The sequence below is a fragment of the Rhineura floridana genome, chromosome 3 (assembly GCF_030035675.1).
Source record: "Rhineura floridana isolate rRhiFlo1 chromosome 3, rRhiFlo1.hap2, whole genome shotgun sequence".
NCBI lineage: Eukaryota > Metazoa > Chordata > Lepidosauria > Squamata > Rhineuridae > Rhineura > Rhineura floridana.
In genome coordinates this window covers 79,535,015-79,607,103 of record NC_084482.1, presented here as the reverse complement: position 1 = coordinate 79,607,103, position 72,089 = coordinate 79,535,015, and the positions used below count along the sequence as shown (strand labels likewise).

The 72,089-nt window shown below is 41.3% G+C and overlaps 1 protein-coding gene across 2 annotated transcripts; it reads right to left on the bottom strand.

Moving 5' to 3' along the window:
- Positions 1 to 55,552: 55,552 nt before the first annotated feature.
- Positions 55,553 to 71,843, bottom strand: MAT2B (methionine adenosyltransferase 2 non-catalytic beta subunit). Of its 2 annotated transcripts, none has more exons than XM_061616768.1 (7): positions 71,657 to 71,839; positions 70,045 to 70,239; positions 68,859 to 68,973; positions 68,391 to 68,543; positions 62,135 to 62,328; positions 58,737 to 58,850; positions 55,553 to 57,069 (listed from the first exon to the last, which is right to left on the bottom strand). In XM_061616768.1, the coding sequence occupies exons 1-7, from the start codon at positions 71,717 to 71,719 to the stop codon at positions 56,899 to 56,901; spliced, it is 1,005 nt and encodes a 334-aa protein (XP_061472752.1). In that variant the 5' UTR covers positions 71,720 to 71,839; the 3' UTR covers positions 55,553 to 56,898. The 2 variants fall into 2 exon arrangements, with proteins under 2 accessions (XP_061472752.1, XP_061472753.1); XM_061616769.1 differs by lacking the exon at positions 55,553 to 57,069 and adding an exon at positions 57,779 to 57,958 and having other exon boundaries at positions 71,657 to 71,843.
- Between the last annotated feature and the right edge of the window lie 246 nt (positions 71,844 to 72,089).

Here is a 72,089-nt window from a genome sequence, read left to right as displayed (position 1 = left end):
TCCAAATGACGTCTCGCGCTGTTATGCATTTTTGTGGGTTAAATCCACTCCTTGCAATACCGTCAAAAATGCGATTTGCTGTTTAAAATCAAGAATCATCCGCTGTGCCTTCAGGAGTTAGGATGCAATACCGTGGACTTTACAGCTGATGGGCAGTTCTTGGGTGTTTCCCCTTGCCCCTTCTCCTCATTCCAGCCAATCACGTATCTGCACTTTTGCGCATGTGCGAGAATAAGCCCGGGAAAATTGAACCAATCATCGCAATGGTGGGGTGTTGGGGGGGTCTGCAACTACTGTGCAGATGCATTTTATTTTTTGCCAGCCTGCAAACTGGGCGGCCGCTCTGGGTGAGATCTGCAATGCACAGCAAGCGAGAAAGGAGGGGTGGTCGGTTTCAGCCTGCCTCCGAAAGCCTTGTCAATTTCATTCTACTTGCTGGGGTTTTTGCTTCAAATCAGAAAAGCATACATTCAATTAAGTGTAATATCGCAAATGCAAACAAGAAAAGAGCTTCTGGACAGTTTCAAGCCTGCTCACCAAAGCTTTGTTAATTTCATTCTCCATGGGAAGGAAAGGGAGAAGGAGGGGGGGACATGTTTCTTGCTTTTTTGGAGAAATAAGTGCATTGCCAGCATGTGTATCTCCTTAAATATCAATAAAGGCAGAAAAGCATACATTCTTTCAAGTGTAATATTGCAAATGCAAACAAGAAAAGGGTGTCAATTTCATTCTCTGTGGGAAGGCAGGCATGAAACTGACCAGCAGCCTTTCCTTCCGAGGCAAGAACTCCTTTACAGCCATATTGTGCTTCATTGCAAAGGGGGAGAGGAGCATACGTAATTTTTTTGCTGACCAATTGGTTGATAGGGGGAGGTTTTAGAGGCGGAGCTTGGAAAAAGCGAAAAGAATGTACCACTGTGTGTGCAGGTGCAAAAAAGCATTTTTTTAAATTGGGAAAGAGCGAACTAAAAGGCAAAGTGAGGACTATCAGATGACAAACCGAATATGGAAACTGTGGATTATCCCTCTCCGTTTGGATAAGCCCTGTGTGTGTGTGTGTGTGTGTGTGTGTGTGTATTGTATGTTATGTATTTTAATTTATTTTAATGTTTTTGTGATTTTACTGCTTACAATTTTATTATGTACATGTCTTATTTTATTTTTGTAAGCCGCCCTGAGTGCCCTATTATAGGGTAGAAGGGTGGGATATAAATATTCTAAATAAATAAATACAACTGCTCATGCCACATATGTTTTGTCCTGCTTTTGTTGTGCTACAGCACAACAATGCCTCTCCAGATGGTAATAATGCAGTACCATTGGGGAAGAATTGCAGAACAACCAATGAGGTTGAATGATGTTATCAATGGTCCAGGAAATGCACTAATGCACTAATATTGTGTCAATGATATGTTGCAGAATATACCTGCCAAAAAGAAATCTAGTCTGGAGGAGCCCTCCATGTTCAGAGCAAATGGGGAAGGGCCATGAATCCATGGTTTCCACATAGACTCCAGGTCCTTCCAGAAGTCCCTGTTATTTTGTATTCACAACAAGATCTGAAACTTCTCAGAACTCCCAAAAACCTCTCCCTGAGATCCTGAAGTGCTGTGGCTAATAGTACTGGGTTAGACAAATCATCTACTTCCATGTGAACAAGCTCTGAATGTATGTGAGAGGCAATTAATTCCTCTGATCCACATGCATGGATTAGCACCTATTACCTTTTCCTTTCCTGGCTATGCCTGAGATGTGGTGGCTCCTAAAAGCTGCCCAACTTTGCTCTACATTTCTGCTATGGGCCAAAGTGGAAGAGAAGAACAGAGATGAAAGTGTGAAGGCAAGATAGCCTGGTCTGAGGCAAGTCACCATTTTTAAAACCAATAATGCAAAATAATGTTGACCAATGGAATTTGGTGCTGATGGGAGAAGAGAGGTGTACTGGGGGGGCAGAAAAAGACCAATTTGTCATGCAGCGATTGGGTTTTGTTTTCTATAGAAGTAGTATTTGGCTTTTCAGGTGAGTCAACCTTCTTTATTCAGATCATTCCACTTTTCCTCCATTTCTCTATGTGCTCCTCTACCTCAAGGTGTGTGAGAGACACACCTAGGCTGCCAAGGTAGGGCACTAGCCATAGACCAGTGGTAGGGAATCTTTTTCTACTTGAGGGCAGGAATTCCCTCATGGACAACCTTCTAGTGGGTGGGGCCAGAGGGTAAACTGGACGGAGCAATGGATGTGACACTTACCTTTTTAGAGTAGGCTACATTTCAACCACACAAAAGTCAGAAGGTTGTATTCAATCTCCACCATGTACCCCCTAAATCTATTCTGGAGTTTCTACAACCCTTCAGAACAGATTTGGGGATGATGCAGGGTGCATCTGGGGGGAGGAGAGGGGGGAAATATAGCACAAATATGTAGCTGAAGACTACCCAGATATTTCTACACACACACCTCCCTCACTCCATCCAGGCAAACGAGGAACTATCACAGTTCAAGAACCCATTCCAGCCAGGGAAAAACATCCAAGGAGGGTGTACAGCAGGATTGGTGAGGCAAATGGCCCTGGGTGGGGCATGGCCTAGGGAGGATTGCAAGGGCTGAATAGAGAGGCTTGAAGGGCATCCCCTGCCACAGACCTAACTTAAGGGAGCAACACCTGTTTGTAAGACCACAAAATTCCTCCTTCCATACAACATGCACAGTTGTTTGACATGAATGTGCTAGAGTTGTAAACATCAATTTTAATCTCCCACACATTGTAAACAACATAAACATACGGAACATTGTGTGTGTGTGTGAATATATATTAAAAGAGTATGTATTGTGCCACATTTGCCACTTGAGTTTTCTTTGGATAACTCACCCTATTTCTCCTTATGTTGTTTCTCTCTAGATATTTCCTTTACTCTTGTTTATTTTTTTTTCTTCAGAAGGGGATATTATTTTTAGCAACACATGGCAAACCTTTTGTAATTACAATCTAAAACTTTACAGACCTTTTTTTTTCCTTTGACCATACATCCACAAGGCCCGTGAAGCTTCTAATATTGTGTCTGAAGTTGAATTTCATGCACAGAAATAACAGGTTTAGATCCTTGGACTTTGTTATGATTGAGTCTGTATGGTTTTAATTTCTTTTCTGTGGTTGAAGAGCAATTCTTTTAAAATCAACATCTACAAAGAAAAGTTATCTTTTTCAAAGTATATAAATCTTATGAAAGGTTTTGCTGCTATGATATATGCTGCTACTGGTATTGAAATGGCCACCTGGTATGGGCAGATAAAAATGCACTAGTGATTTTCAAAAGGTCAGCTCTTTTTTGATGCTGCCATATATTTAGAAACCATAACAGTGAATCTAATTCACTAGGAACAAATATCACTTGATATATCTCCCAGCTGTATTGTACACACTGCAGTCCTATGCCACAATTAGCAATATTGTAATATTCACACTACACAAAAAATAATTAAGGCAAAAATCAAGCTGGATGGACAATTTCCAGATGATGAAGAGAAAAAAAATAAGAAAATGAACTATTGCAGGCTAAATGCAATTATATTTGGATAGCAGATGCAGAAATTGTCTGAAATAACTGTCAAGACTTTATAGAGTAAAAGGATTTTTTCCCTGTCACTTTTCTTATTTCTGAAGCTCAGGAAAAATTATGTCTGTGATTTATAAGATTTCTCATAGACATTTTTCTGATGGAGAAATGTCCCAGAGTAAAATCTAGCAAGCAGTTAAATACGCTTATGTCTTACCAACTTCAAAGGGATTTATGTGCATGCCAATTGTGTGCTGAATATGTGACTCAATGTTTTGTGAAGCCAACAGTGAAGCAAACAGTCCACTTAGAATTATGATCAGTTTCCATAAATAGGTATTACTTTGGTAGAGGCAAAGTCATGTCACAAACACGAGAGAGATGTTTTTGGTGTTTGAGGAGGGAGACATGTCTGCAGACAATAGACAAGATTGGACATGCATATGTTGGTTTATGAAGCAGAGATAACTTGTGTCCAGGTGCTCTGTCCTCATGCCATCCCTTTCTTTTCAGCATGTCACTATTCAGTACTGCCTGGGTTCTACACTTTCCTTTTATGTCTGAACTATAATGAGGATCAAAAAAGAGTCAAGATCTTAAGCAAACATTTAACTGTTATTTCAGATCCTGGCTTGATCCAGTCCTGCTAACCCTGTTCAAGTGTGATGGGAAACTATAGTGCATTAACCCAGGACATGTTGAATCATGGTGTGCAGGAAAGGGAGGATGGAAGGAGTGCACAGGCACAAGGCTTGTGCATAACTTGGCTTAATAATCCAAGATATGTACATTCAGACTAGACCATGCAGTCGGGATTCTCAGATTATGGTGTTTACATCCACTCTGAAAATTTCTTTCCGTATAATGTGAAATGAAAGAGAGCATGCAGAACAGAGTTGGTCAATGTGGTGCCCTCTGGATGTTGTTGGACTCCAATGCCCATCAGCCCCAGTCAGCATATCCAATGGTCAGAGATGATGGGAGCTGTGATATGGCAACATCTGGAGGACACCGTGTTAGCCCTTCCTGCCAGACAATTTGTAAGTACTTTGCAATACTTCAAAGCCTCAATGAGCCAGAATAATTGGGAATGCTATAACATGTTATTCTAAAACAAGGGGGAAAATAATCATAGTAGCAAATTTCAGTAGTATAAAAAAATACCTGGTTTAGCATTTTTGTTCTATGTGGGATCTTATCTGATTTCACACATGATTTCACACATTCTCTTCTCATTGCAAATAGTTAGAGCACTCAACCACCAAGAATAATTGAATAACATTTCTTTGTTTAAAATACGTATAGACTCTCTGTCATGTAAAATATATCCAGGCACTGTACTTAAACAAAAACGAATTAAAAATATAAATAAATAAATTTATTATAAATAAATTTTAAAAATGCAAATATACAATATGCAAAACCAGAACAATATAGCAGAAGAAGTAACCACAAGCTTAAAATCGTGGTGTCTGGCACAGTGAGCCATCAAATGTCGAGGCAAACAAGAAGACTTTCAGCATGTGCCGAAACTGCAACAGTGTCAACACAAGCTTTATTTCTAGGGAAAGGCACCACCACAGAACAGACCCTCTTCCTAGTTGTCACCAGATTTATGTCTGCTGGTTATGGTACAACCAGAAGGGCCTCTGATTATGACTGCAGTTGACCAGAGAATATAATCCTACAGACTCTTTAGTTCTATGTCTCAGAACCCCAAAACTCCAAACCCAAGCTTCCAAAGCAAAGGGAATTATAATGACTAGGATAACATAATTGGCCAACAGTTCACTTCAAAACCTTCCATGAACTAGTGAGCCTTTATGGGGAAAGGCTTAAGAAACAGAAATTAAAAGCAGAACAAAGCAGGGCCACAGCGATCAAGGGACAGGGTAGAAATCCTTGCCTAATTAACCTGAGCAAGTAGAAGGACTGACAAGTGATGGACAAGTAAAGGAAAGAGTAAATTGGAAAAATTTCATCAATATATGCCTGACTTTTCAAAGTCTGAACTATATAATTTAAAGGGAATTGTAATATGCACGAAACATTTCCAGTATTAAGGGTTTGAATCTTTTCTCCCAGAGACAGCTGAAAGCACTAAAGAGAATTGGTAATTATAGTTCACATCATTTTGTCTAATTCAGTTAGCTTGAGTATTATGAGGCTGGGAACAGGTGCTTCACCAGTAGCATGACCTAACATCCAAGTGTGAATTAATGCATTTTATTTTCAAAATGTTTTCCAATCACAAAACCCTTATGCATTTTTTTAAAAAAGTCATAGCACAGTTTAATACACTTCAATAACCACGTGAACAAGGTTCAAAATCCGCAGCTGGACAAAACCTTTATTAAGACCAACCACAATGTTGCCAAGGGAGCACCACCCTTTGCCATTTTGAGTGGTTCTCCAGCACCTTGGTTCAGAAGGTTTCCTTTTTTCTTGGGAAAGTGAACTAGCACAAGGCTGGTCACAAATACACACATGGGGATGTATCCAATTAATTAACAGACATAATTTGCCAGCATGCAACCAGTCAGGCACTCCCACCAGTGCACCTGCGCAGCACCAGCCTCTCTGGTGCCTCAGCCCTCCCCCTTCTGATAAGCGGCAGGAACTCTGCTGCTAGGAGACGATTACTGCCGCTCTGCCCCACCAGATGAGCCACTCCTTCCTAGTTAGTCATGTCCATTAATTTCAATGGGTCTACTCTATGACTAACTTTGGATATAACTAGGAATGAATGACTATGTCAGTATTTGTTTCTCCCAGTTTCTTATTTTTCCAGTCTGAAGTGTGGTTCTCCACATTTCTGCATCAGTTTGCAATAAGTCCTCATGAAAATTCATCAGTGTTGGAGTGCAAATATACAATGTTCAAATATAATATACAAATTTTGTATGCAACATTGCCTTATACACATTTTATTATATTTTAATATAATAAATATGTTATTTTCATTAATATATGCAATTTTATTTTGCTCACTTCCCCCTAATATGCACATATTTAGTTGGAAAACTGCATCACATAATTCAAAGAAATGCAGATTTCAAAAGGTAGGTGTATTTCAGTTCACATCTTGTTTCAGAAAATATGCATTAGGTAGGTCTGCATTAAAATCCTAACCAATGTGAATTTCTTCCCCATCCCTAGATACAACCCTTTCTTTATTTAATCTAACTTTATACTATTCTGCAATAAGTATATCCAGGGTAGTTTACCTATACAGAAACTACAAAACCAAATTAAATTAAATAACTAATAATGCAAATCCAAATGGTTATAATAAACACAAACACTTTAAAAAAAGCAGCAAGAATACCTTAGAAGCTAAAGATTAGAAATAAATCAATAGGACTAAAATTTAAAAGCATTGGGATAAGACACAGCTCTATTGCAAGGATGCCCTGTAAGCTTCCTAGCTGGGAGGCTATTTGAGAGCCATACGCAAAGCAGATCGTGACAACCTTGAAGAAAAGATGCTCTATCAGAATAATAAATAAATAAAAAAGATAAAGGACTGAAAAGCCAAGCAAAGGAATGAGAAACGTTGCTTGGGGCTTAGAGATAGGAAGAACAGTGTGCTACTAGTGGATAGAAGGGAAGGACAGAAAGGGAGTAGCATGGGGATTTGTTTTAGAAACTGAGGATATAGAGGAGCAACTGAATATTTGAGAAGACCGAAAAAAAATTGACTATTGATTCTCTTGAGGAGGCAACAACAGCTAAATCAACCCTACTAATTTTCCTAAACCAGGAATGGTCAACCTGCAGCTGCTATATACAGTCCTTAGCCTAATGTCATACCAGTATTCTATACTCTTTATCTCTTAAGATCATCACCACCACATATTTTCAGTGTGTTTCTCTCAGCCCCCAAGAGATTGAGTCCAACAGAATGCAATCAGCCCTGTGGTGTAGTGGTTAAGGTGCTGGACTATGACCTGGGAGACCAGGGTTCGAATCCCCACACAGCCATGAAGCTCACTGGGTAACCTTGTGCCAGTCACTGCCTCTTAGCCTCAGAGGAAGGCAATGGTAAACCCCTCTGAATACCGCTTACCATGAAAACCCCATTCACAGGGTCAGAATTGACTTGAAGGCAATCCATTTTTACTCTTTATCTAAACTAATAGACAAAAAACATTGTGGTTTAAGAATGTACCTATAGCCCACAGATCTTTCTATCAAACTTTAAAAAGCAGGTAAATTAGGCAGCTATAGTGAATGCACCAGGGCAGCAGGAGACCTGACCTCCTCTCTGAGATGTTATACTGCCCTACAAATTTGTCAAAATGCAAACACAATTTGGGTTGGTCTTTCACAGTCTAATCCACTTGCTGTGTAGGTTGGAAGAATTTGGTAACAGGGGAAGGAGGGGAAAAGCAGGTCTGATCATTTGCATGCTTGTTGAGTTCAGTGGGATTTACTCCTATGCAATCATGGTCAGGATAGGAAAAACTGACCATGGGGGAAGAGGAGGGGGAGGAGGAAGGGGAAGGAGCATATTGGAGGGGGGCAAAGGGATGGGGAGGGGAGGGCAGGTTTGATCATTTGCATGCTTATAGAGTTCAATGGTATTTACTTCCAAGCAATCATGCTTAAGATAGGTAAAACTGACCATGGGAAGGAGGAAGGGGAGGGGAGGAGGGGGAAGGTGAAGGAGGGTATTGGAAGGGGATGGGGAGGGAGGGGCAAAGGAAGGGGGAAGGGGAAGAGGAAAGGGATAGGAAGGAGGAGAAGGGAGGGTGGGTCTGATCGTTTGCATACTTTTTGAGTTCAGTGGGATTTATTTCTGTGCAATCATGTTCGAAAATGGAAATGGACTGCCTTCAAGTCGATCCTGACTTATGTTGACCCTATGAATAGGGTTTTCATGGTAAAAGGTATTCAGAGGTGGTTTACCTTTGCCTTCCTCTGAGGCTGAGAGGCAGTGACTGGCCCAAGGTCACCCAGTGAGCTTCATGGCTATGTGGGGATTCAAACCCTGGTCTCCCAGGTCATAGTCCAACACTGACCTGGGGGAGGGGAGGTGGAAGTGATTGGGTGGGTGGGCACTGGGCAGAAGGGAAGCCCCTTTCCTTTCCAAAAGGAAAACATTGTGAACAGTATCATTGTTTTTCAGCGTTTCCCCCACCTTTTATTCTACAGAAGGCACATGTAGCCTCCCACCCAAATTTAAACCAAAGCTGTCCCTGGCCACATCCACACCTGGCCTTTATTCCACTTGGGACAGTCATGGCTTCTCTCAAAGAATCCTGGGAAGTGTAGTTAATGAAGCGTACTGAGAGTTGCTAGGAGACACCCTGTTCCCCTCACAAAGCTTCAATCAGAATGGCTGACTGCTAAACCACTCTGGCCACTGGAGCTCTGTCAGGGGAATAGGAGTCTCCTCTCAGCACCCTTCACAAACTACACTTCCCAGGCTTCTTGGGGGGAAGCCATGACTGTCTCAAGTGAAATCAAAGTCTGGTGTGGGTGTGGCCCCTTGATTAGGCAAGCCAAGCAGCTGTGAGTCTGGCTTTTAGAACACTGACAGATGGTTCTTACTGAGCCGCGGCTGCAAATTGGTGAGAATTTATTCTTTCAAACTTTCCCCCTATTTTACATTGAATTATTTTTGTAACACTCTGTAAATGGCACATTTCCATTAAGAAGTCAGCATTTCATACCCTTGTGACCTTCGTCAGTTGTCAATCAACTGCTCGCCAAGCCTTAGGCATTGCTAACAAGGAAAAGCAGCTTCAATTAGACAATTTAAAACTGTGTTTCATCGTACTTGCAAATACCTGTGCTGTGAAGCCTCCTGGGTTCATTCTTTAGCTCAGTTTCTCTCTGCTCTTATGCTCCCTCACTTCCCCAAATTTTAGGAACCTTAGTATTTTACAGGAATGTTCCGAATGAAGCCAGTTTTGAATCTAGATCGACCTAAGGGTAAAGGGTAACCCATTCATAAGCCAGACACCATTTTGCTTCAATCAGGCAACCGCCAAGGCTTTTGCCTTGGAATCTGGAAAGCACTTGTTGCAAGAGGAAGGGGAATCTGTTCCTTTCTTCCCAGAGGGTCCTTCTGGATCTGCCCTTCTTTGGTAAAGAATAGATTAAAAAATACATATGCAGACAGTTAACATACATTATAATACCTTGGGACCTCCATGGCTCCTGACGTTGATAACCACAAACTTTTGGCCACTGAAAAAAACAACAACCTTGGATCGAATCACCCCAAAATGTGCACAGCAGATCTAATTGGCAAGTGCAAGAGCAAGCGGAAACAAAAAAATGGCATATCAGGATTAAACGATGGATTACCAGAATGCAAGCAGATCGGAACCATGCAGCAAACCCCATCCCTAATCTAAATGCTCCTTTGCATTTACAGAGCTTACAAGTTACAAGGATGCCCTCACTGAAGGTTTGCTACATCTGGCAGAAATGATGACACATGTCAGAGGGGTAGTTATGTTAAGTCTGTTGCATAAAAACAAATTTGATTATGATGATGTTGACATAGCTCTATTTTGCCGTTTCCCTTCATTAACTTGCCATGATCATAGCTTTTGCAGAATTCCCCACTACCACCATATTCAAATAAATTTAGCACTATTGAATGTTCCTGTTGCACCCAGAGCCATTTTCATTTCCAGCAGAAACTCTGCAGAAGCTATGGCTTCCAAGTTTGACATTTAAAATACTGAGACTCTGATTTGCTACTATGGAAATGACATCTTCTTAGATGCACCAACCCTGAGGCAGTATTGCTAGAAATATAATTGAAACACTAAGAGAATGGAATATTCTATGGCTCAAAGGATGGCTAATGAGAGAGAATGTTTTAATCGCTAGGTCACCAGTTCAAATCCAGGCCAAATGAATCATCTCAAGTCAGTGGAATATCCGCTAATAATCAGCACTAAGTAATGTGTCTAATGCTAGAGGACTATATTTGAAAATGTCAGCTGAGGCATTTAATCAGAAAGCATGTTGAGTAAGTATTATTTACAGAAGATATATTATGATTCTTAAATGGTTCATATAAAATATGGTGTCTATGTTACTTTGGTGATATATAATTAGACTGTTTACATCTATTTAAAGGCTTTTGTAGCCTAAGTCCAGATCATTATTATAGTATTTCTTCTTTTGCCCAGCATCAAGAAAATCATGTTTAGGATTAAGAGAAAGACAGAAAGAGATTAATATTAAACATCATTACACTTGTTAAGGACATTTCATTTCCCTGGGATGTTATGAAGGTAAATATCCAAAAATGTACTGAGAAGGTCAGTCTATGTTTTTATAAAGTGGGATATCTATGTGTGACCAACCTGGGAGCATGTGGTCATGGAGGAGGGCTGGGTAGAAGATGGTCTATGAACCATAAAGACCCTGTGGCCTTGCAGAAAAAGTGGAGGGTTGGAACAAGTGGCGGGCGGTGGTGGTGGTGAAAGCAATGGTTACTTGTGAACACATCCCTATTGTTTTGAAATAGTTTTGTCTATGACCACATGGCATAAAGCATCACAATAAAGACATAGACTTGTGAGGCTTAAATCACATGAGTCTCTTGCAATCTGTTTAAACATTTGGTCAAAGAGAAAGTGGAAGGGGGGCATTTGTAGTGCGAATTAACATTCTGGCCAATGTGGGTTTTTTATTCACATTACCAAACTATTGAAGTAAGAATTGCTTAAATCTCAAGTGTGAAAACACCCATCAGAGGTGTACATTTATTGCATGGAGAGAAGGAAAATGGCAACACTGAAATCTGAGTCTGGTGAACAATTGTTGCCATACCACTGTCTCATGAAGTCATCTGTTTTCCAGCGTTGTCAAAACCAAGCCTTTTGATAGCTTTAAACCCCTTTAATTTGCTTTCTAAGGGAAGGAAAAGGACAACATCTATGGTTAAGCAAGCACTTCATTAAATCCCTAACGGTCATAAATTACTGTTTACCTGTCAGCTGAAATCAGAACACCCACCAGGTGCACTTTGAAGTTAACCTATTGGATATAAAGAGTTGTTTAAAAAGCTGTTGAAGAGCTGCTTGATCTTCAGACTGGGTCCTTTGATGTTGTGAGCTAATGGCAGATTATTTTTATTCATAGTGATCAAGCAATTAATGAGATAAAATAGTGGAAAGGCAGGCTTAATAGAATTATTGTGACTCAATCACATGCCAAACTTTCCATAAAGCACTCAGAAAGAAAGCTGAAAACAAGCAAGAAATTGGGCCACGTACATTGAAAGCAGGAAGAAAATAAAGAGGAAGAAATAAGCTGTAGACTTTTTAAAAAAATTAAAGAGCTCTTTTTAAATCTTTATTGGCAGAACTAAAAATACATAATGCCTGTCTTTAACATTCTATATCTAGCAAAGAAAACAGAGCAGAAAAGAGGGGCAGAAAGAACAATTTTCTACCAAGTACAGCCTTGCTGTAGTCACATATGATAGTTGCTTCAATGCAGTGTGGAAAAGTGGGCATACACAAAACAAGAAGAGACAGAGAGTTGTCTGAACACATGCTCTCCAAAGCCACTATAAATAAACAGGATGAAATTAAATGCATTCCATGTTCAAGCAGTGTTACAGTGTCACTTCTGGAAATGGCATAAATTACCAGGAAAATGAGAAAGATCGCTACTCCAATAGCCACCAAATAAAAAATATTTGCAGATGTCCTAAGTATTTCTGCAAAATAACATGTGCTATCTTGGAAGGAATACCCAGCTGTATAAATTATTCTGGCTTGTATCCAACTAAGTTCTTCTTGGAGTAAAATGTAATGTAAATGTACTGCCTTCAAGTCGATTCTGACTTATGGCGACCCTATGAATAGGGTTTTCATGAGGCTGAGAGGCAGTGACTGGCCCAAGGTCACCCAGTGAGCTTCATGGCTATGGGGGGATTCGAACCCTGGCCCCATTGAAATTAATGGACCTAAATAGTCATGTCCATTAATTTCAATGAGTCTACTCTGAGCGTGACTAACATTGGATACAACCTACAATGGCCCGGTTCAAATTATCAGAAAACCATGGTTGAGGTGTTCAGGAACCAATCCTGTGAACCTCAGGTACACAAGTTCCTCTGCTCTCTCCTTTTCCTTTGCATGTGAAGAAGGAAGCTGAAAGCTTTTGTTTTCATTTCAATAATACACCACAGTTAAGAAGAAACCTAAACCGTGGTTTTTTCTAATCAAAGTTTGTTTAAACAAATGACGACCAAACTGCAGTTCCAGACAATAGTTTGTTAACTAACTTTGGTTAGAACAAATCACAGTTCCCAGAGTTTGGACATGCTTGTGATTGGTTCTTCAAGTGAAAGAAGAATAATTCATGCTCCTACTTTATGCATGAAGGAGGAAAAAAGGGGATGGCGATTATGCAAGCCTGGTACTTGCTGGAGCTCTTTCCCAAGATCATCTGAAATGGTTCCCTGTTATCATTTCTCCAGATCTAGTAAGATAGTGCAGAACTAGTACCGTCCACCCCGCTGCTCCACAGTCTCCCTACCTGAGCTAGCCGGGGTGGTCTCGGGGTTGGTATTGGAGTCCCCTCGGTTTGTGGTACTGGGTGACTTCAATATCCATGCTGAGACTACTCTGTTGGGAGTGGCTCAGGACTTCATGGCCTCCATGACAACCATGGGTCTGTCCCAAGTAGTATCTGGCCCCACTCATATTGCTGGTCACACCCTCGACCTTGTTTTCTGTGCTGGTCGGGATGACGGTGATCTGAGTGTGGAAGAACTTGCGGTGGTTCCGTTGTCATGGACAGATCACTACCTGGTTGGGTTTAGACTTACTGGGACTCAGAGCCTCTGCAGGGGTGGGGGACCGATTAGAATGGTCCGTCCCAAGAGGCTGATGGATCCGGATGGCTTCCTGATGGCTCTTGGAGATTTCCCTGTTGCCTTGGCAGGCGATCCTGTCGAAGCCCTGGTTGATCTATGGAATAGAGAAATGACCAGGGCAGTGGACACGATCGCTCCCGAGCGTCCCCTCTTTCGGAGTGGAGCCAAACCGGCTCCATGGTTCTCCAAGGAGCTGGTGGTGATGAAACATGTCAGACGGGGACTAGAGCGATGTTGGCGGAAAACTCGGAGCGAATCTGACCGATCTCGGGCTAGAGCCTACTTGAAGGCCTACTCCGAGGCAGTACAGGCTAAGAAGAAATCTTTCTTCTTGGCCTCCATTGCATCTGCTGGGAGCTGTCCAGCGGAACTGTTTTGAGTGGTTAGGGGGCTTTTAACTACTAGCCCCCGCGAAGGTAATTCTGACCACTCAGCAGTCCGCTGTCAAGAATTTGCACGGCACTTTGCAAACAAAGTCGCTCAGATTCGCTGTGATTTGGACGCTAAAATTGATACAGTCTCTGAGGATGTGACTTTGGCGCCTGTTTGTCCAATTAAAATGGATTCTTTTCAACTTGTTTTACCCGAGGATGTGGACAAGATCCTTGGAGCGGCGCGCGCCACTATGTGTGTATTGGACCCTTGTCCTTCCTGGCTCATTAGAAGTACCAGAGGGGGACTGGTCGATTAGATCAGGGGTATAGTTAATGCCTCTCTACAACAAGGCAGAATTCCATAATGCTTAAAGGAGGCAGTTATAAGACCACTGCTGAAAAAGCCCTCCCTTGATCCTTCTTTATTGGGCAACTACCGGCCAGTCTCCAATATTCCATTTTTAAGTAAGATAATAGAACGTGTGGTGGTCGCCCAACTCCAGAGATTCCTGGATGATATGGATTATCTAGATCCATTTCAATCTGGTTTCAGACTTGGCTATGGGACAGAGACGGCTTTGGTCGCCTTGGTGGATGACCTACGCAGAGAACTGGATGGGGGGAGTGTGTCTCTGCTGGTTCTACTGGACCTCTCAGCGGCTTTCGATACCATCAATCATGGTATCCTTCTGGGCCACCTTGCCAAGATGGGACTTGGGGGCACTGTTTTACAGTGGCTCTGATCCTTCCTGGAGGATCGAACCCAGAAGGTGGTACTGGGGGACTGCTGCTCGACCCCTTGGCCATTGTCCTATGGGGTCCCTCAGGGTTCTGTTTTGTCCCCCATGTTATTTAACATCTACATGAAACCGCTGGGAGAGGTTGTCCGGGGTTTTGGTGTTCGGTGCCATCAGTATGCTGATGACACTCAACTCTATTTCTCTTTTCCACCTGAAGCCAAAGAAGCCGTACAGACCCTAAACCAGTGTCTGGCATCAGTGATGGACTGGATGAGGGTAAACAAGTTGAGATTAAATCCTGACAAAACAGAGGTACTCCTGGTCAGTCGGAGGGCTGGGAATAGGGGTTCAACTGGTACTGGATGGGGTCGCACTCCCCCTTAAGTCTCAGGTTCGCAGCTTGGGTGTACTCCTGGACTCAGCTTTGAATTTGGAGGCCCAGATTGCTGCAGTATCCAGGAGCGCATTTGCCCAATTAAAACTGGTGCGCCAGCTGCGCCCGTTCCTGGACCTGCCTGATCTGACCACGGTGATGCATGCCTTGGTCACATCCCACTTAGACTATTGTAATGCGCTCTACGTGGGGCTGCCTTTGAAGACTGTTCGGAAACTTACATTGGTACAAAGAGCTGCAGCCAGAGTACTAACTAGGGCTGGTTACAGGGACCATACAACTCCCCTGTTACAACAGCTCCACTGGCTGCCAATTTGTTTCAGGTCACAATTCAAAGTGCTGGTTTTGACCTACAAAGCCCTATACGGCTCAGGTCCAGACTATTTGACAGATCGCATCTCCCTATATGAACCTGCCCAGGACTTGAGATCTTTAGGTGAGGCCCTTCTTGTGTTCCCTGCACCTTCGCAAGCACATTTGACGCGGACACGAGATAGGGCCTTTTTGGTGGTTGCCCCTAGGTTGTGGAACTCCCTCCCGAGTGAGGTACGATCAGCTCCCTCCTTGCCGTCTTTTCGGCGACAAGTAAAGACTGTTTTATTTCAGCGGACATTTGGGACAGAGAACGACCAGGAATAATGTCTTATAGGCTTGGTGATCATATTATATGATTATTATTTTAAATTGTTTGCTGTTTTAACGTTTATCTTTATAGTTTTTAATTTTCCCTTATAGTTTAATTCTTTTTTAATAATATACTCTGTATGTTTTAATGATGTTGTTTTTAGTTGTAAGCCGCTCTGAGTCCTATTGGGAAAGGGTGGGGTAAAAATAAAGTTTTATTATCATTATTATTATTATTAACTAGGAATATGTTTACTTTACAATCAAAACAAAGTTCAAATCTGAAATACAAATACAGCTTGAATGGCACATTTGTATGCCAATATCTCATTTTTTGATCGGGTAACCTCCCTTGTAGACTGTGGGAATGCTGTGGACATAATATATCTTGACTTCAGGAAAGCTTTTGACAAAGTGCCCCATGATATTCTGATTAGCAAGCTAGCTAAATGTGGGCTGGATGGAACAACTATCAGGTGGATCTACAGTTGGCTCCAGAATCATACTCAAGGAGTGCTTATCAATGGTTCCTTCTCAAACTTGGCGGAAGTAACAAGTGGGGTAACACAGGGCTCAGTCCTGGGCCCGGTGATCTTCAACATTTTTATTAACAACTTTGATGAGGAGGTACAGAGCATGCTTATCAAATTTGCAGATGATACAAAATTGGGGGGCATAGCTAATACCATGGAAGACAGAAACAAAATTCAAAGGGACTTTGTTAGGCTGGAGCATTGGGCTTAAAACAACAGAATGAAATTCAACAGGGATAAAAGAAAAGTTCTACACTTAGGAAAAAGAAACCAAATGCACAGTTATAAGATGGGGGATACTTCGCTCAGCAATACGACATGTGAGAAGGATCTTGGAATTGTTGTTGATCACAAGCTGAATATGAGCCAACAGTGTGATGTGGCTGCAAAAAAGGCAAATGCTATTTTAGGCTGCAAATCGCGTTAGTTTCCAAATCGCGTGAAGTATTAGTTCCCCTCTATTCAGCACTGGTTAGGCCTCATCTTGAATACTGTATCCAGTTCTGATGTCCGCAGTTCAAGAAGGATGCAGACAAACTGTAACGGGTTCAGAGGAGGGCAACAATGATGATCAGGGGACTGGAAACCAAGCCCTATGAGGAGAGACTGAAAGAACTAGGCATGTTTAGCCTGGAGAAAAGAAGACTGAGGGGAGATAGGATAGCACTCTTCAAGTACATGAAAGGTTGTCACATAGAAGAGGGCCCAGATCTCTTCTTGATCGTCCCAGAGTGCAGGACATGGAATACTAGGCTCAAGTTGCAGGAAGCCAGATTTCGACTGGACATCAGGAAAAACTTCCAAACTGTTAGAGCCATATGACAATGGAACCAATTACCTAGAGAGGTAGTGGGCTCTCCGACACTGGAGGCATTCAAGAGGCAGCTGGACAGCCATCTGTTGGGAATGCTTTGATTTGGATTCCTGCATTGTGCAGGGGGTTGGACTTGATGGCCTTATAGGCCCCTTCCAACTCTACTATTCTATGATTCTATTATCCTTCCTACAAGAAGCTCAAGATGGCATATATGGCATCAGCCCACTTTATCCTTACAACCCTGAAGTGTGTTAAGATGAAAGATAACAACAACAACAATTTATTAAATTTATATCCCACCCTTCCTCCCAGTAGGAGCCCAGGGTGGCAAACAAAAACACTAAAACACTCTGTAACATAAAAACTGACGTTAAAATATATTCACTAATAGGCAAAAAACCTTGGTGTTTAAGAACATACCTATAGCCAACAGATATTTCTACCAAACTTTAAAAAGCAGGGAAATTGGGCAGCTATAGTGAATGCACCAGGGGAGCAGGAGACCTGAACTCCTCTCTGAGATCTTGTACTGCCCTATAAATTGGTCAAAATGCAAACACCATTTGGGTTGGTCTTTCACAGTCCAATCCACTTGCTGTGCAGCTTGGAAGAATTTGGTAACAGGTGCCTCTGAGCATATGGTGAGTGATGGCAACACCTGCCATCTCCAAAGATGGAGAATTACATTTTTGTATGTTTGCTGGTGTACTTATTTTGCTTAATTTCTGTGTTACTACTGTTTCTACAGAAAATCTAACCTAGAAAATTATATTTCTCTTGTTATTCATCCTAGAAATCTGTGTCAAATTTATTTTTATTAATTTCAAAGCCCTTTTATTGGTCAATGTCATATGATGGTGGAGATAGCCTTTAGTGTTTCAAACTGGAGGTTATGCTGTATTTCTCTTTTGGGCGCATTAACAGTTGAATCTTTGATGTAAAATCAGACTGATTACAGTATGTTGCTACTTAAGCAATGACTCTAGCTGTTGGGGAAAAGAACTTAGCCTGCCCAAATTGCATGTTTTCAGGCTGCTCTGCTTAAACTACTCCACTTAAGGAAAGGTGGGCATGGTCAATTAAAAACATACAGCACACATAGAAGTTTGCTAGAATATATTTCACCTCCCACTGTTTTATCTTGAGCAAACTGAGAAACACCTCATGTCCATTGGAAACTATTCTGCAGAATAGTCAGTGCCATTATGCCACAATTGTTTTTGGAGCTTTTTTTAGTGTTGCAAGGTGTTGCTGTACTTCACATATTGACAGAAACAGAAGCAAAAGAGAATGATTTACTATAGGAAACTTCACTAAAATTGCAAAGTAAATCAGACATATTTAAAGTGACTATCTGAACTCTATCAACTGTCTTAATATTGTTGCTTTCTCCCTGCTAAAACCAGATTATGTCTTGTTTCTATTATGTGTGCTGATTGCAGATGTTGCCATCACTCACCATATGCTCAGAGGCACATGTTACCAAATTCTTCCAAGCTACATAGGAAGTGGATAGGACTGTGAAAGACCAACCGAAATTGTGTTTGCATTTTGACAACTTAGTTGGCTGGTACAATATCTCAGGGAGGAGTTCAGGTCTCCTGCTCCCCTGGTGCATTCACTATAGCTGCCCAATTTCCCTGCTTTTTAAAGTTTGATAGAAATATCTGTGGGCTATAGGTACATTCTTAAACCGCAAGGTTTTTTGCCTATTAGTGAATTTCCCTGCTTTTTAATCCGAGAGGTAAGAAATGGGATCCTGTACAAGTTTGCTGAGAATGTATTGATCATTTGCATGCTTATTGATTTCAGTGGGATTTACTCCCCAGCAATCATGCTTAGGATAGGTGAAACTGACCACAGGGGATGGGGAGTATGGGGCAAGGTCAGTATTAGGATTACAGGTACTCTATGAAAATGGCTGATTTTTAATGAATGTCAACAGATTATGAGAACTCTGACAGAAAAAAGTCCAAAAGGGCTCTGGATTTTCTCTCTCTCTTTTTACACTTTGAACTCTCCTTTCTCTCTGACTGTTTTCTGTATCGCCATGAAAATTGAGAGTGTTGTTAAGCAAGCCAGTCTGAGTTCAGGACTATACATTTTGTAAGGTTTTGTTTTGAAATCAGCTTATGAGAAGCATCAGAATGGCATGGGAGTATTTTCAATTTAACATTGCGGAATGTGAAAAATCCATGCTGACTATAATATACAGCCACTCTTGTGGCTGTATAATAACAGAGATGGCACCTGTCTAATATTTAAGGGGAGGGAATTCCAAAGGGTAGGTGCCACTGCATTAAAGTTCCACTTCCTATGTTGTGTGGAATGGACCTCCTGATAAGATGGTATCTGCAGGAGGCCCTCACCTGCAAAGTGCAGTGATTGACTGGGGATATAAGGAGTAAGATGGTTTTCAGGTATCCTGGTCCCAAGCTTTATAGGGCTTTGTACACTGAAACCAAAACCTTGAACTTAGCCCAGTAGCTAATGGGCAGCCAGTGCAATTCTTTCAGCAGTTTTAGTGATACCCTGCCACAGTGAGAAGTCTCGCCGCTGCATTTTGCACCAGCTGCAGCTTCTGGATCAACTATTCTGTTTCCTGACTCCTAACTGAGCAGAGCAGAGGGAGGTGTCAGCTGGTCCAGAGGAGATACGAGCAAGCCAGCTTTCAGAGAGTGAGCAAACAGAGCAAGCTAACAGGGAGAGCTCACAGGTGTTTGGTATAGGAGTTTTGTGTGGGAGGTCAAGGGGGAGATCCCTAAAAAAAATTCCCTTGTATGGTACTCCACATAACAGTGGGACTCCCCTATTTACCCTGAAGGAGGAGAAGAGAAAGCACAGGTCATTCCAATACAAGTAGAAACATACAAACAAAAGACAGTAGAGACTATGGACAGAAAGGACACTCCAGGGGTGGTGACCTTCAAGGTTTGTGCAATGTTTGTTTTCTTGCCTGAGAACAACATGGCATACATGTGCAATAAGTGCAAGCTGGTGGCACTGTTGGAAGAAAAGTGAGGAGCCTGGAATGGCGGGTGGCCACACTGAAGAATATAAGAGGAAGACTTCTTAGAACACTGGAACAACAGCAGCAAGACTTCCGGGAAGGGTGACTTCGGCTGTGCCTGCTTTTGAGACGAGCTCTCGTCTCAGAAGAAGCTTTTTCAGTTTTAAAATCAGTCAGAACGTTCTTTTTGACTGGTAAAGATTTTCTCCCAGGCAGGGAGAAACGTAGAGATTAACCACAAAAGCCTGTGTTAGTTGGGAGGACTGGATTTCATTAATTTATGAGAGAAAGTTCAGCCAGCAATGCCGGACGGATTTTCAAACAAGCTCTAACTGATTAAGCGACACGTTTATCTTTATCTTCAAAGAAAAACGGATTCTAACAGGCAAGCACTCTTCTTTCTATTTTTTTTCATCTGGTTTAAATTGTTGCAGCAAATAGAGATTTGTCAATGAATCAGCTATAAAGAATTTCTGGGTGAGTTATAACTCTTCTCTTTCATTCACGAAATTAAGGAGGAAAGAAATTGAAAAAGCTTATCTTTGTTTTGATTGCAAAAGCTGACCTGGAATTGTGAATTTTAAAGATACAAACGGATGAGGGATTTCTATTCCGAGGAGATAAATAAATAAATTTGATTTATGAACTTTGGAGTATTATATGTCTGGGACTATTTTTTTTTTGGTCTATTTCATTTTGATGAATCTGCTTGTTCACGACGCCACTGACTGTTCTGAAGCTGTGAACTAAATTTGTTTTGCATTCCTGAACATACAAGAGATAAGGCAGGCTGTGTTGTCTGCACTGTGATGTCATCAGGCCTGAAATATTAACCCAATTGTTGCTGAAATAAGAAGTGGTGTTTTTTTTCTTCTTCGTGGTTTTAAGAATGGCAATCAAGAAAGTGGCTGAGAATCTGGAAGTAATTATGTTTCAGAAAATAATGGATGAGATTGAGATAACGAAACAAACCCTGAGACAGGGTAGAATGGAGATGAAAATTGAATTTGGCAAAATGAACCAGGAGCTTAAAGAAATAGGGGATCTTGTGAGAGAGGAGATTGATGAGATCAGAGATGAGAAAAGAAAAATTAAAGAGAAGATGCAAGCCCTGGAGATTGGAACAAATGTGGAATTGGAAAAAGACCTGGATTTTATGGATATTAGAGATAAAGTTTACTGTTTGGAATTCAACGTTGTCTCTGAAGAAATTAATGAAGATATTAGAGATATTAATGTCTTGGATAAATTTTTGGACTGGAATGATGTGATGGAGTTTGACATAGAAAAAATCTATGGAATTAACTACAGACATGTGACAATGGACAAACTCTCAAGAGATGAGCCAGTGCATTATGTAAAAAAAAAGAATAGAGATATGACTTTACAACAATATTTCAGCAACATATTCCAAATTGATGGCAAGGAAATATTTGTGAGAAAGGAAATTCCCATTAGACTCTTATTATATGACTATGGCTATGACAGCAAGATTATTATGGGATACTGATAATGGAAGAATGGCTACTGAAATTATTGGACTTAACAGGATTATTGAAGATGGAAGATGGAATTAACATTGATAATGGAAGAATGGCTATTGAAATTATTGGACCTAATAAATTTGATGAGATGGATTAATCGATATGTTTATTTGGAGAAAAATTGATAGATATATTTCTCAAGGAAGTGAAACCTCTCTTTGACTTTTTGTGGAAAGAATAAAGTAATGCTTATGAGATTTGATGATTAACTAAGATAACTACTGGAGGAAAGTGATTCTGTAATATAATTTAAGAGACAGGATTGTTATATATTGTAGACCTATAACTGATCTGCGACAAATCGGAAGTCAACATTTTATTTTATTGTTTAATTATTTTTGTTTTGTTTTGTTATGTTTTTGAAAATTTGAATAAAAATTAATGATTAAAAAAAAGGAACAACAGCAGCAAAGAGAATTACAGGAGGTGGAAGAGCAACAGCATGTTGAGGCAGAAGAGGAGACTGTTGTGGAGAGCAACAACAAAGTGGAGGAAACTCCATGGAAAAGGGTGACAGGAGCAGAAGAGCAAGAAGACATCTATCAACGGTGGAACTACTGAATTGCTTCCAAGTACTTGAGGATGAGATTAGAGGACAGTCTGCAGAGAAAAAATTACAGGAGACCCCATGCAACAGTGTTAGGCTGAAGCTCAGTCAATTGATAGGCTGAAGCTCAGTCAAGCAGAGGCAATGAAACTATGCCCCATGACAAGAAGAGAAGAGTAGTAGTGGTGGGTGACTCCCTACTGCATAGGATTGAAGCCCAAGTATGCCGAGAAGATCCATGGACTCGCCAGGTATGCAGCCTCCCTGGAGGACAGATTAGAGATGTGACGGAAGGGTTGCCATTGCTCACAAAGCCCATTAACAGATATCCCTTTCTTCTCATTCAGACCTTCTTCACCGCCCTCACCACCACACAGTAGGCATAGTTTTACTCATGCCCAATCAGCCTCACAGCACGTCTTTCACCACTTGCGCTCTAGCTGTCATCCAGCCTGTTCCATTGCCCTTAGCTCACTGGTATACCAAAGTGCAAACTAGGCTCCACAATGCTGGAGAGGGTGCTCAGGAGCAGCTGTGTCAAGAGCTTGATGCACCTTCTTGTTCCACAGTGTGACAAGGGCTTCAGCAGGGTCACCTGCTCTATCTACTGGGAACTCCCCCAGAGCATTCAGGAATCCTGTGGATTCCATTAGTCTCCAGGGACAGACCATCTTAATCTGTCCACCATCACTGCTGGGGAGGATCGGTGCCTCAAGTCTAAACTTAAGTCTAATGACCTGGCCAAGGCTACCCAGTAAAGCTCATGTCTTTGCGGGGATTTCAGTGGAGAGCATATTGATCTAAGTGCAACACTCTGTACAACTACACTGGCTTCATGTTAATATCTGCCTCCTCCAATGCACATTTTAATCCACTGGGAAATATGGCATTTAGTTATCTACTATGCTATCTTCAACATTTTTCAAAACTGTAAGCCATTGTATTGTACTAGATAAAGTATGTCCCATAACAATACATTCAGCTGGGGTGGCGTTGTAGCCCATGGATCAACACTGGCACAAGACCCTCCTCTCTGTTGTATAGATAGCATCCCAGGTGAACACTTGATCATATGGACATTAAGTCTGTATAATTATTTCCCCCACCAAATAATAATATTTTTTTCAAACAAAAGCTGGGGAAGGTCATGTAAACTGGACTAGCTGATCACCTGGGTAGAAGATAGGAAGCTGCTTTATACTGGGTCAGACTATTTGTCCATCTACCCTAGTATAATCTATTCTGATTGACAGCAGCTCTTAAGGTCATGAGCAGAGTCTTTCACACTACCTGCTGCCTTATTCTTTTTAACTAGAGATGTCAAGGACAGAACCTGGTATCTAGTCTTACGTGCTGTACCACTAAACCTTTCCCTCCAAGTTTCACACTGAAGACTGTCTGCATCCTGGAAGGGAGAGGGTGTGTTATTCTTTGGCTGTGCTATTTCAGCTGAATATGTACCCTTCCCTTTAGTCTTAGGAGACAGAAGACTCTGCAGATCAATGAAAGGGCTGCCAGTGTGGATGGATGTCAGCCCAGGCCACCCCTGGAGGCAACACCTGGTATTTGGACAACATCAGCAAATGTCAGGGGGCAAGAGAGTGTTGCTTCCTTAGTTCTTCCCCTCACTCACTCACATGCCTAACGATGTTGTGCTTTGTCTAAGTTTTAACTGGAACCTGACAATTTCTGCTAAACAGTGGAATATAAATATAACGGTGGCTCTCCAGATATTGTTGCCATCAGCCCCAGCCAGCTTGGTCAATTGTCAGGGATGATAATTGGAACTATAGTCCAGCAACATCTGGAAGGCCAAATGTTAACTACACCCCTGGATTAAAATCTTGGCACAAGGAAACAAGAGCCCTAATTGTTCAGTTTTGTAGCTTGCTTGGTGCCAAGCATCAAAACTCTCAGCCTAACCTACCTCACAGAGTAAGGATGAAATGAAGATTAACCCCAGATATACCATGTTCAGCTGCTTGGAGAAAGGATAGTATACAAACATATTTAATAAATAGATCCCCTGACACATCTTATACATTTTAGAATGCATATGAAACATGTTCGGCATTGTAATGGAAGCCCACCAATAGTCATTGCAGTTGATTTTTAAAAAAATCAAGCTTTTGGTAAAGGTCTGTCTTCAATTGGATCCATCCCTTTGCCAACAGAATCATCAAAGCAACACTTAGGAGAAGATAAAATGGAGGCAGCTCAAATATTTCTTGAGCAAACAAAATGACAAAAATGTAAAAACAGCAGCCCTTGAAAGCAACTGGCAATCTTGCTTGATCTCTTAGTGTGCTCCACTCCTAGCTTCCATAAATCGCATTGAAATGGCAGAGGATTTCAGCCCTATATCACTTAAGCTGCAATATCCCAGTGACAAAACCCATGTTAAAGCCTGAGTGCTTTTGCTTCTTTCCCAAGTTCTTTTTCTATCATGGGCTAGAAACGGCATGAGCACTTGTGATAGAGTGATTATAAAACAAAGGGAAATCTATATGAATAGTTTATCACAGAGAGGAGAATGATCTGTGAACAGGAGCATCTTCTGAAAACAAATATCTGGGTGAGCAAAGGGTATCAAAGACTGTTATTATTTTTTATTTCATTTTTATTTAGTACATTATATCCCACCTTTCATCCACCATGGAGCACAACACAACATGCATACGATTCTATGTCAGTCTCCAATCAAGGCAATGACCGGACCCAGATCTGCTGAGTTTCAACAAAGTGGCTACAGGCCATGCAGCAGAGCCGTTATTTAGGGGAGTGAGGAGTTGATCCATGCTGAAAGCCAGGGGAAATATCCTGCTGTATAACATACAGATTCTAAAGGTCTTAGCAAAGCAATATAATGCCTGTCAGATGGTGTGCCATCTTTTTTGAGTTTTGCATATGCAAAACAGTCTACAGATGTTTGAGAAGAGTCTGTTTTCTTCTCATACTGAAGCTGATTGAAATGAGCTTTCCAAAATGACAGACCTGTGAAGTAAGTAGCCTAGTAATCGATCCTACGAATAATAGCAGCAAGGAAAGAAAATCAAAGGGAATACTGTGTGAGCTAAGATTCTCTTCTGGTTAGGAGGAATCTCACTTCAAAATCTTTTCAGCTGTTTTTAGCATACTGCCCACTTTGTTCTGTTTTCTGTTGTCAATCTCTTTCCACTATCACATCTGTGTGTCTTCTTGGAATCCCCATCTTACTGACAAGGCAGGAGAGCAGGTCCACGGCAAGGGAGCTGTCCAACAAAAGAGGTGTATTTAGTACACACCCAACTAGGAAGCTGGGTAGAATAGTATTGCACCATTGAAGGGTTTTTCTAGCTCAAACTCATTGTTTTCTCTGTTCTTGGAGTCGCAGGTGACTAGGAGAGACTGAAGCTGTAAAGTGTGACCAATCAGAGTGTCTGAGAGTAGAGACTCCCCAGATGGGATATCTTCTAAGCTCATGTCAGCATCTGCTCACCTTCTTTAGTCCCTGTATCTCCTGGAGCCAGCCATGGTTCATTATCCACCAAGGCCTCATTCTAGTTCTGAATTTTGGAAAGGGATTATGGCTCATATGCTTCCATTGATCATCTCTAGGTAGGGCTGAGTCATGCTCCTGTCTGAAGCTGCTGCCAGTTACTTCACAGACGATACTGAGTTGGATGGATCTGAGCTAGATATCTGACTCAGAATAAGGCAGCTTCCTATGTTCCTAATGGTTTGAGGCATGAGCTTGTTCTGACAGAAAGATGGTGCTTCTCTTAGACACCATGAAATAAGTATGTGCACATTTTTCACATTACCATTCTTCAAACAATTACTGTTTTGTTGTTTTATTTTGAACATTTATGTTCTTTTTTTTCCCACTGCTAGGAGGCTGTAGAGCAACTGGTTTATAATGGAATTCCTCAGGAAAATGTGAGTATTCAGCACATCAAGGCACTCCTGGACAACATTCAAACAAATTTTCAGCTATAAGACAGTGCAAAACCAGAAAAGGGGTGGGAGGGCAGTTGAAAAGACATGTCAAGATAGATAATTGTTTTGGGTTTGTCTTGAACCAATGCTGAAGCACAGTTTTTGGACTGGGCAATATTAATGGATTGAATGGATGGTTGATGGTTCCTTAACGGAGCTAAGGGACAGAAACTATTTGGAGATCTTTTGAATGTTCTCAATAGAAAAAACCCACCAGACATGACAAAGAATGTGACATGTATTTCCAAAAGCCTCCTGACAATGGAGAGGGACTGATGAAGGCCTGTGTGTGAGAGAGAGAAGGGTGTGAGAGGGAGAGAAAGAGAGAAGGGCAATAAAATAGAAAGAGAGGGAACTGAGCTAGAATATATTTTTGGGGGGATGCAAGTCTCTCTCTCTCTCTCTCTGGGGGTCTGATTAGGAGATTGTGGGTAGGGCTGTGCACCAGATTCAGCTAAGGAGCCAATTCAGACACTTTTTGGACTTGGCCAAGTTGGGTTCTGACAGCCACAGATCACTACGGGTCAGATTCAATCACCCAGAGCAACCCAGGGCTGTCAGGGATGGAACACCATGCAGGAAGAAGAGGAAGGCACAACAGTCCTCTGCCTGATGAGCAGAGGCAGCTGTCCTCCAGGAGCACAGATGCTGTTTTGTAAGGAGCTTTCCTGTAGAAAAGCCCTTTGCAAAACAGCACCCCCCAAGATCACTCCCTCCACCCCAGATCTGGGGAAATGATCCTGGGGGGTGCAGCTTTGCAAAGCAGGAAAGGCCTTTGCAAAACAGCACCCCCAGGATCGCTCCCTTCTGTGTGATGCTGTTTTGCAAAGGGATTTCCTGTATAATGAATTGACCCCACTCTCAGTCAGGAGTGGAGGAAGCAGACACAATGTCTCTTTCTCCTGCCCCCCATATGTCTAGGGTTTTCACCTAATTAAACATGAGCCCCACTCCCTAACTTATTTGAAAGTGGCTCTGAGCTGAGGTCTCTGGATCTAGCCCAGGCAGGTCAGCTTGATCCCCCCTCCTACAGATTAGAGTCACAGGGCGGACAGAGGAGTTGGTGCACAGCCATAGTAGTGGGTTTGCCACTCTGCTGGGAGTGTCATTGTTTGTCTCCACCTAGACCCAACTTGTATGCTTATAAATCAATTCAAATATTACACAGTAGCACAAGTCTTCCAAATGAAGCCAAATCCAGGTAAGCACTGCCCTTGGAACCCTGATATATTTGTTTAAAATATTTCTTTCCCGCCCTTCTACCCTACAATAGGGCACTCTGGTCAGCTCACAATAAAATCATACACTATAAAAACACTAAAAAATTAAAATAGATAAAATACATAAAATACAGTTAAGAAATCTAGAGGAGTGGTATTAAAAGGAGACTAAAGAGGTGAAACTAAAAAGGGTTGGGAAATGAAATCTGTTTCTCTCTACCTTCTAAGGCTCTACCTTCATTAGATAAGGACTTTCCCACTCAGGGATGAGGGTAACATAAAACAGTATTAAACTAGCACAGTCCCTGTTAGTATTGAGAACTGCACAGTAAGATTTGATGGTACTATTTCATAAGATTTCAGGTTTCACATTAAATGAATTCTGGGTGTAGAGCTGTAATTAAGGACAATAAAGGATTGGGTTGGACTGTGCATGCCAGTGGACAAATCATGCAAGGAGAAATGAAGAAACAAATCCTAGAACAAATCATGCAAGAATTGGTCAGCACAGACATAACTCAGATATTTAGTGCTGAAAAGTCAAACTGCATTGTCTGAATCATTTCTAGCCCTTTTCAGTGTTGATGGCATTTTAAAAATATCTGCAGTGCTCAACGATGATATTCTGCACAAATACAGTTGGTGTCAGATTGGTAATTTATGGATGCAATTACCATAACACTATAAACAACTAGGGTGAAGTGCACAGGGTGTAAAATACAGGCACATTTCAAAAAGAAAAGGCTGAATCAATTTCGGAGGTGTTCCTGTAAACTGCAATTTGCAAGCCAAGACTATAATATAAGGCTTTTCACTGAAGTGGAAAAAAAATGATTAATTTCAGCCTGATGACCTTGTTCCTTTAACACAATGGAAGCTTAATTCATCTCATTTAGAGGGCCTCTTAACATGTCTTGCAGTGTCACTAAGTGAGTAGTATCAAGTATTGGTTGTTTTGTTAGGTGTGTAATCTGTTCTAATTAATACAAATACAATAAAATGAAACAGATTGAGGGAGCCCAGTTATGACACCAGACAAAATAAGTTTTATCCCTGAGCAATGCAGATGACAAAAGCATACTACAAGCACCTTAGACAGAGAGTGATAACTATTGCATTTATCCTCATTGCTGCCCTTTTTATTCCTTCAAGAAAGCACTTTACCGCACACACCATCATTAGCTGGTAACTAATTGGTGATGGTGACAGAAGAAAAGCCGTCAAATGGATATGCTATCTGGGCGGTTTACAGAAATGTCACCATTATTACTGTGTTATCATTTTGAGATTGCTAAGGCAAACTCAGTCTTGCCAGGCTACAGACAGGACACCTTCCCACTGAAAACTGCCAGTTCCGCTCTTCACTATCACACGCTGCTGCTCCGTCTTCTACTTGCTGCAGAACTGCACAGTCCAACTCTGCCATTAGCAGGTAAAGGGAGAGGATAAAACAACAGTAACTATAGCAACGCCAGGCATGAGTGTCTCTGTGTGTGCACTCAAGAATCCACAGATTGTTTAGGAGATGGTCACCTTCTTGACATATTAGGAAGAGACTCCTGACAGAGACATCCGACTGTTCTCCTTGGGATCAACTAATAATCTCACACAGTTCTGTCTCACCTGAATCAACCAGTAAAAACTTCCTCTGAATGGGAAGTTACACCTGAGCTGCTGAACAATTGGGCTGCACAACTTGTCTGCTTGTCAGGTTCTCCACTTAGTCATATTGTCATTCAAAAGAATATTATGGGGGGAGGGGAAAACTGATCACCTCCTCTCTTTTAAAACCATGTGCCAGAGATTGTCATGAATATTTCTGAATAAGCTGGTGAACATTTCCCCACATCAGTTTTGGGAAGAGGAGTTCTAAAGATAATTTCTATTTCTTACCATATCAGCATTTTGTTTGCAAAAGGACTATTGTGATTTATGTTAAGCGAGAGACGGAAACCATTTCACATGTCACATTTTCAATTCTGAGATTAATATCAGTGTTTTTTTTAAAAATTGCATATAACAACCAGAACAACAACAATAATAATATTCAATGTAAGGGCAATGTTCCATCGGCACAAATATTTCTCCTTGTGCAATGGAATGATCTCCCGCTTTCCCCCACTCATATGTCTCTAGATCTGTTCTGGGAATTCCCCCAACCTTCCGGAGCAGATGTGGGGACAGTGCATGAGGAAAAGACAGGGGGAAAGTCCCATTGCACTCGCAGTGATCCTTGTGCTCGCACAGTTATGTACTTGAATGCTGCCAAGTGTAAATAGCAGGCACATTCAGCAAGCATCTGCTTTATGTATTGGCTATGCATTGTTTTTGCTGGGAGAAAAAGGAACTTGGGTCATTTTTTACTTGCAGTGTCTTGCACTCTTCTCAAGGGTGTTGTTAAGGGGTGGCCTAGAGGGAGATCACACCCTGGGTCTTTTGCATTGAGGGCCCTCCCTGTTTAAAAACCATCTGTGTTTTACTTTATTTACAGGGAAGTGTGGCTGCACTGCCAAGCAGACCACTGCATTTGTTCAGAAGCACATTTGTGTCATGGGCCTGTGTCCTGTGTCTTTTAAGTACCTAGCAATGTCCCTGACCCATCTAGTGCTGTGCCAAAACATTCTCATGGTCCTCCCCCCACCTCTGCAACCATTCTCTGTCCATTTGTGGAAAAAAGAAGTTGCATTCAAAAATTATGAGAGAAATCTTTGGTGATATTCTCATGCTTGAGGAGTGCAGGGTTTTTGTTGTGCTTACCTATCTTTCAAGGTGGTCAAGCAGTGTTTGTGAATGCTCTTTCTTTTGTTCTCTGCCTGTACAGTGGTCTGTATTCTGCAGGCTTCCTGGCTGCTCACATTTCCTTAGGGAATGACATCCTCAGCTGGGCTTTCCTGAAGCACAGGAGGCTGCCTATTTTGTTTATTTTTAAAGAGACTGGTGCAGATATTTGTTTGTTTTTAAGGCAAAAGGGAAGATTTCCCTTAAACAAAATCAGCAATTTTGCAACAGTAGGTTGCAACAGTAGATGCCACAAGGTTAACTTCTCTCATGAGCCTGTTTCAGATCAAGAAGTACAGGCAACTGGGAAGGCTGCAGAGTGCTGGAGAAATGGAAAGAAAATACAAACACACCTCATAATAATACGTTAATCACAAAACCCCATTCCTGCTGAAATTCAAAAGTTCCCTGAGAAAGAGGCAAAAACATTGGAAGCCTCTTTCACAGTAGAAGAATTTTTTTTGAGAAGTTAGAGGACAAGGTTTAGCTTAGCACTAAACTCACTGGGCAATATTCAAGTAACAGGTCAGTGCAAGAGGGCTTTCCCCCCTCTCCCCACACACACCCTGTCCCCTCCCCAAATTGCTCCAGAGGGTTGGGGGACCTCTAGAAAAGATTTAGGAAATAAGGGGAGGAGAGGAAGGAAAGCCCCAAGCACAAATCCTTGTGCTGACTGAACTATCTAGCGCTACGTTGAATACAACGCCTCTCACACACATGAGTACTAATCTTGTGGCAGTGAATCCCAATGAGGGCAAGATGTTCTCAGTGTTCGGATCCCATCTCCTTGAATGATTGTCTACTGCTTCTTCCTGTGATTGCCAATTGCTGGGGAGCACAAGTGGGGAGATGACTGTTGCTCTCAGGTCCTGCTGATGGGCTTCCCAGAAGCATCTGGGTGGCAGTTGTGGGAACATGATGCTGGACCATGATGAGGCTTTCTGCCTGATCCAGCAGACCTCTTTTTATGATCTTATTTGTATTTTATTTAAGAAATTTATATCCCACCCTCCCTCCTAGAAGGAGCCCTTATGTCCTCACTGCTGTTGTTGCTACACATTCACTTGCCTCTGGGCCCGAGGGGGGACGGACAAGGCATGCAGAGCTTACTGCTCCATTACCTCTCTCTTCTCACTGCTTGCTCACCTGCAGAGACAGTAAGGGTGAGGAGAAGGAACAGCAGGGCCAGGAGGCTCCAGGGACTGGAAGTAGGCCCCTTACTCAGCCATGGAGCTCAATAGGTGTCCAACAACGCCAACCCTTGACATTGCCCCTGTGACCAAGTAACACTTTCTTTTATCTCTTCTGAATCTTTCATTGATTTACTCAGTATGGATATGATTACCATCTAATTGAAGTGAACACATTTCTGAAGATCTGGAGGTCTTTTATGAACAATAATTCAGGTCCTGCTAAATTTTACTTATATCCACTATATATTTTGGAGAGTTGTTTGGTTGTTCACTATGCATTTGGACACCTCTTAAGATATTGCAACCAAATTTTGCATGATGGTTCCTGAGATCAAGGGGCAGGTTTTCAGCTATGTTTGAATACAATTGGATGCCATTTTGAATCAAGATGGTGGACTGAACCTTTTCAAACTTGCACTGATTTTTGTTGTTTCTTAGAATTCCCGAGCAACATTGGGTATGAAGCTGCTAGTTTACCATATTTATATGCTACCCGATAACATGTTATCTAGAGAGTTTTGCAATAAAAGCCCATCTGACACCACCACCCTCTGATCCTTAGCCTGTCATCCAAAGTGTCAGCTACTGCCTTCTCTTGATTTTTCCTGTGCATGCACAACAGAAACCATTACACCTGGGCTCTGTCTACTGAAATCAGTGCAGTTCTTTAGATATATTGATTCAATAGGCACAATCTGGGCATAGAGAAATGTGCCTAGGCTTCCAAGCTATTCACCATGCACCTGAATGGATTCTGCATGTCCTAGGAAGGAGAAAATCTGGTGACATCCCTCTTTGGGACTTCAAGAAGACCAGCTTTCCCACCAATTAACATTTCTCTTGAACTCAAAACAAAAATGTCTCAGCAGAACTCAATGGTGGTGTGGAATGTCTGCTCCTCCTCTTCCTCCTCCTCCTTCTTATTAATTACCCACCCTTCTCCCAGAGGTCCCAGGGCAGGTTACAACAATTTTAAAACATATAATTAAAACTGTTAAGAACAACTGAAACAAAATTACAGAAAATAATGTACATCTCAGGTGTCAAGGCCAGGGTCAAGAGGTGCATCTTCAGCATTTGCCGAAAGTTGTACAGTGAAGTTGTCGGACACCCTTCGGTGGGGAGGGAGTTCCACAGCTTAGGGACTGACACAGAGAATGCCCTCTCATTCTCCTAACGCAGAAGGGCAGGGGATCTTGTCATCACCTTCCCAAGTTGCTTGGTATGAAATTAAGAGTGAAAAGAACTGAAGTCATGAAGATCTCTTTGGTATCAGGTGAAGACTTTGTCATTTTCCCAGGCCTTTTAGAACTATGTTTTAGTCTTTGGAACAGCTTGTTTTTCTTGGGTTTTAAATGCTTTAACGTGATTTTGTGTTACTGTGCTGGCTTGTATGTGAGACATTGAATTGATTTTAATGTTTTAACTTTCTTATTGAATATTTGAACTATGCGAACTGCCCAAGGGACCTTGTTGATTAGGCCGGCAATAAATGCCCCCAAACAATCAACCAGTAAATCAATCAACCATTGTGTCTTCATCGTCAAGCCAGGCATTGGAAGAGCACTCTGAGATGAACAAAGTAATACAGCAACATGTTTCAGTTTTTGATGTTTCTTACAAACATTTCCCAACATAAAACCAATGTCACCTTACAATAATTGATGTTGAGTTTCAGTGTTTCAGAATAAAATATCATACAGAAGGAAATTACAATGTACCATTTCAGTAATATGAGAGCATTGGTCAGCGGTCTGGGTACTTTTGCAAGGCACTGTATGTGCACTCTTTCCTTTATTAATTTTTCTTTAATGATTTGAGTTCTCATGCTTTCCCCCCATTCGAACAAAAATGGTTTTTAAAAACCACAGTGTTTGAATTTCTGGACTACCAAAATCATGCAGCTAGAAAACAGAAATCAAGTGTTAAGAATACAATGCAAATTGTTAATATTTGCAGACCTTTGGATTGGAAAGCAGTGAACAAACTTTATTTTCCTGCAGTCTGTCTGTGGGCAACACACACTCACACAAATATACAGGAGAAGAAAAAAAAAAGCAATCCAATGAATAAATTATTGTTTGTGGAATATTTGCTATTCCCATGTCAATACCTGCCCTGAACGTTAAAGTCAAATGCACGTGATTTCATATTTAGGAAAACCTTCACCCCATTTCTCATATACCCGCTGGTGCGTGTGGTGCTTGCTCATGGCAGTATTGCTCTTTCCTCATTCTCCTCAATGCAAGAAACCTCTTACAAGCCAGGCAGGCTGCCAGAGATAGAATGTGGAACATTCAGGGGGAGTGAGTGGCAACATTTATGTAATTGGAATCCATTTAGAGTGCAGTACTGTGCCACTTTCTTCTTCGGGTTACATGAAAATCCAAGAAACGTGTTACACAAGATTTGAGTCAAAGCAAGAAGTACCCAGTGCGGCTCGTTCACATCTCGGACTTTCAAATTCTTAAATTTGCCCTTTACTGAAAAAAAGTCAATGATTTCCCCAAGAAAGTTTGATTAGTTTCTTTTACTTTCTGTAATGAAGTGCCATCCTTTTTACACTTGAAAGGATCTTTGTAATAATGCAACATTGATCTTTTGAATACAGATGAGCTAACCTAGATAATAGGATTTGGTACCCAAAAGATGGGGCTGGAGAATATCTGTAAGGTTCCAGTGCCATCAAGAGGATGTGTAAGACAAAGCAGCTATTCATTCCTGAGCAAAAGGTTCTTCTAACAAAGATTTCCCACATACGTATACATCCCATTATATTTTAGGTGATCTTTGCAACTCAAGAAACGACCATTAGAATGCAACTGAAAATGTAAGAGACCAGAATATGTTAACATTGAGATGAATGGCTGTGGAGTGTGCCCAATTTGTGAAGGCAGAAAGACATAATGATACCATTTCAAAATATTTTATGTATTTTTTTGTATCCTCATGCTATTGTCATGAACCCAAAAATTTTAATAATTCTTTTACAAAATAGTATCTAAAAAAACATTTGAGCAGAGCAATGAATATTTTCTATATTTTGGTCTATGTAACAAGCAAAACTGTTTTTTTTTTAAAAAAAGGTCGAGGAACCCTTTTCCACCTGAGGTCCACACTCCCTAATGGGCAACCTTCCAGGGGCCACATGCCAGTGGTGAGAGGGGCCAGACAGAACAGTGGGTAGACAGGAGATGTTCAGTAAGTTACATTCCAGTCTCACAAAAGCCCAGAGGTTACCACACACACCACACCACATCACATCTTGCCATCTGCCTTCAAGGCAAGCAAGAGGCATTAACACCATTTAAGGACATTGTCTTGCAAGGCAAAAACATGCAAGGGGGTGGCACAGCTTCTGGGAGGGGATGTGGCCTAGGAGAGTAGTGAGGGCCAAACAGAGAGGCCAGGTGGGCCACATTTGGCCCCTAGGCTGGAGGTTTTTCACCTGTTTTAAAACAAACAAATAAACAACAGGTGATCATTATGTCAAAGACATAGTTGTTCTGATGGGCAATTAATAGGACTGTAACCCTGGACAAATCTCTACTCTCTGGTATGGTCTCAACATGACTTAGACTCATTGAAACAGATGGGACTTAAGTTAATCATGACTAAGCACTATTGGTTTCAATGGGTTTACTTTAAGCATGACTAACTCTACCAGTTGTTTTCATTGTAGTTTTAAATGGACTGTTGGTTTAGATTAGGTTCTTGCTATTATTTTAAAGAAAGATTTTTTAAGAAGTAACTGCAAAGGTAAAACTACCAGTTTATCCCTGTGTCTTAGATGAGTATTAGAACTTAGGCCCCATCTGCACTATCCATTTAAATCAGTATCATACCACTTTCAACTGTCATGGCTTTCCCCCAAAGCATCCTGGGAACTGTAGCTTGTTAAGGGTGCTAAGGATTGTTAGGAGACCCTTCTTCCCCACACAGAGTTGAAATTCTTAGAGTGGTTTACTAGTCAATACCTTTTCCCAGGGAACTCTGAGAATCATGGTTCTGTGGGGAGAATAGGGGGTCTCCTAACAACTATCAGCACCCTCAACAAACAAACTTCCCAGCATGCTTTGGGGAAAGCCATGACTGTTGAAAGTGGCATGATACTGATTTAAATGGATAGTGCAGATCGGGGCTTAGTTCTAACTGTTAAAGTGTTAAATCCCTCAAAATATATTTTTTAAAAACCCAGACAAAGAAACAAAAATAGCCACTTGGCCCTCTCTTCTGCGACAGAGCATTGGAAAAGGTGATTCATCCATCTTCATTTCTCCCTCCTCCCTAGCTGCCTCTTGGATTGCTCTGCTAAGGTTTTTAATTAAGTATTTATAGACTGCTATTGTATTTTGTTTAGCTTACATATTTATGTTTGCTACCTTGTGAGGAATCCCCTCTCCGAGGCAGCAAAAGATGGAACAACAATGTATTGATTAACTAAATCTTAATTACGTCCTCCCTGAACTTGTTCTCTCTTTTAAAATTTAAAGGAAAATGTTCTTTCTGTGATTATTTTAGTTGTCCTTTTCTGTACTTTACCCAGCTCTGTGGTTTATTTTCCCCCACATGGAGGGACCAGAATTATACACAGTGACTATGCTCTATATTTGAACTAACCATTTTACTCTCCTGTAAATATTGCATTTGGTGCTCGAAGCTGCAAAGCCATTTTACATGCCATTTGGATTTTGTAAATAATGAAACTTCCCCCCCCTGATTTTCTTATCCCTTTGGGGTTTTTGCTAATTTCTCCCAGTAATTCAAGCAAGTAAAGGTATAGTACAATATCTCTTGTGGTGGGTGATGAGCTCCAGATTAAAGATAGCATGCTATGGTCACATGTGATTAGGGACACATTCAAACTGAGTAACAATTCCCCACTGAAAATCAACATGTACATCCTGCAAAGTGGCTTTTTCCTCCCAGTACATTCAAGCATCAGCTGGGGAAATGGCAGATGGCGAGACAATTTTAGTAGGAAAATGGAGCAAAGGGAAAGAGTTAAAGCTCTCTTCCCACATCATAGCCACAATCTAGGTCAGGGCTTCCCACGGCTGATATTTTGTTTGTTTGTGTTTGTTTGTTTTAAAGGTTGAGGAGGAAGAGAAAGATCATTGAAAGTATAGGATTCAAAGACAGGTTTAACATCACATCTAGTTTGACCTCAATTCCAGAGCAGGGCAGGAATCAACAAGTGGGCTGCAAAAACAGGATATGAAATTCTGTTGTGGGCCTGTCCGTTAATAAATTGTTTGGGAAACGGGTGCTATAAAGATCACAGAATCCTAGTTCCAGAAGCTCGCTTGCTGGACCTCATAAGCTGCAGAGGGCAAACACCGATGTTTTTAAATTAGAAATAAATAGATCGCTGCAAAGCCTCCCATGTGTCTCACTGTCAATTGAAATACACAATATATGAATGACAAGGCAAGTCCCTGAGATATGAATGACAGGGACTGCTAAAGAGTATCCAACCCCCCTTCCATTCATTTCTGTGTGCATATTATCTTAGTGACATTTCTAGCTTTATACTCCCTATTCTGTAATTGCTCTATCAGAGCAGAACTGAACCACCTTTTCAGATTGTTAGTGTGTGTCAATCAAGCTGACAAATGAAGATGAATCTCCTGTTTGGCTACTTCCATCAATATAAGCCCACAAAGAAATAATACAAAATAAACATTTTTAACTATCTGCCTCACTCTACCCACAAACATGACATTCTCTTGCGTTTCAAATCACACACACACACTTATATGCACACCCACCCACCCAATGAGATCTAACAAATGGCCCATTTTGATGTGTGTTTGCTAAGGAACAGACTCTTTGGTGGGGCAAGTCTGACCCCTTGTGGCCATGTGAAATAATAACAACTCTGGAACTGACAACCAGCTGTTACAGGTTTTCTGAATTTGCAAGTCTTTGTTTCTAGGGCCAGCATATGTTAACATTTATCTTCCAACATATACAATATAGTCAAGGGATCAAAAATAAAAGTGAAAGCAGACCCCAAGGAGATGTCTCTACAATATTTCTCTTTAGTTGATGTTTAGGAGTTTTAATGTATGTTTTTGCTATTTATTTTCCGTGTACTTTATATTTTATGGTTTATGGCAGATGACTTTTGACTGATGAGAGGTATAACAAAATATTGCAAATAATAAACAAATAAATATGCTTTGCAATTTTTCAGTATGCAGAGCCCCATCAACAATCAGCTCCAGTGCGTTTGCACCATGCTAACCTCCCCGCCACTTTGCCCTGGTATGTTTTATTCGTGCCCATTGTTCATTGCCTGGAATCTGTTTGGATGATGGGAGGTCTAGAAAGATGTTTAAACAAGATAAGAATAGATAAATATTCACACTCATGTACCTACTGTACATGTTCGTGCAGGGATAGGACACTTGCTGATTTCCATTCAGAGACTGCATAGGACCATGTGTTTTTACCTGTTAAGTAATCCATTACATCTGAACAAGAAATTTTCAAGGTCTGAAAAAACTAAGGATGTTAGCAGCAGTCTTGTGTCATGTTTTCTCTGGGGGTCTTGCAAATCACTCCAGCACTCCCTTCTTTTATCTCCAAAGTGAAACCATCCTAGAGTTTCCATTAATTTTTTTTTTAAGTCACTGCTATCGTCTGAATCTAGAACTATGTCTTTACTGATCATGAAAACATACTATTATAGATTTCATATCAGAGTCCTGTGAACAGGGCCCTCTTGTAGGTTGCCTTCATACAATACCTGGTCAGAGCCTTGGACTTGACAAAATAATGTTAATCGTTTTAACAGCATGGAGTTGTTTCCATGGGACCAAATTGTTACACGGTTTTCCTCTGAATAGCTAGGAAATACTTGAAAGGGGGCAAAAGCAGATCTCCCTTTTAGCTAAGGATATTGTAATCTGGGTATCTTGTGTGTGAACAGAGCAATAGGCTGTAGTTTGTGTGAGAGAAAGACACAGAGGCACAGGGAGCTGAGTTTGGGCTCTGTGCTAACAACATTTTAGGGTGCTGGCTGCAACTATCTATCTATCTATCTGCCATCTATCTGACTGATATGGTAGCAGTGAACATCAGCTGTCTGTTGGAGTGCTTTGGCTGTGTCTCCACCGAGGAATGACTGGCGGGTTGCCATAGGGCCTCTCTTCTGATACCACTGTTGCTGCTGCTTACCTGGATAGTGTGAGGCAAGATGGCAGCAATGTTGGGTCTCTGCAGGTGCACCAATGGGAGTGCCAAATTGGCTCCACTGATGCACACACAAACTCACCGCTGTCCTGCCCCCACACTGTCCCAGTAAGTGACAGTGATATTGGAATCAGAAGGGCGGCACCATGACACTAACCCACCACTCAGACTGTTCCTGTCTCCACCTATGTTCACTCTGTATATTTGTAAATAAACTCAAATATGGCAAACTGCTAATAAGCTTTTATTTATTTACACCAGTGTGGTGTAGTGGTTAGAGTGTTGGACTAGGACCTGGGAGATCAGGGTTCAAATCCCAATTCAGCCATGAAGCACACTGGGTGACCTTGAGCCAATCACTGCCTCTCAGCCTAACCTACCTCACAGGGTTCTTGCAGGGATTAAATTAGGAAGGGGAGACCCATGTATGCCACTTTGAGCTCCTTGGAGAAAAAGTGGAATAGAAATGCAATAATAAAATAAATAATAAATAAATTCCTACAGATGCCATGTCCTTTCTATGACACATACACATGCTTATATGTATTCAGATCCTTTAAAACAAACTCATCCTATAGTCAGAGGTACACTGTACTCTGTACTTGTCTCGTCCAGAGTCGATACCAGGAGACTGAGATGCTGGTGCAAGTAAATCTCGTTTTATTAGAGTAATGGATACATTAAAAGCAGTGCGCTTCATAGAAAACCCTACATTAACTCACTAGGAATCCCTAACTACACTCTTGACATGCTCTGCAACGTAAGAAGAAAGTTGACTCAACATCCCCCTCAATACACAGCAGACTTATATAGGGAAAGTTTTTGAGCACAATCTCTCACTCCTTAGCACACCCGCCCTCTACCCGGTACGCTTTTCCTGCCGCCAAGAGAGGTGAGGGGGGGCGAGCCTGCTTGGGCTCATCAGATGAAACAGGGTCATCAACAGTCCAGGAAGTAGAGGGCTGAGAAGCGTCAGGCATCTCTAAGTTACTGCAGGACGAAGGGGGGGTTACTGCTAATTCATGGCATGGTGAAGGAGGAGTTACTGCTCTTTCGGAATCCTCCCCTAACTGATCCATTGGGATGGTTGAAGGCTGAGCGCTGTCCCCAAGGGGGGCTGGGTCACCCATGGGAATTGGTGGAGCATCTAACACACTCCTTTCCCTAATGTCTGGAGTAGACACAACAACAGCTGGATCTTCTGCGCCTTCTGGCAGTTGAGGCATCTGCAACTCATGCCTTCCTCCTCCCTGCCCTTCCAGAGAGAGCTGGAGCTCGACAGTACTGTAGGAAAATATAGCATCCTTTATTTGTGTTGCATGTCAAGCAAATGTCTTTTTCAGGGAAAGCTGCCTTTACAAATAAAGCAGCTGGATCTCCTTAGCCTCACAATACATATGACTGACAAATGTCTAAATCTTATGTTTAAAGCTGTAGAGCTGTTCAACCCTACTTTAAAAACAATGTTCCCATCACACTCAAGGTGTCAATAATTTTGCTGTTAGTATTGACAGCAATTCCTTGCACCAGGGGATCTCAGATTGTGGTCCGTGAGCTTCATTCCAGTGGTCCGTGCTGTGTCTGTAAAAATACAATTAAAAATCATACAGCACCTAGCACAGTGCATTACAATTGCTACAACAGACTGAACAAACAGTAAGTGATCCCCCAAGAACCCAGCAAGTAACAAGTGGTCCATGGGGAGGGGGAAAGTCTGGGGACCACTGACTTGTATTACAATGGTAAAGGCAATTTCCCCTTGAACAAGGGTTTAATTTGAAACACATCAGGAATAAGGACAACGGGTTGGATCCTAAATTAGTTGAACCAGATCTACCCACTAAAATCAATGTGTTTTAAGTCACAATTAAGTTGTTCCATTAATTTCAATGGAACCTAAATTCAACCAACTTAGTTTAGATTAGCCCACAGGTTTTTTCCTACCTCCACCCCACCATTAAATGGCACCTCTGAAATAAAAACAAGAGTATAATATATGATGTATTAGGCAACAGTATCAAGCTGCTTGTGCAATGGACTTCCACATGCACAAATGGGGCTTCCTCTTCCCCTCCATCCCTTTGCAGCCTCCAGCATGTAGGGATGGAGGAGAAATGCAATTCAGTGAGCAACTTTCCAAAATAATACGTGAACCGAAACACAGCCATCCTTCGAAATTCACACTTCTCTGAATTTTGCACTGCAGTTCTCCAGCCAAGTAATGTGTACAAAAATGCATATACTGGGTAAAGTGTGCATAAAATGCATATATTAATGAATAGTACATGCAAAAATGCATTATATTAGGGGAAATTGGTCTGCAAAAGTGTGTATCTTAGGCAAAATTGCTTTTCATGAGGATTTCTTCTTAAAATGTAAACTGATATAGAAATGTAGAGAACTGAACTTAAGATTGGAAAACTGAGAAACCAAAAAGTAGATTCTCCCGTCTTCACCGGCAGGCCCTCCAAATCTGCTCTAGCGGGCCAGGGAACATGGCTGCAGGTGGGGAGGAGGGCAAGGGAAAGTGATGAGTATAACTCATCGAGAGCTGATCTCTATGTCCCTCCCTTCCCAAGAAGCCACACGGACACCTTCCACAAATGAAGTTATGGCAGCATAGTTGCTCAGCGCATCCCATCTAGAGCTAAAATCAGCTTTATAATATTGGCAGGCTTCTCAGGCTTCCCTCAGCAGTGTTGTGTTGATCTTACCAAGGAGCGCGTGGTTTCATTTATCTCCTAGAGGCAGTGGTGGTGGGGAGACATCTCAGGCTCCCCAGGTTTCCCTGTCTGGCCCTTGGGACTCTCCTTAGGCTGCACACACCCTCCCTAGGCCACATCCCCACTCCCTAGGCCACACTGCTCAATGACTGTGCTTTTCTCCATGTGTTTTTGCCTGGCTGGCATGTGTCCTTGACCACTGATAGTACCTCTTGCTTGTATGGATGGAAGATACGGAGGGCTGTGTGATGGAATGTGTAGAATGTGTAGAAACTAGCCAACTGCAGAAGGGAAACATTGGCATTTGTTGCTCTGCTCACTTTTGTCTCTGCCCCCGCCACCACTGCCATTCAGCCCTCAGAAGATTGCCTAGAAGGGAATGAAGCACTTGGGATGAAAAAAGTTTCCCACCTGTGCCATAAAGATGCATCAGTGATCCAAATAAAATCATCTACTCAAAGCAGTTGGCAACGGCTCTGGCTGGGAGCACTGTCCTCTTCCCAAATCTATTAAATTCTCAAGGTTATAAGAGAGTCTTCTCTTCCACAAAACAGCCAGCAACAAAGAACCTGTCAAGGTTCCAGATCTCAACAGGTGTTGCATCTGTAACCTTGCAGGTGTCAGACAGGGACAGAATTCACCTGCGCATTTCTCCTGAGCTCTTCTCAAATGTGCAACTGACATGAATTCTGCCCAATCTACCAGAGCAGAGAGTAATATCTTATTCAACAAGACAGATTTAGATATTCAATCATTTGATACTTTTTTTCTGAAAGATTTGGACATGTTGTTCTTAACAAGCATTAACAAAACAGATTTACATGCTCTGTCTTCATATCCCCAGGTGAGTTCCTGTTTTCTTTTGGCTAGACAGAGGCAAAAGTGGGAGGAACAATGAATGTAAATTTTACATTTGCACAGTAGGCTAGTTTCAACACATACTCACACATCCCTCCCAGGGCCGGATTAAGCTGAGGAGGGCCCCTAGGCTGATTGGTGTTTGGGGGGCCCTATCGCCACGCTTCACCTACCTTTCCGTTGTTTTTTGCAGCGTGCACAGGTTTGCCATCAATCAAGATGGCGGCGAGGTTTCCCTAAGGAGCTGAAGCCTCTGTTGCCATCTTGGTTGATGGCAGCAATGCGTGCATGTAGGATGCATGCGTGCCATCAGCCAAGATGGCGGCAGAGGCTTCAGCCACTTAAGGAAACCTTGGCTGCCATCTTTATTGATGGCAAATCTGCACGCCCCAAAAAACAACAGAAAAGTAGGTAAAGCAGGGGGATAGCGGGGGGATGGCGGTCCACGGATGCTCCCATGGATCACGGAAGGAGAACAGAGGGCCCCCTGTAGCTCCAGGGGCCCTTGGGCCAGTGCCCCATGGGTCCCCAAGAGCTCCAGGCCCCTAGGCTTCAGCCTACTAAGCCTAATGGATAATCCGGCCCTGGTCCCTCCATCTAGTCAACCAAGAAGAAGAATCAGAGTTCAAGGACCCATTCCACCTAGGCCAAAACAATCATGGAAGATATGAAGCAAGGCAGGTGAGAGGTGTGGCTGGGGAAAGACAGCATGGCTGGGCAGGGGGTGCCACCTGGAGGGAGCCTGAGGTTACCCAAACCTGATCTAGGCTATTACTATATACTCTGACTAGTAGCAGATCTCCAAGGTTTAACTTCATTTCTGGCTCATCTCCCGGAAATCTTTTAAACAGAGATTTAAGATATTGAGCCTGTGACCTTATGCATGCAAAGCATGTATTCTATGATATTTCCTAAAAAGTAGCTATATTTAATAAATAAATACAATCAATTCATGAATTAACTTTATCAATAAGCAGCATAGATATTGGAAATCTTTAGGAATTCAGTCCTTTTCTTCCTGTTTTGAAATGGTTTATAGGCATGCTCCAGGTATATGAAGGGGAAGAGCTGCCTGAAGCTGTGTGTGTGTTTGGAAGGATTCTGTGTGCTGCTGCAGCTGTTGCCGTTTACCTACTTTGCCTTCATTTTTGACGTCTGCTCCAGGTATATGAAGGGGATAGGGTTGCCAGGTTCTTGGCCTGAGACTGATCCTGTATCTTTAGGAGAAGAGAAAGTCAGCCAAGTGCAGGTGTTCTTGCAACATTGTAATGGGAAAAACCACAAGGTGGAATCCTCCCTTCCCCCTGCACAACTTTTAAAGATACAGTGTGGGGGCGCTATCTAATTGGGGAAAAAACCTAGGAGATGGTACAGGTTGTTTGCAAAACCATGTAATCCTGAGGGATCAAGAGGCTAGATATTAGTTGTATTTATTTAGTGATTTTCTAAAAAGTGCACTAGTAGACCCAGCATGGACAAGTTTCAGTTCATAGTCTCTGAGGACTTTCTAATGTGATGTTTCCTTGATTCAACAAATATCTATGAGGAACAATTCTTGTGGCACCTTTAAAACTAATGAATTTATTATGCAGAATAAACTCATTTCTCTTTAAGGTGCCACAAGAGTTTTCATTGTTTTGCTTTTTCCAGCAATAGACTAACATAGCTACCCTTCTGGAAATTATATCAGGGAGGGGCTTGTGTGTGTGTGTTTTATTCTTGTTCTTAAAAAAAGACAAAAATACAGGTTATTCATCCTCACTCAGTTCAGCAATTACAGATCACACCACAGTTTTAAAACAAGCTGTAAACTATTCATTGATCAGTTTTGCATATGTGAAACATTAGTTGAATATAGCATTGTCAGGATAGTCAATGCATTGTTTAAGTGACTCTCCCAAGAGTTTCACTAGGCTTCAAGAATTGAAGATGGAAGGAAATCAGCCGGCCATTTGGGGTGTTTCCTGGACACACCATCTCAGTTGTTGAGACCTTTTTTATTTCTCCTAGTCTTCCTCCCACCAGAGCTGTTCATTGGCTATTGCAAGGCAATGTTACCTGATGCAATTTTGTTCTATGGGCAAACAGAAAAAAGATAATCCATCTTGACCTTATGCCTTGTCAGCCTTTAATAGTTTTAATTGCCTGTTGACTTTAATATAATGGTAAGGCTTTTTAACATCTCTCTTCTTGTTGTTTCCAGAATGTGACCTCCTTCAGTCATACTAATAAATAATGGGCTACTGGTTGGGGTTTTAGCAAGACCAGCACCATCCATCTTCATCTTTCTCCACTGACTTCCCACTGGATTTTCGCAGATTAGATGTTTACATGAAAAACTGCACTTATCCCTTAGGCTTATCCATCTTTGCTCATTTCCCCCCCCCATATCAGTCATGAAGAACTCTTAGTTACATGCTTCTGTGCAAGTGGGGGGAAAGCATTGGCTGTGATATGAAGTTCCAATTGAATTCCTCTTCCCAAGAATCTCAATTCTCATTGTCTTTAAAAAGAGATTTTCTGTCATTTGCCGTTGAAAAGATCTGTTTGAAATGGCATGAGAAATGCTTTTGTTTGTAAGCTACTTTGAACATGCATGTAAAAGCAACATGTACATGAAAGGAAGGCGCAAACCAGTGAAAGTGCCAAAAACTGCATTGATCATGGGCAACTTGTACAGCCTCTCGATCTCTCAGGGCTACTTTATGGGCAACTTGCTGGATAAGTCATGTAAGAGAAGGCTCAATTTTATGCATAATGTTTAATGTGTACAAATCCAGCTTTTCACCCATCACACAAATCCAGCTTTTTTGAGTGCAGAAATATATACATGTCTGTGTACATCTGGTCATGTATGCTTGGGAAGTATCAAAAGCAGATTGAGGTAATTTGGGTTGCCCTTCTTTATGGGTACATATTAAGTACACTTTAAAGCAATCATATGCCTTAAAAAAACAAACCTTGGTCCACCTTCATAAGTTGTGAAGTTTTTTCCTCATTTGCTAAGTATCCCCCCCCCCAAAAAAACCCTGAGAAGCCATGTTTTAGTTGGTGACTTCCCACACCATGTATACACCAGCAGTGCATATTGGCAACTGTATTTACAGCTCAGTATAAGCAGCCATATATTTACCTCAGTATAAGAGCAATCATATATTTACCTCAGTATTACCTCAGTATAATTGTATATTAACCTCAGTATATTTACCTCACCAGCAGTGTATAATAACTAGGGCTGTACAAGTACCCCCTGATCCGATCTGTGGATGTGATTTGTAAATACAGATCAGGCCCAATCCAGTCTGTACAGAGTCAAACCGTATCTGACTTGATTAGAATCTGAAAAATAAAATCTCTGAAAATCCCATTGACTTACATTGCAAAACTGAACTGGCCATAACTTTCATTCTTTTTTACCCAGACACACACATTTGGAGACATGCTAGCCACCATTAAAGTTTAACATGTTTAAAATTAAAACGGACATGATGGTTTTGTTTTTTTCACACAGGGACGTGAAAGTTGGTCATGGTACCCACTTATAGGAGAGCCAGTGTGGTGTAGTGGTTAAGGTGTTGGACTACGACCTGGGAGACCAGGGTTCAAATCCCCACATAGCCATGAAGCTCACTGAGTGACCTTGGGCCAGTCACTGCCTCTCAGCCTCATGAAAACCCTTTTCATAGGATCACCATAAGTCGGAATCGACCTGAAGGCAGTACGTACATACATATACCCCCTTATAGAGGGAATTTTGTTCGTTAGTTATGTGCCTTCAAGTTGATTTTGAGTTATGGCAACCCTATGAATCAGAGACCTCCAATAGCATCTGTTATAAACCAGCCTGTTCAGTTCTTGTAAATTCAGGTCATAGAATCATAGAATAGTAGAGCTGGAAGGGTCCTATAAGGCCATTTGTGGCTTCCTTTATGGAATCAATTCATCTCTTCTTTGGCCTTCCTCTTTTTCTACTCCCTTCTGCTTTTCCTAACATTATTGTACTTTTCTCCTAACATTATTGTACTTTTTAGTGAATCATGTCTTCTCATTATGTGTCCAAAGTATGATAACCTCATAGTATGGTATCGTCTGCATATCTTATTGATATGTCTCCCTCCAATTTTCATACCTCCTTCATCTTAGTCCAATCCCGCTTCCCGTATATGTTCTGCGTATAGGTTAAACAAATAGGGTGATAAAATACACCCGTCTCACACGTTTCTCTATATTCTGTCCTTACAGTAGCCTCTTGTCCAGAGTATAGGTTGCACATCAGGACAATCAGATGCTGTGGCACCCCCATTTCTTTTAAAGCATTCCATAGTTTTTCATGATCTACACAGTCAAGGGCTTTGCTGTAATCTATAAAGCACAGGGTGATTTCCTTGTTAAATTCCTTGGTCCCTTCCATTATCCAACATATGTTTGCTATATGATCCCTGATGCCTCTTCCCTTTCTAAATCCAGTTTGGACATCTGGAACTGAATAATGAAGTTTTGTAGGAGATATAGTAAATGGTTTTCTTTAGGGGCTTGGGGTGTTAATGGTTACTTCTTTGTTTTTAAAGATTGTTTTATTATGTTCATAACGTTGAAAAGTTGTTTTTGCTTATTGTATTTATGTCATTGTTTTATTATTTTTTGTTATTAGGAAATTGTTTTTGCAATTGTTTTTGAGATGTATTTTGTTCACCTTGTTGAAAGCCACCTTGAGCACAATTTTATGTGGAAAGGTGGCATACAAATAAAATGATGATGATGATGGTGATGATTTCTCACTCCATATATGGTAAAAGCCTTTGTTGTAGAATCTTGAGCATTACTTTACTTGCATGGGATATTAAGACAATAGTTCAATAATTACTGCATTCCCTGGGATCCCCTTTCTTTGGAATTGGGATGTTGGGTTCTAGAGATCACTTTTTGCACCAGCTGTAAAGTGTGTTACAGTATTTTGCATGTAGTGATAAATATTTATTGTGCTCTGAATCCTGGACTTAGTAGGGACCTATGAACACTATTAGTATTCATTAAATTTGGAGGTTTCAATATGAAATTTCAACTCCATGCTATCTCACACCTGAGATTCAAGCTAAGCCTTCAAGCAGAGATTCTATCACTAGCACAGTAGCTCTACAAAATTCCTACTGGATGGTAAAGTGCTTTTATGCTTCAGTGCTTTCTAAAACAACCAAGAAATTTCCTGAAGTGAGTTGCTTCTGAAGAGTGTTTTTTTTTCTTAGTGAACTCATAGGAATCCAACTTTCTGGGAAATTGGTAGGAGTTATTCCTTCATGGCTGGAGCCTGAAAGTTCAAGAAGCTTCTTCCTTTTCTTGATTTTTTTTTTTTTTTGCAGTTTATCAACTCTCACTTGTGAAGTTATTGGAACAGATTCATATTGCTTTGCTTAAGCCAAAACCTTCACTGCAATGGGGCTCTTCAAACTGAGTACTTTTTCAAGTTAAGCAATAAAGCAGAGAGAGCATGCAATGGACTTTGAAGGACAAAATGCAAGGTCACCTGTGATCTATCCTGTTAGTATGAAATGTGCTATTTTGAAGAGTAGGATTTTTAATTCAGGATGTTATAAACCCACTAGATTAATGTACGATTCCAATAGTAGAATGCCCTTGCTTCAGATGTCTGCTTGGCACCCACACCAGCATTTCCAAATCTCTCTTTAAATGCTATGTGACTTTGGTTGATTAAGCTTAAAAATGTTGAATCGGGGGTTCCCAAACTGTAGTCCGTGAGCTTCATGGTGATATGCATTTCTGTGAATAACACAATTTGAATATGGAATATGGAATTCTAATTGTAATACAATAAAATACAATATAAGATCTAAAAGAAACAAAAATACAATTAACACTCTACATCTAGCACAGTGAATTACAATTGGTAAAACAGGCAGAAAAATCATTAAGTGGTCCACCAAGAGCCTCAGCAATTTTCAAGTGGTCTGTGGGGTTAAAGATTGGGAGCCACTGTGTTAAAACCCTCTCAGTCTTTTGCTGCCATTTAGTGTTTCATTTTTAAAATTTAACAATTTATTGATCCATATATGTTATGTTGTTATGAGCTACTTTGACCACTAATCAAGTAAAAGCAGAGCATACGTAAAGCAGATACAGTGTGATGTTGTGTTTAGAGTGTCAGATGTGACAGACCAGGATTCAAATCTCCACTCAGCCATGAAGGTCACTGGATGACCTTGGGCCAGTCACTTTCTCTCATCCTAACTGATGATAAAATGGAAGAGAGCCATGTACACCACCCTGAGTTCCTTAGAGGAAAGGCAGCATATAAATGCAATAATACATTTATTAAATAATGATGATGATGATGCATGCCAAGATCTTGCAAAAAGTGCTTGCTGCAGATGAGTTAACATGCTTGCTGGAGAGAACTTATGAAGCTAAGGTTCACTTTCACAATCTAAAATGCATCATGAAAAAGAGAAGCTGAAAGCTGTTTCAGCATTTGTTTAGGGCCAAGGTGTATAAATCAAGCTGCTTTTAAAATATTCATAACAGAAGCCTATGGGGGGAAATTATGGATCCGTACCATTCACTGAGCATAAAAGTTACCTTTAAAAAGGCTTCAAATAGCACCTGTGCTATTTGACTAATGTCTAAGAAACAGATTAGTAATAAGACATTAATAAGGAAAGGCGAAGTACGCTTGTTACATACACACTGCTGTGACATTTTGAAGGTTAACAAAGTTAGTGACAAGAGCTTAACTAGGCTACAGCCTACTTTGTGAAAGGTGTGGAAGCTCTGTAAAAAAAAAAGGTACGTTTGATGTAAAAATGTGTATAGATGAGAGAAGACTGTTTTATACAGTATAAGAGAAAATGCAGTTACAGTGCATAATACAACCTAAAAGTGCCCTAATCTCAATGGAATAAAAATAACAGATTAATTTTACTACAGAGAGACATGAAATCTGCATAGAAAGAATTGTTTAACCACGTATAGGAACAGTTACTTCCCATAGCAAGACAGCCATTCCGTCTTTGTTTTAGATGTTTGAATTTTCCTAATGAACTTTAACATAGCAACTTTATGATTGCATTCTTCTGAAGACTTTTGTTTACATTTGGTTAACTTAAGGTCAAGCAGACAATGCATTGCAACACAGGAATGCTCTTGACTACTTTTCTAATAATCAGAATTTCCCCTGCCCATTTATTCTCTTGCATCCCATGTGGTGTATGCATGCAAACTGGAGTTGTTAGCATGTGATGTCACATCTCAGACTGAGGAACAAGCAGTACAGTAAGTGAGAGTCGAATGGGGTTCCTGTAGCCTCTCATTGATGTGGGAGATGGTAACTAGAACTTGGTCCATGATGGAAGTAGTCTTCCCTTACTAGCAGTTGCCAGGCAACAGCTCCCATCGAGGATCTCTGAGACAAGGGGATGGGGCTGAGTAGCTGGGCTTACTTGGCTGACAGTTGCTAGACAACAGGTCTCACTGGAGTCCTCTGAAGCAAGGGAGTGGGTTGGGGTATGTTTCAAGAGGAAGTGATGAAGAGGAAATATGCTAGCCACCTTTCAAATATATGAAGGGATGTCACATATTTGCAAACTTATTTTCTGTTGCTCCGGAGTAGAACCCAAACCAATGGCTTCAAATTACATGAAAAATGATTTATTAAGAAAAACTTTCTGACATTACAAGCTGCTTGACAACAGAAAATATTGCTTCTAAGGACTCTCCTTCATTGGAGGATTTCAGGTGAAGGCTGGATGGTCACTTATCTGGGTAACAGTAGTAGTGTAGCATCAGGAAGTTCAACTACATGACCTTTGAAGTCCTTTCCCATTCTACGATAATATTTCTTGGGGGAAAATCTATATTATACAGCCACGAGAGTGACTGTATACTAAAGCCAGCATGGATTTTTCACATTCCACCATGTTAAACTGAAAATACCCCTCATGCCATTTGGATGCTTTCCATAAACTCATTTCAAAACAAAACCATACACAATTTATAGTCCTGAACTCAGAAACACTTGCTTAACATCCCTCTAAGTTTTCATGGTGATATACAAAACACTCAGAAAGAATCCAGAGTTCAAAGTCTAAAACAAGAGGGGAAAACTCCAGAACTGATGAACTTTTTTTGTCAGTGGTCTTATCATCTGTTGAAATTAATTAAAAATCAGCCATGCACACAGAGTACCTGTAATGCTATTACTGGCCTTGCCCCTTACTCTGACCTTCGTCCTTTGCAGTTTAAAAGTTAAAAAAACATGCATGGCTGATTTTTAATTAATTTAAAAAATTAACATTGGAGAGATATGATAGTGTAGGCATGCTCAGTAAGAACCAAGGATGTAGTCTTCCAGGGTCTCAGGGGGCCTTAGACCCTTTACCTTTTTGGGAGCAGGGTCCCTGTATCTCCAGAGTCATATGAGCCAATCAGCAGGAAAATGGAGTGTGATAGCCACTGAGAAGAGTCTTCTAACTTGCTTCTTTCTTGCTGACTGGAGCCAATCAGAGTGAAAGGAGTTCCTATTAGTACCTACTTCAAAAAGCCAAGTTGTAGAGAGTAAGAATACTGTAACTGCAGAAGAGATAGTGAATCCTGATGATGGCATCCCATCTGCATCAACAAGCAGTTTGATAGTAGCAGGAGACACTGAATCCAGTAATTCAAGCAATGTCTCTGACAGGGAGAAAGGGCAGTCAAATGGTGACAGTAATAGAGCAGCAGAAAGCAGTATTCAAGCCTTGCCAGATTATTCTATAATTTTGGATGGTTGTATAACCTTAGAAGGAAACATGACTGTGACTATTATGAAGGGGCCCTACACTTCTGAATTACCCTAGTGGTAAGAACCAACTCTGTGTTCTAAAAGCCAGACCAACAGCTGTTTGGCTTGGCTAATTAGGGGGCCACACCTACACCAGACCTTTACTCCGTTTTAAACAACCATGGCTTCCCCCAAAGAATCTGGGAATTGTCATCTGTGAAGGGTGCTGACAATGGTTAGGAGATTCCTGTTCCCCTGACAAAGCTCCAGCAGCCTGAGTAGTTTAATAGTCAGTCCCTCTTCTGTTTATTGTAGTTCTGTGAGGGGAATAGGGTGTCTAACAACTCTCAGTACCCTACCTGCTCTACTTTCAGTCCCTCCCAAAGGCTCTCCCGAAGAAGATCGTTTTCAGAAGTCTCTGGAAAACCATCAGAGAGGGAGCAGAGCGGACTTCTTGGGGTAGGGTGTTCCAAAGCTTGGGGGCCACAGCTGAAAAAGCTCTCTCCCGCATGCCTGTCAGTCTAACGTCTTTCACTCCAGGCACACAGAGAACAGAGGCAGATGATCTTAAATCCCAGGCAGGTACATACGGGTGTAAGAGGTCCCTCAGGTACATTGGTCCAAGGCTGTTTAGGGCTTTAAAGATCAGAACCAGCACTTTGAATTGGGCCCGGAAGCAAATTGGGAGCCAGTGGAGTCGATAAAGCACAGGGGTGATATGCTCCCTGCACCGTGCACAAGTTAACATTCTGGCTGCTGCATTTTGAACCAACTGTAATTTCTGAACCATTTTCAAAGGCAGCCCCATATAGAGTGCATTACAGTAATCAAGCCTCGATGTCACTGTGGCTAAGTCAACTGCCTCCAGGAACGGACACAGCTGGTAGACCAGTTTGAGTTGGCTAAAAGCACTCCTGGCTAGTGCAGCCCCGATATTCCAGCAGCAGGGCAGGATCCAGGAGGACTCCCAAACTGCAACATGCTCCTTCAAGGGGAGTGCAACCCCATCCAGAACAGGTTGCAACCCATCCCTGGTGCAGTTTTTCCCTTGACCAGCAGTACTTCCGTCTTGTCTGGATTAAGTTGCAGTTTGTTAGCCCACATCCAGCCCTTCACAGCCTCCAGGCACCGGTTTAGGATGAGCACTCCCTCCCTGCAATCAGGTGGTAGGGACAGATAGAGCTGGGTGTCATCAGCATATTGATGATATTGTACTCCAAATCTCCTGATGACCTCTCCCAGCGGTTTCATATAAATGTTAAAGAGCATGGGAGACAAAATGGAAACTTACGGTACCCCACAGGCCAACAGCCAGGGAGTCAAGCAGTAGTCTCCCAGCACCACTTTCTGGGTCCTGTCCATCAGGTAGGACCAGAGCCACCATAAAACAGTGCCTCCTAATCCCATCCCAGTTAGACGGCCCAGAAGGATACCATGGTCGATCGTACTGAAGGCCGCCGAGAGGTCCAGCAGCACCAACAGGGATGCACTCTCCGTCTGATGCCCGGCGTAGGTCATCAAGCAGGGCGACCAAGGTAGTCTCTGTCCCATGACCAGGCCTGAAGCCTGATTGAAAAGGGTCTAGATAATCCAATTCATCCAGGAAAACCTGGAGCTGAGCAGCCACTACCCTTTCACTCAACTTGCCCAGGAAGGGGAGATTAGAGACCAGGCAAAAGTTGTTAAGATCCACAGGGTCTAATGAAGGCTTTTTAAACAAAGGTCTTATCACAGCCTCCTTCAATAATGTTGGCATAGAACCTTCCCTTAGGAAGGTGTTAACTAAATATGCCAACCAGTCAGCCACTCCCCCTCTGGCAGATTTGATTAACCAGGATGGGCAAGGGTCAAGGGAACAAGTAATGGCCCTCGATTCTCCCAGAATCCTGTCCACATCCTCAGGTTTTACAAGCTGAAAGTATCCTTTGAAAAATGACCAGAGGAAGCTTCGAGGATATCTGGCACAACTGTAGTTAAAGAGGAGTCCAAGTCAGTCCGAATGTGAGCAATTTTATCTGCAAAGTGCCTCACAAAAATGTCACGGTGAGCGCCTTAGGGCTCAGGGTCTAATGTAGGGTCAGAACCCAAAAGACCCCGGACCACCTGGAAAAGCATCACCAGACAACACTGAGCAGATTCAATGATGGTAGAGAAGTGCATTTTCTTTGCTGCCATCACTGCCACATGATAGGCTCAAAAATGAGCTCTAGGCTGTGTTCAATCAGAAACGGACCGAGTTTTTTGAGTTCATTGGGTTTTATTTCTGTGCAATCATGTTAGAAAATGTACTGCCTTCAAGTCGATTCCAACTTTTGGCGACCCTATGAATAGGGTTTTCATGGTAATAAGTGGTATTGAGAGGGGGTTTAGCATTGCCTTCCTCTGAGGCAGTGACTGGCCCAAAGTCACCCAGTGAGGTTCATGACTGTGTGGGGATTCAAATACTCGTCTCCCAGGTCATAGTCAAACACTGACCCGGAGGAGGGCACGGAGGGTAGCAGCGGGGGAGGGGAAGATATTGGATGGGTGGGCCCTGGGCAGAGGGAAAAACCCTTTCCTTTCCAAAATGAAACACTGTGAATAGTATCACAGCTTTTCAGTTTTCCCCACCTTTTTATTCTACAGCAGGCAGAGCTTCCCACCCAAATTTAAACCAAAGCTATCCCTGGTAGCATCTACACCAGACCTTTATTTCACTTTAAACAGTCATGGCTTCTCTCAAAGAATCCTGGGAAGTGTAGTTAGTGAAAGGTGCTGAGGGTTGCTAGATGCCCTGTTCTCACAGAGATTTAATCAGAGTGGCTCACTGTTAAACCACTCTTGCCACTGGACCTCTGTCAGCACCCTTCACAAACTACACTTCCCAGGATTCTGAGGAAAGCCATGACTGTCTCAAGTGAAATCGAAGTCTGGTGTGGGTGTGGCCCCGATTAGCCAAGCCAAGCAGCTGTGAGTCTGGCTTTTAGAAAACTGAGTTTGTTCTTACTGACCATTCCCATTATCATTTAGTTCAATGCAAAATTTCTTAAATTAATTAAAAATCAGCCAGGCATTTTTTTTTAACTTTTAAACTGCAGAAGATGAAAGTCAGAGTATGGGGCAAGGTCAGTAACAGGATTACAGGTCCTCTGTGAACATGGCTGATTTTTACTGAATTTGAACAGATTATGAGAACTCTTGAGAAAAATGTCCAAAAGGGCTCTGAAGTTTTTCTCTCTTTAGACTTCGAACTCTCTGTTCTCCCCGACTGTTTTGTATATTGCCATGGAAATTGAGAGGGTTGTTAAGCAAGTGTTTCTGAGTTCAGGAGTATAAGTTTTGTAAGGTTTCGTCTTGGAATGACCTTATGGGAAGCATCAGAATGGCATGGGAGTCATTTTCAATTTAACATTGCAGAATGTGAAAAATCCACACTGGCTATAGTATACATCCACTCTAGTGAAAGACTAGAGTGTTTGCATTTTGAAAAATTTGTAGGGCACTACAATATATCAGAGAGGTGGTGAGGTCTCCTGCTCCCCTGGTGCATTCACTATATAGCTACCCAATTTCCCTGCTTTTTAAAGTTTGATAGAAATATCTGTGGGCTATAGGTACAATCTTAAACCACAAGGTTTTTTGCCTCCTAGTGAATAAACATTAAACGTTATTACTTGAAGTTATTTTTTGCAATAGAGTCACCACCCAAATGGCACAACCTTTTGTAGTTTGCATGATACACATGACCAGTGTGTCATAAATTGCTTGTTTTTCATATCCTGCTTCTTTTCAGGTTAAGGCAAGGCTGAGTGCTGTGACGCCCTTCCCTGGCTCTCCCTGTCAGGTTCCTACCTGCTCGTGGCTACTGCCTTTCACTAGGCACCACCAGGGACTCCACCAGTCCGGACTGTCCTTTTTTATGGTTTCTCTCTCCGCTCTAGCACAGATCTCAATAGATCCCCCTGCTAGGCAGCACCACCAGTCACGTTCTACAACCAATGTTCCCAGAGACCTTGCCTGAGTCTCTCTATCCGGTTACATTCGTGACTGCATGCCTATGCTGTTCCCAACCCCCTTGTATCAATGCAGATAACTCATAACTCAGGGTTGCTCTGGATACTTATAATGTTATCTTCTCCTCTTCACCGCTGCCACCATTTGTTACTGTTTCCCTTCAGCCTTGGTTATTACCTTACCCTCCCTTCTGGTCTGTGAAACCCCAGCCAAGGATCAGGCCTTCGGTAAACCAAAATAGTATTTATTAAATAACATTAATAACAAGATAACTTTGATAATTATCTACAAGCTTATGGTTTCATCTATTACTGTGATATTTGACTTATTACTAATCCGAACTCCACCTCCCTCTTTCTCCACACTCTCCTGACATACACCAACTCACACCCACCTCCAAACTCCACCAAAACAACCCACTCACGTCCCCCCAGATTCAACTGTCATCCTTCCATTTATACTCTCAGCCATCCAAACACTCAGCCAATCATCCAGCATTCTACTGCTCATTTACTCCCCCCTCTTTCATTCCACTTACCACATATCTTCTATACAAACAGCACTTACCATATATACATTAATACAGGAACATCACAAGTGCCATGCTGAAAGTCCTTAAAATCCCAGTATCAGCACTAGATTTCTATATTCTGTAATCATGTTCTCAACTAGCCTACTGGAAAATTGGCAGGAATGGCAGTGATGAACTGCTGACTTTTTATTTTGGGGGATGAAATTTATAAAACATTTAAATGCAGACATACTTCAGTGACAACAGCTTTCCTAAAAACAAACACAGCCAGAAATTTCAATAAGAGATGCTAAAGAAAGACACAAAATACCATGCCAGTAATACATCTTTAATGTAATTTTGCATTTATAACTTACCAAGTGCATATCAAGATTTCAGACTAAGACAAACAAGTTAGGGTATGTCCTTTTGAGAAAAGAATGGGAGTAAGAATGGTTTCAAGATGTCTTATGAATCTGAATGCTGCTGTCCGGACATATTTAGAAGGACACCCTCTCCCTTGCTCCACCACTCAAAATTTGTGGTCTTTTTATGAATGTTTTACCTTGGAAGGTCAGGGCGTGGAGGTGGGGGGAAGAGAAGACAGGCAATATATGATTGGCACAAGCTGCCTGGTTTGTTTTGTTTGGGTACAAAGCTTGTTTGCAACACATAAACTCCAACACTTTATTGAAGTGAGAACACAAAATTTACACAAACAAAGACAACTTGCCATTTAAGCTGGAGATTCATGCCAAACAGCATTAACAGTTTAAAACTTTCTCAATGGTAAGCATAGCATTTTCTCCTCAGTAGTTGACTGGTACAAACACCTAATGGAGCCACCCTATTTGCATATATGAAATGGAGAAGGAACAACTAGGGATAATTCTATTGTTATAGCTCTCTTTCCAACAGAAACAATGGCAATGCTAATATGATATGTAAACTAGTTGATTAATTAGAAGATCTATTTCCCCCCCCTGTATTCTCAGAAACATCAGCAAGAAAAAGACAGGGAGAATGTTTATATTTCATGCCTGAACTGCAAACTAAGGAATCAGTACGCTCATAAGAGCATGCATGTGTGAGAAAGGTATGTGAACTGTATCGTACAAATGTAAGAAAGCAGCAGAAATTTCAAAATACAGAACATCTTTCCGGCATCAAAGCTATATATTAATTGCAAAAATAAAGTGTTACTTTAGAAGATTTTGATTGTAGTAAAGGCAAAGCAAACTCCAAAGCTTTTCACTTCCATTTCAATCACATCAGAATAGCTTAACAAAAAAGAAACACAAAAATCCTGTGCTTTATTCTAATTCTTTTGGCAATTAAGAGAAATAAATGTAAAGAGAGATTTTTGAGCAATTGCAGACACATAAGACGACTGTATATTTCAGAAAAGAGAACCTCATCTCAACCGTTACTGATGGCTGTAGTAATCTTAGATTGCTAAATATTTAAAGTAAACCAGTGACAGAATAGAAAGAAACACCGACTTCAAACAAGGTTCTTTTTTGCCAACATATCTTACAATTTCACTAGTGCAAGACCATTTTTTTACCTGATTGAATTAAACTTGCAACATAGAGCACTCAATACAAAACTATTAGTTTTCCCCCCCTTTAAAAAAAGTGCCTCATACCGTACATATACTAAAATATTTTCAAACTAATGGAAGACAGTCTGTCTCCACCTCTTGTCAGTAAGGAAAGGCCAAAGTGATTCCTTGATCCCAATGCGAAATGGAGTTTGCTGCCCAATGCCCAACATCTGTAGTTTAGAACAGTCAAGCTGAGCATTCCTGGGACGAGGAGCACCCACTACTGGGCTATCTGTAATCTTTAAAATAAAAATAAGCAGTAAAAGGCAGATATATACACTGTACAGAACAAAAAAAAAGACATATCTTCTTAGGGAAATACTCCAATACAGCCCTGCAATGTGTGATATTCTAAATGCTTCCCCACAGTATAGTACTCTGCAGTGAATTCTAGTGTTTGCTAGCATGGAAAAGGGGATAAATCACTTGTTTACATATAATAGGGGTCCAGAGGCTAGTCATGCACATTGGGACTTTCCACTTTAGCCTTGTGAACGAGCACCATCCTCCCCCCACCAATTACTAGCCTACAAAAACGTTGTACTAGCCTGCTGAGGGATGGCATAGAAGGGCCCAAGAGCCTGCTGCATTTCTACACTGGATGTGGAGGAGAGTTTTTCTCTCCTCTGGCAACCTGCTTGGTTTCTGTGCTAGGCGCAGAAGAGGAATAGAACCCTCCATCCATCTTCTGCCAGCCTGCTCATATGCCAACATGGAATTCCATGTGTTTGCCTGCATGCAACTCCTTGTCACCTACGGCTACCGAAGGTGTATTCCGTTCCAAAGCTAAGGGAGAAGGACACTTCAGACTCATATAATGAAGAGTAAGGATCTGTAGTCAGAAGGGAATTATCTCTGAGCTCTCTGAATCTCAGCTCAAGTTTCTAGCTTGCACAGTTATGGGGTTATCTTTGAAATGGCAGAGACAAAAAAATAATAATTCCAAAGTAGTAGAAAGAAACTCACACAAACCATTTAGCAATTTGCATTATTTCAAAGCGTGAAGGGAGACAAGAGCCACAGCTTGCGTGGGACAGATGGGAGGAACCTCAGGATGTGGACCTCAGCAGCCTGGAAATGTGGGGGTGGATTATGAGCGCTGGCGGGGTGTCGACATGATGCATAAAGCTGCAGTTGGCAGCGCAGGTGAAGAGGGTCCCAGGCAGAAAAAGAAAGGAGAGAGTACACAGGAAAGCAGATGAACAAGAGAAGGGCCGAGTGAAAAAGAAGCAGAGTCAGCGAAAGTGTGAAGGTGGGAAACCAGGGAGCAGATGGAAGGAGAAAGGAGTGAATGTGTGAATGGAGGAGAGGAAATGAATGGACTGGTGAAAAGTAGATAGGGTGTGACTGTGAAGGGGAGGACAAAAGAGAAGTGAGGTGAACATGCAACAAAAGGAGGGAAGTAGCAGAGAGACTACAGAGGGGTTACGGTGAGTGAACTGTAACCAGTAAAGGAACTGCTAGTGTGACAGCTCGGCAGGCTCTGCCTAGAAGAATTGGGAAGGGAAGGAAGGCAAAAAGGAAGGCAGGCCAAAGGAGCAGCAGCAGTAGCAGTGTCATAACACGAAAACTACCGACTGCACTCTAAGGGCAGGGTGACAGGAACCCTGAATCTGAACACACTGTTCATAAAGAATGTCTGATGACAGGAGCCTTGCCAAAGTGACCAGCTCCCCAGTTGTCTCTGAGATATAAGAGATAATGGAGCTCTGAAGACATTTAGGTCTCTCAGTGTAAGAGAAAGAGGTAGGTGCAAAAAAAAACCCCCTCACTAAATTTACCAGACAAAGGCAGATGTTTTTCAAGAATAATATTATACAGTACAATATAAAATAATTGAAAAATGTTCACCAATTGTAATTTGGTTTGTCTCTCTGTATATAATGGGTTATACACTATTACTTACTGGTCTTAAGTGGCTACTGGGAAGGTTGAAAGCATCTGCCATAGCACACGCCATTTCAAATTTAGTCATCTGCTCATTACCAGACCAATGGAATGTCCCTTTTATGGATGGATCCTAAAGAAAGAGACAAATGTACAAAGTTTACATCCTTGTACATTTTACTGCGCTAAATACACATAGAGAAAAATGCTACTAACAATGCTGGAGAACATTCCCTTTAAGGCTAATCTAACATTTCTGGATTATCTAGACAATTCATTTTTGCGAAGCAGAAGATGTCATATACAATCTTTTCAAAGCTGATGACAAAAATTCGCACAACCTAACTCAAATAGTTTTCCCCCCATAAACAAATATTCTGCCCAATTGCAATTCCTGGCCTTGTGCTTTTCTGCACAGTAAAACATGCAATTTTAGCTCACTCTTAAGATTTTTCAAAATGCATTTTTTGTTATATGCCCTCTTCCAACTTATTTTGCCCCTGCTATTGAATTGTTCGCTTAGCCATGTGGCAATTACAGAAAACATGTAGGAAACACATCCGCTGTTGGCCACCTTGTCTATAATAATGTTAATGGGATACTATACTAAAGAAGACAACCAATATCCCTGGCCCTTTTCTAAGTTCTGCAGTTCTTCGAGTAGTAGATTTGATGTAAAAAGGATTTAAGTTCCATTTCAAGCAAATCTCTCTCCATATAAGAACAAAATTATTGCTTTGCTGGATGAAGCTATGGTCCACCATCCTTTCTGCAACAGAAATACACCAAATATCTTCCCATTTCTCTATTACATTCTACTTCACTGTAATTCACCCAATTGCTGAGATTCTTCTAGGACTACATCAGTTCCATGCATTGTAAGAAATTCTGAGTTGCAGTTTTCTTCCTTTAGAAAGCAAAAGTTCACACATCTTGTTTCAAATATCTATTAAAGGGCTATTATAATCTCTTGTGTATAAACAATGTCTGGACCTTGCTTGCTAAGGATTTCTGCTTCAATTAACACCTATCATTCCAAGATAATGTTATCATGATGCAGGGTCAACAGAATGGGTAAAAACACACCTTCACTTAAACATCCTTGGCAAGTGTTCTGATGGTTAAACACAGAGTCCTGGATGCAACTACCTAGTTCAGTTAGTCTTAAACGGATAGCTCCTGAATACACAGCATTTAGACTGACAGACTGACTAATACGCACCATGGACACCTATAGTACCTGAAGCCTTTGCAGTAGGGGTAGCTAATATGGTGCCCTCCAAATGTTCTAAGCTTCCAATTGCCATCCCATTGGCCATGATGACTGGGGCTGATGGGAACTGTACATCAAAACATCCGGAGGGCACCATGTGAGATATCCCTACTGTACAGGATCCTAAGAAGCTGTCTTTATCTTTTGTTTGTTTCATGACATCGGATTGAGTTTCCTTTGCCTCTCTACCATTGGAAGGAAAACGCTCAATGTACTGATGATGAGACACAAGGTATATTGAACAACATGTTCAGGGAAAGGGTAGCTCTACAGGAAAGCCCTTTTTGATGGTGGATCCAAGCACCATGCATTGTGTCATCAGGGAGGCAGAATGCCTTCACTTTTCCCAGCTATCTAATTTGTCAACATTTTTGCACCACCACAAACAATCCCCCCTTGCCGACACCACCTCCATCATTCCAGCCCCTGATAAAAATACCAATCAGGATATTAATGTATAAAAAGATAATTTCTACAATACTTACAATTTTACAAAGTATTTCTCCAGTCTAAATCTGAACTGAATAGTACTTCTTATGTTGCAGCATTCACAGGCATGTTACAAGCAGTTGTGATCAGCAGGGTGGGGTAGCAGCACTCACCTGGCCTCCTGTTGCTGCTGCTTACTAGGGAGATACAGGGGAAGTACTGAAGCGGCAGCGAGGTTGGAGTGGTGCACATGGATCGTAGGGAGCACTGTACAGGCTCTGCCAGTGTGTTTGCACCGTGCTGACCTTGTCACTTCTGTTTTCCTGTGAGCAGCAGCAATATAGGCAAGCACTGCCACCCCAGCACTGGTTACAAGCCTGCTATGGCAGTTTATATAGGGTTCCATTTTTCATCCAATGGTGGCACTTCCACTTGCGCAAGAGAGGGCATATTGATCTCCACCAATTCCTCCTACTCAGTGTAGCCCTCCTCATGCCCCTAAAAAATTTCTCCCGAGGGTTGTGGACCCTCTGAAACAGTGTGAGATATTGTTTCATTGCTTATAACTTGCCCGCCCTCTCATGAGAGAAGAATGCAACATTAAAACAAAGTTAGAACAACAATACAAAAAATATATAATACAAAATGCCAGTCAACAATAGGAGGAACACTATTTGTATAATCTAAGGCTTGTTGGAAAAAGTAAAGTCTTCAGCTGGCTCACGTATGAGAATAATGTGGGGGGCAATCTGATCTCACCAGGGAGGAAGTTCCACAACTGGGGTGTTGCTAATGAAAAGACTGTGCTTCATGTAACGACCCCATGAGCCATGTTCGCCAAAGACACAACAAGCAGGCCCCCCCTGCAGATCTCAAAGCATCAGCCTAGTTGGCTGATACTAGGGAAGGCACTTATTTAAGTTCTTGGGTCCTAAGCCATTCAAGACTTTGTACAGTAATACCAACACCTAGAATTTGGCCCAACAGTTCACTGGCAGCCAGATGCAGTGTTTTCAGGATCAGTGAAGCAGGATCCCATCTCACCGCCCAAAGAAATGGGCAAAGGCATTCTGCACCACCTGCAGCTTCCTGACCATCTTCAAAGCCCTCTGTATAGTGCACTGCAGTAGTCCAACCATTAGGTTGTCAGAGCATGGACTACTCTAACGAGACTATCCCAATCCAAAACAAGCCAGAGCTGGTGATACAGTCAGAGGTGAGCACAGGCACTCTTTACTACTAAGGGCATATGAGTCTCTAGTGACAACTTGAAATCTACTCATCTGTTGTTCAAGGAAAGTGCTAACCTGTCTAGAGAAGGCCATCTACTTAATTCTCAAACCCAGAATGCACCTACACACAAAGCTTCCATTTTATCAAGATTCAGCTTCAGTTTCTTGGCCCTCATCCAGCCCATCACTGCATCCAGCCACTGGTCCAAACACTAACACAGCCTCACCTGAATCAGACACTATGGATATGACACAGAGGGCTGCAATTGGTAGGGGGGAACTGGTGAAACTGGGATGCTTTACCTTGCAGTAGAAGTGCTTCCACTACTGCAAAGCTACTACTGGATACAACACACAATATTTTTGAAATCTTGCGTATACCATAAAAACATGGAGTCACAAGTACTTTACCAATCATATGTATGATAATATGTGAAGGAATCTTTAAAATCCTGAGTCAAGATTATTTAAAAACCTTCTCACCAGCATTCTCTTCTCTGCTAGCTGTCGGCAAATACTGGCAACATCCTTGACATAGGTAGGAAACCTCTGCTGCCAGTGGTCCATATTGGCAGATTTATTATTGAATTGCACTTTATCAAACATAATTGTCACAGCACTCTCTTCCAAACTTTCAACTTCTCCATATAAAATAGGAATCCTAAGCACAGCAGCACCTAGAAGATGAGAAAAGCTATAAATACAAAACTGCATTTATGGACAGGAACAATGAAAATCCTTAAACCTTACGCCTGAAGAGAAAAAGAAGTAAACTATCTTTGAACTATTTACAAGGCACCTTATTACCTCAAAAAGGCAAGTCTACTTATGTGATCCCTGGAAAAAGGCATCAGTCTGTGTGGATGCCAAGAAGATTTCAAATGAAAACTTCTGATAATGTACAATTATGCAAGCAAGTAGTACTTAATTACACCAACAGCACCTTATTGTCCAATAGAAAAGATACTCAGGATCTACATGGACAATAATTTAGAAACAATAAACAGAAGAGAAATAATTTTGTAAGGCCACATCTATCTATCTATCTATCTATCTATCTATCTATCTATCTATCTATCTATCTATCATCTATCTATCTATCATCTATCTATCATCTATCTATCATCTATCTATCATCTATCTATCATCTATCTATCATCTATCTATCTATCTATCTATCTATCTATCTATCTATCTATCTATCTATCTATCTATCTATTTATTGTATTTGTATACCGCCCCATAGCCGAAGCTCTCTGGGCGGTTTACAGTAACTAAAAACATTAAAAACAAATATACAAATTGAAAACACATACCGTAATCCTACCACAAATCTCACTGTTTCTTGAGAGAGAGAAAAATTGCTATCTGTGTCACCAATGCATGAGAATGATCTACATGCCCGCAGTTGACTACCAGGCCAGAGAAAGTGACAACTATTTCCAAACATGCTGACTGCAAAAATCCACTTGCACACAGACTGGTGAGCTAAAGCTGGTAGCCATTCACTGGGTGCTCCTGATAATGCATCCTCCACTTACTATGCCTCAAAACTAAAAAAAGAAGTAGTGATATCTACATTTTTAAAAAGGAACTCGGATCCAACTGGGACCAACCAACTTGTCTTGCCTATTATGCATGAACAAAACAAAGCCTTTGGATTCTGCACTGCTACAAAATGTAGCAGTGCTTCTGGTAACAGTATCAGTAGACAATACTGATGGCAGGGAGCTGTTTGTTTCTAATGATAACCCAGCCAATGAACAATCGCAGAACAGAGCTCTGCCTCAGCGGAGCCAGGAACTACTAGCATCGGCTGACATCATATATAGTTCATATATTTTGAGGGGAAGAAAAAAGTCTCTCTCCATAAATTCTCTGCAACTCATTCATAACGAATACACCTGTGTCATGTTCCCCCTACCATTGTCAGCTTTCCTCTAAATTAAAATTCCCCGAACAGTTTAGCTTTTCTTTCTAGAGAAAGTGCTCTAACCTTCTCTATAAACCATGGACATTGTTATTGCCCTTTCCTGCACCTTTTACAGCTCCACAATATGATTTCTCCTTTGGGAGGAAGAGCAGGATATAAACTTTAAAAAAAAGTTTCTGAGGTGGAGCAACCAGAACAGTACATAATACTCTGGACGTATCCACACCACTGATTTACAGAAGGGTATTATGATTTTCAAGCTCTTCCCTTTCTCGCCCCTCCCCCACCCCAAAACATCCCTCCCCCCATCACCTCCCCCGTACTGTTCATCCCTTCCCTTCAGCACACAGGCCTCACTTACTGTTAATCCCCCTTTCCAGTACCAAACCCTAAAAATTATAAAATGAGGCAAAACAAAGAGTAAAAAAAATGAGAAGCTGAGGGTCAAAGAATAGGATACACCCTTAGATCTGCCAGTGACATATCCTCATATGCTCCAAATACTTTGGAAGAAGGCTGGACTGCCATTTTTATGGCTTATTCTGCTCTTATGTAGTGTTTATTTATTTATTTATTTATTGTATTTGTATACCGCCCCATAGCCGAAGCTCTCTGGGCGGTTTACAGTAACTAAAAACATTAAAAACAAATATACAAATTGAAAACACATCTTTTAAAAACAATTAAAAAATTTAAAACAATGCTGTCAAGCATATTTTCCTACTACTCAGTGTACAGTAGGTTATGATGGTTTTTCTGCTTGTATTTATTTCCTTTTTGCTCTTGATAATAAAATAAACAGAATTCTCAATTTCTAGGGCATTAGTATTACAGTAGGGCCCCGCTTCCTGGCGCTTCATTTCCCGGCGTTCCGCTAATGAGGTGGCTTTCATTCCCCATTTTAAAGCTGCTTTTGCGGCATTTTTGCGTGACGCACCCCATTATACTCAATGGGGTTCTGCTTTATGGCAATTTCCGCTTTACGGCAGGGGCCCGGAATGGAACCTGCCGTATAAGTGGGGCCCGCCTGTATTATAAAATCCTTAGGATGCTGAGGTTATTGTCTAGCTTGCCAGTATAAAACCTATAACCCAGCCTTCATCAACCTGGTGCTCTTCAGATGTTGGACTACAACCCCCAACAGCCCCAACCAATACAGCTAGGAGTTGCAATCCAACAACATCTGGAGACTCCCAGGTTGGTGAAAGTTTCTATTGCCAAGCTCACACCAAAGAGAAATTGCCAGAGAACAACTCTATAACAAGCATCATCATATACTTTAGCGCACTGCATCTCTAGCAATATAGCTATGGTTATCTACCCCTAGTTTAGCAAGTGTTTCAGGAGTTCAAATCTCAATATAACTGTTGATGGATTATTATCACATGCAAGGAGAAGAAATTGACTAGGACTTCCGGGAAGGGTGACTTAGCCTGTGCCTGCTTTTGAGACGGGCTCCTGCCTCAAAAGAAGCTTATTCAGATATATCAGTCAGATTTTTTTTTTTTTTTGACTGATTAAACTTCTCCCGGGTAGGGAGAAACGAAGAGATTAACCTCAAAGCCTATTTTTGTTGGGACGACCAGATCTCATTAATTTATGGGACGAGGTCCAGCCGACGAAGGTGGGACGGATTTTCAACAACAAGCTCTATCTGATAAAGCGAACGTTCATCTTATCTTCTAAGAGAGAACGCACTAACAGGCAAGCACCCTTCTTTCTATATTTTTCTTTTACTTGACTTAAATTGTTGCTGTTTAAAAGAGATTTGCCAGATTGATCGGTTTTTGACATCTCACTGGGGAGCCATAACTTCTCTCTGCTACTCACTAATTAATAGCTTATCTCTGTTTTTGTTGCAAAAAGCTGTCCTGGATTTGCATTCTAAAGATATACACAGAAGAGGGATTTCTATTCCAGATTTTTATTTTGAAGAATATTATATTGTCTGAGACTACTCTCTTTTTGGTCTATTTTATTTTGACGAATCTGTTTCCTGACGACCGCCATTAATTGTTTCGATCCTGGGAACTGCATTTTGTTTACTTAAGCATGGAGAGATAAGGCTGTCTGCTCTGTTTATACTGTGATGTCACCAAGTTTGGAGTATTAACCCAATTGTTGCTGAAATAAGAAGTGGTTTTCCTATATTTTTCTTTTAAAATGGCAATTAAGAAAGTGGCTGAGAAGCTGGAAATAACTATGTTTCAGAAAATAATGGATGAGATTGAGATAACGAAACAAAACCTGCGACAGGGTTGTAAGGAGTTGAAAATTGAATTGAGTAAAATGAAGCAGGAGATTAAAGATATAGGGGTCCCTGTGAGAGAGGTGACCCTGGAAGGGGTCCCTGTGAGAGAGGAGACCCCGGAGATTGGAACAAACGTGGAACAGGAAAAAGATTTGGAGTCTATGGACTTTAGAAACAAAATCTATTGTTTGGAGACACAGGAGATTAAAGACATAGGGGTCCTTGTGAGAGAGGAGACCCTGGAGACTGGAACAGGGGTCCCTGTGAGAGAGGAGACCCTGGAGACTGGAACAGGGGTCCCTGTGAGAGAGGAGATCCCGGAGATTGGAACAAACGTGGAACAGGAACAAGATTTGGAGTCTATGGACTTTAGAAATAAAATCTATTGTTTGGAACTCAATGTTATCTCTGAAGAAATTAATGAAGATTCTAGAGATAAAGTTATCAATGGCATGGATAATCTTCTGGACTGGAATGATGTGATGGAGCCCAATATAGAGAAAATCTATGGAATTAACTGCAGCCATGTGACAATGGAAAAACTTTCAAGAGATGACCCAGTGTATTTTGAAAAAAAGAACAGAGATATGATTTTACAGCAGTATTTCAGCAACCTATTCAGAATGGATGGCAAGAAAATATTTGGGATAGAGGTAATTCCCATCAGACTCTTACTATATGACTATGGCTTTGACAGCAAGATTATTATGGAATACTGATAATGGAAGATTGGATACTGAAATTACTGGACTTAACAAGACTACTGAAGATGGAAGATGGAAAATGGAACTAATAGGGATAATAGAACAATGGCTACTGAAATTACTGAACCTAACAGATTCTGATGTGATGGATTAATTGAAATGTTTATTTTGACTATGGTTATGACAATAAGATTATCATAATTAGTAATGAGATGGATTAATCGATATGCTTATCTGGAAAAAAAAATTGATAGATATATTTCTTAAAGAATTGAAACCTCTCTTTGACTTTTTGTGGAAAGAATAAAGTAATGTTTATGAGATTTGATGATTAAGTAAGATAACTAATGGAGGAAAGTGATTTTATAATATGACTTAAGAGACAGGATTGTTATATATTATAGACTTATAACTGATTTGATCTTTGACAAATGGGAAGTCAATATTTTACTCTTTATTTTTTATTTTTGTTTTTTTTTTTTCTTTTTTTCTTTTTGTTTAACTATTTTTGATTTTGTTTTTTGTCTTTGAATGTTCTATGATTTTGTCTTGTATGTTTTATGAAAATCTGAATAAAAATTATTGAAAAAAAAAAAGAGAAGAAATTGACTAAAGAAATGCCTCCCACTGTTTGGGAAGGAAAGGTGTCCTGAACTAACTCTACACTTTTTTTTCTTTGCAGTTTATTATCAAATTACATTTGTCTTGCAAGAGTTCATGCCTTTTTATTGTTCTCATTTCAACAAGGCTTTTACTTTTAAAAAAGGAAAACTTTGGTCTTTTGTAGTTTGCTCATTAACCATGCTGTCATCATGCTATTGTTTTGTACACCGCCCAGAGAGCTACTAGCTATGGGCGGTCTAAAAATGAAACAAACAAACAAATAAATAAATAAATAAAATATGATTGCACCTTTCCGAGTCAGTGATATAAGTTTTCCATAACCTCCAAAGTTCCTGAAGAGACTTAACTCTTCCGATTATTCCTTTCAACTTCCTTGTAACCTCCATCCTTTTTTGTTCGTTCCTTTGAAAGATGGCCTTTTAAACTTCCTAGTATTACTAATTCCTGTATTATTCATCATCATTATTAATTACATTTATAAGTCACTCATTAACAAGGTCTCCATGCAACTTACATTTAAACAGGGGTGTCCAGGATCTCAGGGGTATCAGGCCCCTTAGTTTTTTGGGAGCAGGATCCCAGCAGAGTCCCAATGTCTCCATCATGCTATGAGCAAATCAGCATGAAAGGGGAGCATATAAGCCACTGAGAAGAGTTTTCTCACATACTTCCTTGTCCTTTCATGCTGATTGGAGCCAATCAGAGTGAAGGAGATGAGCTAGCCACTGAGAAGACTCTTTTCAGTAGCTAAAACTCTCCCCTTTCGTGCTTATTGGTCCCTAGGGACAGCTGTTGTGGGAGAAGACATTGACAAGGACCTCATTCTCAACCTAGCAGCAAAAAAGGTTGGAGCAGGCATGGCTGTGACTAACATGAGGGGACTCTGCTCTTCTGAATTTGTCACTACACTACTGCATTTAAAACCATAAATTTACATATACTATACATTAAAAATAAATATAAAACATTAACATTTTCATGCATAAGAAAATAAGAAGAGCCTCTTGGGTCAGGCCAATGGCCCAACTTGTCCAGAATCCTGTTCTCACAGTGGCCAAACATCTACAATTCATAAGCACAACTCCCCTCCACACACACAGCCAATTACTGCCACATGAAGCTTTGGCAACACACTAACAGCAGAACAAAAACAGGCAAGAACAACAGAGCAACACTTCAAGCTTCAACGATTAAAGAAAAACTTACTAGCGGCAACTTTATACTTACCTTCATTATTTGCTAGAACTGCCTTTTCCCCCTCTAGTTTAGTTTTGCCATAGAGATTTAGGGGATTTGGTGCATCATTCTCTTTATAGGGAGGATTTGTTCCATCAAATACATAATCTGTACTAATGTAGATCAAAAATGCTCCTACCTGAGCTAGGATAAAAAGAAATTCAAGCAATATGATGTAAATACACAGCAGTTACTCCCTTTATCTTCAAGATAATTTTTTTTTTAAAAAAAATCATGAATGGATTTACTAGATCAGACCAAAGTCTTTCTAGTCCAGAATTCAATTCAACAACTTGTAGCCAGATCCCACTATCCACCTCCTTCAAAGGCATGTTATTCAAACAGCTATATTTCTCATGGTAGGATTTAACTTTAGATGTACTACCCATGCTTGGAATGCCACATAAAATGCATCCAAAGTAATACTTCCGGAGAACACACACATCCAAACTTTTTTACCTGCTTCTTTTGCTACGTTCCCTGAAGCAGCCACATTGAGCTGAGAAGCAACATCTGGTTGACTGTCTACAACATCTGGCCTTCTCTCAGCTGCACAATGTATAATCGCATGAGGCTGGAAATTAAACACCTATTTTAATTAGCATATAACAAGCAAGTAGTTGTACCAAATACATGCTGCTCATGGAAATAGTAGGAAACAGTTTCGCTGCTATAGTCTTTTACCATTAGAAGAGTAATTGACTCCTGATTATCTCTGACTAAGACACATAGGCTCAACAGATATTTTCAAAAATACTTATTGGTCAGACATTTCCTCAACCTGTTTCTGAACTTAGTTAGATTTTAAGAATTCAGATTTTGAATTCGTAGAACTCTCACGGTTCTCAAGCTCCTGAAGGAGTCCTTGTACTCTGAAACACACTGAGCTACAACAAAGGGTTCTTGTACAAGTGAACACTGAAGTCTTTCCTCCCCCTTTTTTTGTGCTTTGTTCATTGGAGGTGCTCTTTCTCCACTTTTTCTTGGGCACAAAATTTAAAACTGGGGAACAGGTGAAGATCCCTACATATTTTACAGTGTTATTCTGAATTATGTTTTAATTCTTTTTAATACTGAATTTTAGATTTTGTAACCAATCCTGGGAACTACTGGTGAAGGGAGGGCAATTAACAACAACAACAACAACAACTTGCCGCCCAGGGCTCCTGTTGGGAGGAAGGGCGGGATATAAATCAAATAATAAATAAAGAACCAACAATAATGCCTTCCTAGACTACTGTACAAGGCTATTATTTATTCAAATTATATTCCGCCTTTCCTCCTGAAGGAACCCAGGGCAACAAACACATCAAATATATATTTTTTTAAATCCTGCAACACTACTTTTTCCTCATTGCACACATTTCATACATAGAAGGTACTAAAGTAACTAAATATGGAAATTGGGGACTATTAAGGGTTGCACAGGAAATTAAACAGAAACATGGCATAAAAGATATACATAAAGAAGGTTGCATATTGTTGAGATAGTTAAAGGTAGATTATTATTCCTAGAGACCATTACAGCATTATTTGGGAACATCAATAGTGAAGCTTTACATGACCAATGAACATCAAATTACTGAGGAATCCTTCTGAGAAACATAGAGGCTAGTTACTTCCCCCTTCTTTCCACAAATCTCACCTGAAAATCCTGGATGACGTTATGAACAGCAGCGGTATCTAGAAGATTAACTTGCTCAAACACTGGTCGGGCTCTACTGTACCCACAACCAACAGCATTCCAATTATTTCCTTTAAATTCCTTATACACAGATCTGCCAAGAAGCCCAGTGGCACCAGTAATAAGAACACGTCTATTTGGAACATCAACATCCTCCTGCAAAAGGAAAACATGTATATCTTTTATATTCATAACAAATATTAATTCATGGTTAGATATGCATTTTACAAAGCAACCCTGTGTGTGTCTACCAATGTAATTCTCACTGAGTTCAATGGGACTTATTCTCAGGTAAGTGTATCAGACTACACATACAGCCCACAAATATACACTGAAGACAATGGCCTTGGACTGATTGCAGCTCTGGTCTTTACATTCCCAGCATCAGAAAAATAATATATTTTACAATTGTTAATGGCATATTGAATTTGATTTGCAACAACACAGTTGGATGATATTGAAAAAATAAATATTTACATTTGTTCTAGCAAAAAACTAATTCCCAGACAACTAACAAAGTCAGTAGTTTGTTAAGTTTCCTTGTATCTCAAAAATGAACAAGGCTATGTAAATGCAGCAGGGAAGTGGAAGAGAATTTTAGTTAAAATGGGGAAATGAATGACTTGTTCCTTATTCTACTTATAAGCAGCACCCAGTTACAAACACAGTCAAGGGGCTACTAGTTACAGAGAGAGACCCAGAGGTACCCTGACAAACTACTGTTCCAATACTAAACTATATTGGTTTCATATTGTTTTAAGAACATAAAAAGAGCCTGCTTAATCAGGCCAGTGCCTCGCCTAGTCCAGCATCCTGTTCTCACAGTGGCCAATCAGATGCAGAATGTGAGCACAAAAGGACCCCTCCTGCGGTTTCCAGAAACTGGTATTCGAAAGCATAATTTTTTAAATTTTAAATGTGTATGATTGTTCCGTTGTTACAAGCCGCCCTAGGGCCTTATGGTGAAGAACAGGTAAGAAACCCCATATAAATAAAATTTAAAAAGACAGAGGGAAGGAAAATATTTTACAAACCGATCCTGGACAGGTTTCTTCCTGGGGGGAAAGACCCACTATGATCAATGGGGCTTACTCTTAGGTAAACAAGCCTAGGATGACATCTGAGTGTCATCATCCTTTCCCATATCCAGCGAGGAGGCCGGGAAGGGATGTCTCATTTAAAAATAAGCCCCGTTGTGTACTGTGGGACTTGCTTCCGAGTAAACATGCGTAATACCGGGTTATTTTATCACCCCGACTAACAGTCCTATCTAGTCCAGCGTACCTGGAGGAAGGCCCCAATGGAGGTTACATTCGGGTAAGTGTGTTTGGGATTGCAGCTGAATGGGACAATCCTACACACAATAACCTAGGAGCTCAGTGGGGCTTCTGAACAGACACGCACAGGACCGCGCTGCAAGGGTCCACTTCGTCCGCCTGGGCAAAAAAACCAGTGCGGGCGGCCTCACCCCGTCTTACTCCTCCCCGCTAAGGGGGCGCGGCCAATATCTGTTTACCACAGAGAGGTTAAAGGGGAAGGAAAGGAGCGGAGGGGAGCGCCAAACCCATCTCACCTCCTGCAGCCAGCAACTCCCCGGCTCAAAGTGGATTCGGAGCCCTTTCTCCCACCCGACCATCCCTCCGTCGGCCTCTGTCCCCGCCTGGCGCTCGCACTCAGCTCGATTCTCGTGGCGGCCATTCACAGGGCACGCCTACTCGACAGCCGCCGCAATCTCACAACCCACGCGTCTCATTGGCCCTTTCGTCTTAGGTAGGCGGGGACTTGGAGGGGCGTGCTCGCTGCGGACGTGCGCACAGCTGCCGTTAGGCTACATATGGTCGGCCACTCATTGGCTGCGTCGGGCAGTCTCTAGGACTGAGCGGTGAGTGAGTCTTTCGGCTCTTCCGCTCACGTTCGACGACGTAATGCCAATTTCTACGAAACCACCAGACTTGTTTTCCTTTATACCCTGCTCAAGTTTTTGGACATCTATTAAGAAACCCTCT

Excerpts from the sequence above, each read along its gene's own strand:
- MAT2B (XM_061616768.1), bottom strand. The coding sequence starts at position 71,719 with ATGGTCGGGTGGGAGAAAGGGCTCCGAATCCACTTTGAGCCGGGGAGT. Across the intron at positions 70,240-71,656 it reads GGAGTTGCTGGCTGCAGGAG|GAGGATGTTGATGTTCCAAA; the intron begins GTGAGATGGGTT and ends TTCCTTTTGCAG. Across the intron at positions 68,544-68,858 it reads GAACGTAGCAAAAGAAGCAG|CTCAGGTAGGAGCATTTTTG; the intron begins GTAAAAAAGTTT and ends TTTTTATCCTAG.